The sequence below is a fragment of the Lolium perenne genome, chromosome 1 (assembly GCF_019359855.2).
Source record: "Lolium perenne isolate Kyuss_39 chromosome 1, Kyuss_2.0, whole genome shotgun sequence".
Lineage (NCBI taxonomy): Eukaryota > Viridiplantae > Streptophyta > Magnoliopsida > Poales > Poaceae > Lolium > Lolium perenne.
In genome coordinates, this window is record NC_067244.2 from 248,917,494 (window position 1) to 248,989,582 (window position 72,089).

Below are 72,089 nucleotides of genomic sequence, written 5' to 3' on the forward strand. Positions count from 1 at the left end.
TGAACTGGAAACTCTCGACGAAGATTTTGGTGAGCAAGTAGTATTGCTCCCTTTCATCGCCCATATAAGTGGTTAACCCTGCCCTGTTGACAAGGGTTAAGAAATCCTCCAGTATCCCTGCATTCCTTAGAAAATCATAACATGGAAAAGTAGAAGCATTAGGAGGACCGTTGTCCTCTTCAGGCGCGAAGCTAGGCGCGAGGATGTCTTCATTGTATGATTGCCTAATCCGGGTGGCGGCCCTAGAAGGCCTCCCGGCGCTGGTTGTCCCCTTCTTGAACAACTCTCCAAAGCTAAACTTCTTCATAGCTTCTCGAAGAGCAAATGTGCCAAATTTCGACATAAATGGGCTGAGCAAAGAGATCGAAAAATCCGGAGCTCGGAGCAAAAACGCGAGTGAGAGGAACTTGGTACGAGTTTTTCGGGAGAGAGACTGTTCGGCGAAAGAGATGACAAAGTGGGGCAGAGGGGACCCACACCACATGGTGGCGCGGCCACCTCCTTGGCCGCGCCGGCTGTGGTCTGGCGCCCTCTGGTGCCCCACAGGTCATCCTCTCGGTGTTCCCAGTGCCTCGTCGAAAAATAGGACCAACGGTATAATTTTTGTGAATTTTTGAAAACTTTGAAAAACGCACATTTCTGGGTATTTAGTTTATTATTACTGGCCAGGAAAATTTTTGAAATCTTCAAATAACTAAAGAACTTTGCAAATTAAAAGTGCTACAGCAACTAGAGCAAGTGGAGGAAGAAAGATATGTTGTTTACCTCCTCTATGCATATAAAAAGTATCCGTTAACAAGGTTGATCAAGTCTTGTCACCAAATAAATTTTACATAGCATAAGAAGAAATAAACCTCAAATCAATCATGTTACCTTGAATTGTATTGATATGGATCCAATCACGAGAATTTGATATTCTTCCTTAGGCTCATATATAGGACAATCAATAGTTCCCACTTTGATAGTTCTCACATTAGAAATAGTATTAACTCCACACGCTTTCTCAATCTTCTTAGGAAAATAAACGGTATGCTCCCTATCATCAACATTGAAAGTAACCTTTCCTTTATTGCAATCAATAACAGCCCCTGCGGTGTTAAGAAAAGGTCTCCCAAGAATAATAGACATATTATCATCTTCAGGCATTTCCAACACAACAAAATCGGTTAATATTAAGCAGTTAGTAGTAACTTGAACAGGAACATTCTCACATATACCAACAGGAATAGCAGTAGATTTATCAGCCATTTGCAAAGATATATCAGTAGGTATCAACTTATCTAAGTAAAGTCTCTTATAAAGAGAAAAAGGCATAACACTAACACCGGCTCCCAAGTCACATAGAGCAGTTTTAACATAATTATTCTTGATAGAACAAGGAATAGTAGGTATACAGGTCGCCCAACTTCTTCGGAACTTTGCCATTGAAAGAGTAATTAGCAAGCATAGTGGAAATTTCCTCATTGGGGATTTTCCTTTTGTTAGTAACAATATCTTTCATATACTTTGAATAAGGAGGCAATTTAATAGCATCGATCAAAGGGATTTGCAAGAATAAAGGTTTCATCCAATCGCAAAATTTATTATAGTGTTCTTCTTCCTTTGATTTTAATTTCTTAGCAGGAAAAGACATTTGCTTTTGCACCCAAGGTTCTCTTTCATTACCATGTTTCTCAGCAATAAAATCTTCTTTAGTGTACTTTTTATTTTTAGCATGCTTTTCAGGTTCTTCTTCAACCTCTTCTTTATCAGGAGTATCATTCTTATCATTATCATTATCATTATCATGTTCATTACCACTTTCAGTTTCAGCATCAGAAATAGAAATACTATTAGGATCATTAACAGGTTCATAGGATTCTACAACATTTTTATGTTTCTTCTTCTTTTTCTTCCTAGAATGAGCACTAGGTTCAATGCGTTGAGAATCTTGTTCAACTCTTTTGGGATGCCCTTCGGGATATAGAGGATCCTGGGTAGAGACACCACCTCTAGTTGTTACTTCATAAGCATGTTTCTCTTTAGAATTATTCCCTAACAAGTCATTTTGCACTTTAGTGAGTTGATCAATTTGAGTTTGAATCATTTGAAAATGTTTAACAAGCATCTTAACATCATTGGAGGTTCTCTCCACAATATCATGCAATTCACTAATAGCTTGAGAATTTTCCATTAAATGATTCTCTACTCTCATATTAAAATTTTCTTGCTTAACAATATAATTATCAAACTCATCTAAGCATTGTGCAGGAGGTTTCGAATACGGAATATCTTCCCTAGTAAAGCGTTGAAGGGAGTTTACCTCAATCATGGATGAAGGGAATTATCTCACATATATCTTCAATAGGAGGTAGATTCTTCACATCTTCAGATTTAATACCTTTCTCCTTGAGAGACTTCTTGGCTTCCCTCATATCTTCATCATTCAATTTAATTAAACCCCTTCTTCAATATTGGAGTTGGAGTCGGTTCAGGCGTAGTCCAATCATCATGATTCCGGCTTATTTTAGCCAATAATTCTTCAGCGTCGTACGGAGTTCTTTCTGAAAACACAACCAGCACAACTATCCAGGTATGCCCTAGACTCAATGGTTAGTCCACTATAAAATATATCAAGTAAATCATGCTTTTCCAAATCATGCTCGGGTCGAGCTCTAATAAGAGAGCAGAATCTCGACCAAGCCTCGGGCAATTTCTCTTCATCTCACGATTAAAATTATAAATTCTACGCAAAGCAATATGTTGAGCACTAGCAGGAAAGTATTTGCGGAAGAAAACATCAAGCAATTCTTTCGGACTTTTAATAGAATTAGGTGGCAAATTATTATACCAAGTTTTAGCGTCATCCTTTAATGAGAATGGAAATATTTTAGCAACAAAGTAAGTACACATCTTAACATCATCGAGAAAACAAGCTACTAAGAGTAGATAGCTCAGTCATGTGTTCAACAGCACTTTCTTTTTCAGTACCACAAAAGGGTGTTTTCTCAACAATAGCTATATGAGATAGATCAAGAGAAAAATCATAATCTTTATCCCTAATGTTTATAGGAGATGTGGCAAACTTAGGATCAGGAGACAGTTTATATCTAACAAAGGCATGTTCTGCAAGCAACTTTTTAATTTTTCTTGCATCAGTAGTAGCATTGCATTTTTCAATAAAATCATCATTAAGCTCCACATAATCTTCCTCAGGATCATCACTAAAATAACCAAGTTCAGGTGAACTAACGGGTGTAGTAGCATTAGGAGTTTCGGTATTTTCAATTTGTCTAGACCTAGCAATTGTAGCATCTAGAAAAGATCCCAATGAACCACTATCATCAAGCACAGCAGAAACATTATCAATATTATGAGAGTGTTCAGATTCAGCAGATGTACCCGCATGCGAAGCATGTGGCGGTGAAACAAGTTTATCAATCACAGATGGTGAATCAAGAGCAGCAGAGGTATTCAAAATTGTACCTTTTCTTGTAGTGGATGGTAATATGGCGATCTTAGTATCGCGAGGTTTACCCATGATGGAGAATTTGCAGCGAACAATATTAATCCAAGTGAACTTCCAAATAAAGCTATGCTCCCCGGCAACGGCGCCAGAAAATAGTCTTGATGACCCACAAGTATAGGGGATCGCAACAGTCTTCGAGGGAAGTAAAACCCAATTTATTGATTCGACACAAGGAGACAAAGAACACTTGGAAGCCTTAACAGCGGAGTTGTCAATTCAGCTGCACACTGGAAACAGACTTGCTCGCAAGGGTTTATCGATAATGTGATTTTATAGCGATAGCAGTAGTGAAATAACGACGACAGAGTAAGAGACAGCAGTAGTGATTTTAGTAAACAGCAGGATTAAAATACTGTAGGCAGGGGACGGATGACGGGCGTTGCATGGATGAGAGAAACTCATGTAACAATCATAGAAGGGCATTTGCAGATAATAATAAAACGGTGTCCAAGTACAAAGCAATCAATAGGCATGTGTTCCATATATAGTCGTGCGTGCTCGCAATGAGAAGCTTGCACAACATCTTTTGTCCTACCAGCCGGTGGCAGCCGGGCCTCAAGGGAAACTACTGGATATTAAGGTACTCCTTTTAATAGAGTACCGGAGCAAAGCATTAACACTCCGTGAACACATGTGATCCTCACATCGCTACCATCCCCTCCGGTTGTCCCAATTCTTGTCACTTCGGGGCCATTGGTTCCGGACAGCGACATGTGTATACAACTTATAGGTAAGACCATAAACAATGATTATCTTGATGAAACAATAACATGTTCAGATCTGAGATCATGGCACTCGGGCCCTAGTGACAAGCATTAAGCATAACAAGTTGCAACAATATCATCAAAGTACCAATTACGGACACTAGGCACTATGCCCTAACAATCTTATGCTATTACATGACCAATCTCATCCAATCCCTACCATCCCCTTCGGCCTACAGCGGGGGAATTACTCACACATGGATGGGGGAAACATGGCTGGTTGATGTAGAGGCGTTGGCGGTGATGGCGGCGATGATCTCCTCCAATTCCCCGTCCCGGCGGAGTGCCAGAACGGAGACTTCTGGCTCCCGCGACGGAGTTTCGCGATGTGGCGGCGTTCTGGAGGGTTTCTGGCGACTTCGACTTCCCTCCGTGCGTTTTTAGGTCGAGGCCGATAAATAGTCCGAAGGAGGGCGTCGGAGGCCGGCCGAGGGGGCCACACCACAGGGCCGCGCGGGCCCCCCCTGGGCCGCGCCGCCCTATGGTGTGGGGCCCTCGGGCCTCCACTTCAATTGCCCTTCTGGCTCCGTTAGTTTCCTGGGAAAATAGGGCCTTCTGCATAAATTCCGAGGTTTTTCCCGAAAGTTGGATTTCTGCACAAAAACGAGACACCAGAGCAGTTCTGCTGAAAACAGCGTTAGTCCGTGTTAGTTGCATCCAAAACACACAAATTAGAGGCAAAACAATAGCAAAAGTGTTCGGGAAAGTAGATACGTTTTGGACGTATCACAAAATAACACATGGGTTATCTCCCAAGAAGTTGCTTTCTTTATAGCCATTAAGATGGGCTCAGCAGTTTTAATGATGCACTTGCAAGAAATAGTATTTGAAGCAAAAGAGAGCATGAAGAGGCAAATTCAAAACACATTTAAGCCTAACATGCTTCCTATGCATAGGAATCTTGTAAATAAACAAATTCATGAAGCATAATGCAACAAGCATAGAAAGATAAAACAAGTGTAGCTTGAAATTTTTTAGCACATAGAGAGGTGTTTTAGTAACATGAAAATTTCTACAACCATATTTTCCTCTCTCATAATAACTTTCAGTAGCATCATGAGCAAACTCAACAATATAACTATCACATAAAGCATTCTTATCATGAGTCTCATGCATAAAATTATTACTCTCCACATAAGCATAATCAATTTTATTAGTAATAGTGGGAGCAAATTCAACAAAGTAGCTATCATTATTATTCTCATCAAGTGTTGGAGGCATAGTATAATCACAACAAAATTTACTCTCCATAGTAGGTGGCACCAAAAGACCACTATCATTATAATCATCATATATGGGAGGCAAAGTATCATCAAAGAAAATTTTCTCCTCAATGCTTGGGGGACTAAAAAGATCATGAAAACCAGCTTCCCCAAGCTTAGAACTTTCTATATCATTATCAACAATGGTGTTCAAAGCGTTCATACTAATATTACTACCAGCATGCAAATAAGATTCCATAGGTTTTTTAATTTTCGCATCAAACAATCCATGTTTTAAATCAGGAAATAGCATAAGAAGCTCATTCTTGTCCATTATGCCAAACTAGTGTAAACAAGAAACAAAAAGATGCAATTGCAGGATCTAAAGGAATAGCTTCGAGTACTTACAATGCGCCGGAAAATAGCTTAGTAGCCGAGATCCGGAGTGTGAGTACCTTTTACCTTTCCTCCCCGGCAACGGCGCCAGAAAATAGCTTGATGTCTACGCCCCCTCCTTTTCCTGTAGACAGTGTTGGGCCTCCAAGAGCAGAGGTTTGTAGAACATCAGCAAGTTTTCCCTTAAGTGGATCACCCAAGGTTTATCGAACTCGGGGAGGAAGAGGTCAAAGATATCCCTCTCACGCAACCCTGCAACCACAAAGCAAGAAGTCTCTTGTGTCCCCAACACACCTAATAGGTGCACTAGTTCGGCGAAGAGATAGTGAAATACAGGTGGTATGAATATATAGTAGCAGTAGCAACGACACCAGAAAAGTGCTTTGCCCAGGACAGTAAACAAGCAGTAGTAACGCAGCAGTAGTAACGCAGTGAAACAGTAAACAAGCAGCGATAGCAGTATTTAGGAACAAGGCCTAGGGATCATACTTTCACTAGTGGACACTCTCAACATTGATCACATAACAGAATAGATAAATGCATACTCTACACTCTCTTGTTGGATGATGAACACATTGCGTAGGATTACACGAACCCTCAATGCCGGAGTTAACAAGCTCCACAATTCAATGTTCATATTTAAATAACCTTAGAGTGTAAGATAGATCAACACAACTAAACCAAGTACTAACGTAGCATGCACACTGTCACCTTCATGCTAAGAAAGGAGGCATAGATCATATCAATACTATCATAGCAATAGTTAACTTCATAATCTACAAGAGATCATAATCATAGCATACGCCAAGTACTAACACGGATGCACACACTGTCACCATTACACCGTGCAGGAGGAATAAAACTACTTTAATAACATCACTAGAGTAGCACATAGATAAATTGTGATACAAAACTCATATGAATCTCAATCATGTAAAGCAGCTCATGAGATTATTGTATTGAGGTACATGGGAGAGAGATGAACCACATAGCTACAGCGGAGCCCTCAGCCTCGGGGTGGATTACTCCCTCCTCATCATGGAGGCGGCGATGGCGGTGAAGACGGCGGTGGAGATGGCTCCGGGGCAATTCCCCGTCCCGGCAGTGCCGAACAGCGACTTCTGTCCCCCGAATTGGACTTTCGCGATGGCGGCGGCTCTGGATGGTTTTCTCTGTTTCCGTCGAACTGGTCGATATTTTTAGGTCAGGGACGAATATATAGGCGGAGAGGCGGCGCAAGGAGGCGGCTGGGGCCCCCACACCATAGGCTGGCGTGGCCAGGGGGCCACCCGCGCCGCCTTATGGTGTGGGCCCCCTGCTGCCCGCCTCCGACTCTCCTTCGGTGTTCCGGAAGCTTCCTGAAATTATAAGATCTCCGGAGTTGATTTCGTCCGATTCCGAAAATATTTCCTTACAAGGATTTCTGAAACCAAAAACAGCAGAAAACAGCAACTGGCCTTTCGGCATCTCGTCAATAGGTTAGTTCCGGAAAACGCATAAAAATGATATAAAGTGTGAACAAAACATGTTGGTATTGTCATAAAACAAGCATGGGACATCAGAAATTATAGATACGTTGGAGACGTATCAGCATCCCCAAGCTTAGTTCCTACTCGTCCTCGAGTAGGTAAACGATAAAAGATAATTTCTGAGGTGACATGCTACCAACATAATCTTAATCATACTATCGTAAAGCATATGAGATGAATGCAGCAATTCGAAACAAGGTAAATGCAATGAGTAAACAATTGAATCATATAGCAAAGACTTTTCATGAATAGTACTTTCAAGACAAGCATCAATAAGTCTTGCATAAGAGTTACTCATAAAGCAATAAATTCTTAGTAAAGGTATTGAAGCAACACAACGGAAGATTAAGTTTCAGCGGTTGCTTTCAACTTGTAACATGTATATCTCATGGATAGTTGTCAATACAAAGCAATATAACAAATGCAATATGCAAATATGTAGGAATCAATGCACAGTTCACACAAGTGTTTGCTTCTTGAGATGGAGAGAAATAGGTGAACTGACTCAACATAAAAGTAAAAGAATGGTCCTCCATAGAGGAAAAGCATCGATTGCTATATTTGTGCTAGAGCTTTGATTTTGAAAACAAGAAACAATTTTGTCAACGGTAGTAATAAAGCATATGTATCATGTAAATTATATCTTACAAGTTGCAAGCCTCATGCATAGTATACTAATAGTGCCCGCACCTTGTCCTAATTAGCTTGGACTACCGGATCATCGCAATACACATGTTTTAACCAAGTGTCACAATGGGGTACCTCTATGCCGCCTGTACAAAGGTCTAAGGAGAAAGCTCGCATTTTGGATTTCTCGCTTTTGATTATTCTCAACTTAGACATCCATACCGGGACAACATAGACAACAGATAATGGACTCCTCTTTTATGCATAAGCATGTAGGAACAATTAATAATTTTCTCATATGAGATTGAGGATATATGTCCAAAACTGAAACTTTCACCATGAATCATGGCTTTAGTTAGCGGCCCAATGTTCTTCTCTAACAATATGCACGCTCTAACCATAAGGTGGTAGATCGCTCTTACTTCAGACAAGACGAACATGCATAGCAACTCACATGATATTCAACAAAGAGTAGTTGATGGCGTCCCCAGGAACATGGTTATCGCACAACAAGCAACTTATAAGAAATAAAATTCATAAGTACATATTCAATACCACAATAGTTTTTAAGCTATTTGTCCCATGAGCTATATATTGTGAAGGTGGAGAATAGAAATTTAAAGGTAGCACTTCAAGCAATTTACTTTGGAATGGCGGAGAAATACCATGTAGTAGGTAGGTATGGTGGACTCGAATGGCATAGTGGTTGGCTCAAGGGTTTCGGATGCATGAGAAGTAATCCCTCTCGATACAAGGCTTAGGCTAGCAAGGTTGTTTGAAGCGAACACAAGCATAAACTAGTACATCAAAACTTACATAAAAGACATATTACAAGCATTATAAGACTATACATCGTCTTCCTTGTTGTTCAAACACCTCACTAGAAAATATCTAGACTCTAGAGAAACCACTCATGCAATCCAAATTTTAACAAGCTCTATGTATTTCTTCACTAATAGGTGCAAAGTATATGATGCAAGAGCTTAAACAAGAGCACAACAATTGCCAAGTATCAAGTTATTCAAGACATCATACCAATTACTACATGTAGCATTTTCCGTTTCCAACCATATAACAATTAACGAAGCAGTTTCAACCTTCGCCATGAACATTAAAAGCTAAGAACACATGTGTTCATACGAACCAGCGGAGCGTGTCTCTCTCCCACACAAGTATTTGCATGAACACATTGAATACCATTGTTGCTAATGATATGGAAAATTCTAAGCTTGGGGAAGCTGGCTTTGATGATCATGATCTTTTTAGTCCCCCAAGCATTGAGGAGAAAATTTACTTTGATGATACTCTACCTCCTATTTATGATGATAATAATGATAGCTACTTTGTTGAATTTGCTCCCACTACAACTACTAAAATTGATTATGCTTATGTGGGTAGTAATAATTTTATGCATGAGACTCATGATAAGAACGCTTTATGTGATAGTTATATTATTGAGTTTGCTCATGTTGCTACTGAAAGTTATTATGAGAGAGGAAAATATGGTTGTAGAAATTTTCATGTTACTAAAACACCTCTCTATGTGCTGAAATTTTTGAAGCTACACTTGTTCTATCTCTCTATGCTTGTTGCACTATGCTTCTTGAACTTGTTTATTTACAAGATTCCTATGCATAGGAAGCATGTTAGGCTTAAATTTGTTTCATACTTGCCTCTTGATGCTCTCTTTTTGCTTCAACTACTATTTCTTGCGAGTGCATCATTAAAACTGCTGAGCCCATCTTAATGGCTATAAAGAAAGAACTTCTTGGGAGATAACCCATGTATTATTTTGCTACAGTACTTTGTTTTATATTTGTGTCTTGGAAGTTGTTTACTACTGTAGCAACCTCTCCTTATCTTAGTTTTGTGTTTTGTTGTGCCAAGTGAAGCCTCTAATCGAAGGTTGATACTAGATTTGGATTTCTGCGCAGAAACAGATTTCTATCTGTCACGAATCTGGGCTGTTTTCTCTGTAGGTAACTCAGAAAAATATGCCAATTTACGTGCGTGTTCCTCAGATATGTACGAAACTTTCATTAGTTTTGAGTTTTCTGATCTGAGCAACGGAAGTATTTATTAAAAATTCGTCTTTACGGACTGTTCTGTTTTGACAGATTCTGCCTTTTATTTCGCATTGCTTCTTTCGCTGTGTTGGGTGGATTTCTTTGTTCCATTACCTTCCAGTAGCTTTGAGCAATGTCCAGAAGTGTTAAGAATGATTGTGTCACCTCTGAACATGTGAGTTTTTGATTATGTACTAACCCCTCTAATAAAGTTTATGAGAAGTTTGGTGTGAAGGAAGTTTTCAAGGGTCAAGAGAGGAGGATGATATACTATGATCAAGAAGAGTGAAAGCTCTAAGCTTGGGGATGCCCCGGTGGTTCACCCCTGCATATATTAAGAAGACTCAAGCGTCTAAGCTTGGGGATGCCCAAGGCATCCCCTTCTTCATCGACAAAATTATCAGGTTCCTTCTCTTGAAACTATATTTTTATTCCATCACATCTTATGTGCTTTTTTTGGAGCGTCTGTATGTTTCTTGTTTTTGTTTTTGTTTGAATAAATGATTGTGTGGGAGAGAGACACGCTCCGCTGGTTCGTATGAACACATGTGTTCTTAGCTTTTAGTATTCATGGCGAAGTTTCTTCTTCGTTAAATTGTTATATGGTTGGAATTGGAAAATGATACATGTAGTAATTGCTATAATGTCTTGGATAATTTGATACTTGGCAATTGTTGTGCTCATGTTTAAGCTCTTGCATCATATACTTTGCACCTATTAATGAAGAAATACATAGAGCTTGCTAAAATTTGGTTTGCATAATTGGTCTCTCTAAGGTCTAGATAATTTCTAGTATTGAGTTTGAACAACAAGGAAGACGGTGTAGAGTCTTATAATGTTTTCAATATGTCTTTTATGTGAGTTTTGCTGCACCGCTTCATCCTTGTGTTTGTTTCAAATAAGCCTTGCTAGCCTAAACCTTGTATCGAGAGGGATTACCTCTCATGCATCCAAAATACTTGAGCCAACCACTATGCCATTTGTGTCCACCATACCTACCTTACTACATGGTATTTCTCCGCCATTCCAAAGTAAATTGCTTGGGTGCTACCTTTAAATTTCCATTCTCCACCTTTACAATATATAGCTCATGGGACAAATAGCTTAAAAACTATTGTGGTATTGAATATGTACTTATGCACTTTATCTCTTATTAAGTTGCTTGTTGTGCGATAACCATGTTCACTGGGGACGCCATCAACTACTCTTTGTTGAATTTCATGTGAGTTGCTATGCATGTTCGTCTTGTCTGAAGTAAGGGAGATCTACCACCTTATGGTTAAGCATGCATATTGTTAGAGAAGAACATTGGGCCGCTAACTAAAGCCATGATCCATGGTGGAAGTTTCAGTTTTGGACAATATCCTCAATTTCATATGAGAAAATTAATTGTTGCCACATGCTTATGCATAAAAGAGGAGTCCATTATCTGTTGTCTATGTTGTCCCGGTATGGATGTCTAAGTTGAGAATAATCAATAGCGAGAAATCCAATGCGAGCTTTCTCCTTAGACCTTTGTACAGGCGGCATAGAGGTACCCCATTGTGACACTTGGTTAAAACATGTGTATTGCGATGATCCGGTAGTCCAAGCTAATTAGGACAAGGTGCGGGCACTATTAGTATACTATGCATGAGGCTTGCAACTTGTAAGATATAATTTACATGATACATATGCTTTATTACTACCGTTGACAAAATTGTTTCATGTTTTCAAAATCAAAGCTCTAGCACAAATATAGCAATCGATGCTTTTCCTCTTCGAAGGACCATTCTTTTTACTTTTATTGTTGAGTCAGTTCACCTATTTCTCTCCATCTCAAGAAGCAAACACTTGTGTGAACTGTGCATTGATTCCTACATATTTGCATATTGCATTTGTTATATTGCTTTGCATTGACAACTATCCATGAGATATACATGTTACAAGTTGAAAGCAACCGCTGAAACTTAATCTTCCTTTGTGTTGCTTCAATACCTTTACTTTGATTTATTGCTTTATGAGTTAACTCTTATGCAAGACTTATTGATGCTTGTCTTGAAGTACTATTCATGAAAAGTCTTTGCTATATGATTCACTTGTTTACTCATGTCATATACATTGTTTTGATCGCTGCATTCACTACATATGCTTTACAAATAGTATGATCAAGGTTATGATGGCATGTCACTCCAGAAATTATCTTTGTTATCGTTTTACCTGCTCGGGACGAGCAGAACTAAGCTTGGGGATGCTGATACGTCTCCGACGTATCGATAATTTCTTATGTTCCATGCCACATTATTGATGATATCTACATGTTTTATGTACACTTTATGTCATATTCGTGCATTTTCTGGAACTAACCTATTAACAAGATGCCGAAGTGCCAGTTCCTGTTTTGTGCTGTTTTTGGTTTCAGAAATCCTAGTAACGAAATATTCTCGGAATCGGACGAAATCAACGCCCAGGTTCCTATTTTGCCCGGAAGCATCCAGAACACACGAGAACCACCAGAGAGGGGGCACAGGGCCACCAAACCCTAGGCCGGCGCGGCCAAGGGGGGCCGCGCCCCCCTATAGTGTGGGCCCCCCAGAAGTCCACCGACCTTGCCCTTCCGCCTATTTAAAGCCTCCGTCGCGAAAACCCTGATACGTTCGACGAAACCAGAGAAAACCTTCCAGAGCCGCCGCCATCACGAAGCCAAGATCTGGGGACAGAGTCTCTGTTCAGCACGCCGTCGGGACGGGGAAGTGCCCCCGGAAGGCTCCTCCATCGACACCACCGCCATCTCCATCAACGCTGCTGCCTCCCATGAGGAGGGAGTAGTTCTCCATCGAGGCTCGGGGCTGTACCGGTAGCTATGTGGTTCATCTCTCTCCTATGTACTTCAATACAATAATCTCATGAGCTGCCTTACATGATTGAGATTCATATGATGATGCTTGTAATCTAGATGTCGTTATGCTAGTCAAGTGAATTTTACTTATGTGATCTCCGGAGACTCCTTGTCCCACGTGTGTAAAGGTGACAGTGTGTGCACCGTGTGGGTCTCTTAGGCTATATTTCACAGAATACTTATTCACTGTTATGAATGGCATAGTGAAGTGCTTATTTATATCTCTTTATGATTGCAATGTGTTTTGTATCACAATTTATCTATGTGCTACTCTAGCAATGTTATTAAAGTAGTTTTATTCCTCCTGCACGGTGTAATGGTGACAGTGTGTGCATCCGTGTTAGTACTTGGTTTATGCTATGATTATGATCTCTTGTAGATTATGAAGTTAACTATTGCTATGATAGTATTGATATGATCTATGCCTCCTTTCTTAGCATGAAGGTGACAGTGTGCATGCTATGTTAGTACTTGGTTTAGTCATATTGATCTATCTTACACTCTAAGGTTATTTAAATATGAACATTGAATATTGTGGAGCTTGTTAACTCCGGCATTGAGGGTTCGTGTAATCCTACACAGTTAGTGGTGTTCATCATCCAACAAGAGGGTGTAGAGTATGCATTTATCTATTCTGTTATGTGATCAACGTTGAGAGTGTCCACTAGTGAAAGTCTAATCCCTAGGCCTTGTTCCTAAATACTGCTATCGCTGCTTGTTTCTTGTTTTTCTTTGCGTTACTACTTTTGCGTTACTCTTGCTTGTTCTTGTCTCCGGGCAAAGCACTTTTTCTGGTGCCGTTGCCACTGCTCATATATATTCATACCACCTGTATTTCACTATCTCTTCGCCGAACTAGTGCACCTATTAGGTGTGTTGGGGACACAAGAGACTTCTTGCTTTGTGGTTGCAGGGTTGCATGAGAGGGATATCTTTGACCTCTTCCTCCCTGAGTTCGATAAACCTTGGGTGATCCACTTAAGGGAAAACTTGCTGCTGTTCTACAAACCTCTGCTCTTGGAGGCCCAACACTGTCTACAGGAAAAGGAGGGGGGCGTAGACATCAGAGGCTCTGGCCAAGTTGATACTTGTGACTCCAAGAGGGAGTATTTATGCTCGATAGTGGGTTCATGCCTCCATTAAATCTGGGACAGTGACAGAAAGTTCTAAGGTTGTGGATGTGCTGTTGCCACTAGGGATAAAACATCGATGCTTTGTCTAAGGATATTTGTGTTGATTACATTACGCACCATACTTAATGCAATTGTCTGTTGCTTGCAACTTAATACCGGAAGGGGTTCGGATGATAACCTGAAAGTGGACTTTTTAGGCATAGATGCATGCTGGATGGCGGTCTATGTACTTTGTCGTAATGCCCTGATTAAATCTCATAGTACTCATCATGATATATGTATGTGCATTGTTATGCCTTCTTTATTTGTCAATTGCCCAACTGTAATTTGTTCACCCAACATGCTATTTATCTTATAGGAGAGACACCACTAGTGAACTGTGGACCCCGGTCTATTCTTTACATCTGAAATACAATCTACTGCAATACTTGTTCTTTACTGTTCTTCGCAAACAATTATCTTCCACACAATACGGTTAATCCTTTGTTCACAGCAAGCCGGTGAGATTGACAACCTCACTGTTACGTTGGGGCAAAGTACTTTGGTTATGTTGTGCATGTTCCACGTTGGCACCGGAATCCCTGGTGTTGCGCCGCACTACATTCCGCCACCATCAACCTTCAACGTGCTTCTTGACTCCTACTGGTCCGATTAAACCTTGGTTTCTTACTGAGGGAAACTTGCTACTGTGCGCATCACACCTTCCTCTTGGGGTTCCCAACGGACGTGTCAACTACACACATCACTCAACTAGATGTATTTCCAAGAACAACTTGTTTAAGACAGATAATGGGCAAACTCAAAGGCATCGTTCATGTCATGTAAAAAAACAGAAAAATCAACTTAATTAAGAACCACCAGCCAACTTAATTACTTCTAGTGGGACAACTTGATCATAATGACAGGACAAGTTAAAACATAGACAACGGGAACTCGTGGCATCGTTTATGGCATGGAAAATTCAGAAAAGCAACTTAAGTAACAACGACGAGCCAACTTAATGACTCCTAGTTGACAACTTAATTATAATGACGTAACAACTTATTTAAAACACGAATAATCGCCAACTTGTGGCATCTCATGGCATGGCAAATCAACTTCAATAAGAACCACCAGCAACTTCAATAAGCAGCATCATATGAATTAGAATGTTCCAATGTGCAAAAATAACCACTAAAGAACATAAGCTAGTACTGGCATCATCTAAAATTGGTAGCCTATATCAAGCAGGTGCACTAGCATGGCAAAAACAACTTAGGCTAGAATGAGTATCAAACACAACTGCAAAAGTTGCTCTACATGATCCATACAGAACCTACAAGCTCTAATAAACAACTGAGAACATAAAAGCTGTACTAGCATCATCTAATTTCAGGTGTACAAATTACTCCAACCATGATCAACAGGGAAACAATGGGAACCATAACAACAAGTACAAATTACTCCAAAACATGCTCTACAGGGGACCATAAGAACCATAGAACAAGGACAAAAAGTGGATATACAGGGGAGAGTCCATGCACTGCCATCCATCTACTTCCAAAAAATCCCGCACCATGAAAACGAGGACAAAAATTGAAACAAGAAATCAAGTCCTACTGGGGGATTGGGGGGATCTGAGCACATATCGCTTACCTGAGTAGCTGGATCTGCAACTGATCAAAGGTGCGGACACGGCAAACGCATACGGGACGATCTCCGTCAACGATCTGGGCGAAAAACACCACGCGCCTAGTGCACGACCACTGATACGGCGGCGATGAAGCTCTTGGACGGCGAATCGACTGCACCCGCCTGAGAGAAGGTCGATCTCCGTTGCGGAGATCGAAGCAGGACCTCGCGCCTCGCCCCCACTGCCGTCGACCTCCCGCTCCTTACGCCTACTGAGCTCACGAGGACCTCCCGGAAGCCTTGCGAATCGAGCGCCGGCGAGCAACCTACCCCTCACCCCCTGGAACCCTAGGGGATCGCGGCGCCGGCGAGCACGCCGTCGCTCAACCGGAACCCTAGCGAAATCGCCGGCCGGAGCTCGCGAGAGGAATGGGGAACGAGGCAGAGAGACGTTCGCGAAATGTCTTCCTCGCACGCGCGCGACGCGGAATGGACCCTCGCACGGTGCGGTCGCGATGACGGTGGGGCCCTCAGGTGGGGACCTGTCGGGAAAGCGCCCAGATCGCTGATCGACGAAGCGGGATCCAACGGCCAGGAATCGTTGGCTCGGCAAAACAAACTGGCCACCGTGCACTTTTTAGCGTTTGGGTTTTGTTTTGACAAACATTCTTTGTAGAGGAAAATCCATTTACCATCTCTTCAGCAAGGAATACTTCGTGTTGTCCAGTTGAATAGTACTCTCGAATACACTTTGTAGAGCTGCTGAGTTTTTTTTTTTTGAGATAACCGCATATTCATTCATCAAGAACAAGATTACAAGCACCAGAACACACGGAAATCATCCAGAGAAAACGGATCAGAAGCATGACCATGAGGAGGCAGAAAAACCCGAAAAAAGAAAAGAAAATAACTACGGGAAGACTGCCAGAACCAACAACCACCATCGACGGAGAAGAGCTAGCGCCATAGCCGCATAGGCTTGCAGAGCCGAAGTAGAAGCCCGCCCACGGCGGAGCCATTTTCGCTGGGGCACGTCGGCCGGGGATCCTCCCCGCGCTCGCCAACTCCCGGATCCGCCGCTCCTCGCCGACGCTGTCGGGAGAACGCGTCAAATCCGCCATCTTCAAACCACCATCCCACTCCTGGAACACCCTCCTGCCGAGCTCTCCGATGCAGCTCCTCACGAACTCCACACCGGCGATGGAGAGGACACCGATGCGACGAGGAAGGAGTTGGAGGACAAAATCCACCGATGTTGCTGTCGACCTCGCCTCGCCAGCCGCACCCAGGAATCCTAGGCTCGCAAATCCGCCAGATCCGCGAGCGAGCAAGGCCACCAGCCCTCCGACGCCGCCCCGGAGAGCGCCATCGCGATGGGGATTGAGCAGTGGCACCTTTATTCTCGCCGGCGTCGCCTCCGCCACCACAACGCCGCCGGAAGACAAACCTACCCTACTATTTACACGCTAGGCACACAGATCCGCGGCCCCCCCACTCTCCCGCCGCCGGAGCGGCTGCCGGAGAGGGAGGGGACCAACGGTCCGGCCGGCGGCAAAGCGAGGGACGCGGGGCTCCTCCCTTTTCGCCTCTCTCTACTGTAGAAGGAGATAAGAGGAAAGGGGAGCAGTGTCTATGCGATAGAGCTGCTGAGTTGCGGTTGAACATGTGATGTTCCTGGTGTACGAAATATTTTCAGAACACAGTATAGCTTTCCTTGCTGATAGTGCTGCGCATACATCATCAGTAACCGAATTAATCGGACTCTATATCGCAGTTCTTTCATGGACTTCAGAGTTCAGAGGGATCTCGTCCGATTAGTCGATTAGACATGGCCGCCGTAAAGGATATTGGTGAGATCCAGGCTGCGAACTCGTGTGACTCGCCACAGCCAACGGCCACGATCCGGCTGCTCGTCGAGCTATGCAGCGACCACGACGACGGCTCCGTGGACGTCGAGACGATGGAGGACGTGACCTGACACGTGCCGCGCTCAGCGACATGGGCGCGGCCGGACCGGGCGTTCAAACACCTGGTGGCCCGGATCGGCAACCCGACGCTGCGCCAGGAGGTCACGGCGCAGACCACGGCGCCGGCGTTGCGTGTCCGGGAGAGGTGCGGAGAGGAGCATGGCATGCTCGGCGGCGTCGGGTTCCGCCTTCGCGTTATGTCGTCGCGACGCGTTCGAGGAGGAGTCGGACTCTGATATAGAGGACCACGACGAGAGCGCGCGGGCGACATGGTGTTCGGGAAGTTCGACATGAGCGGCGCGCGGAGCTAGCGAGACGAGCAGAGCGTCGCCGATTACGAGGATGATGACGACGACGGCGAAGGGAGCGGCGCCCAGTTCTTCGCGCGCCCGTACCACGGCGCCCTCGTGCTGGAGGGGGAGGCGACGTCGTACGACATACAACGCGTCGTGCGCAAGGCGCTGGAGTCTGGACGGCGGCGGTAGCGTGGAAGACGACGATGCCTACGACCGTGCGCTGGCTAGCGGGTGGCGGCACGCCCGTGTCGCGGTGGTCGCGCGCCACCATGGTCGACCAGGAGCTGCAGTCCGCGACCGCGAGGCAGCAGCGGTCGAAGTTGATAATTACTGGTTTCATGTCTGGTGGCGTGGCAACATTTCTGGTTTGCGAGACAGTGACCTCCGTTGATGTCCTTCATCCCCTTCCAGAGAAAACTACATCTCGCTTACAATATACACTAGAAACTTCTATCAAGGTATTTGTTAGAGTATATATACGCTGTAAATCCCTCTCTAGCAAGATATTTAAGAACATATCTCTAAGTGGCATAAACCAATCCATGGAGGCATATGATTTTCCCCTTTATGTTTTTCTTAGTTCCAAGAGGATTCAGCAAACAAAGGCTTAGTAAACGGCAATGCTACAACATAAATTAAACAACTAAATAGCTATCATTGCAAAATGTGATTCAAATCGAGCAAGCATACTTGCGGTGGTAAACAATAAAATGTACAATAAGAACATCGTACATTCATATTCAACGATATTGTAACATTGTTAATTTCGCTTGTACTAAAATATAGGATAGTACAGTTCAATGAAACAATCAATCAAAAAATAGAAAATGTGGTTAATTTTGCTAAGTGTAAAGAAGAAATAGACTAATTATGTCCCCATTTAAACACAATGAGTTATAAATAAGTAAAAAATGTAATTAATTTTGCTAAGTGTAATGGGGACATATATTAGTGTTAGTAGTATATTGACAGAATAAGTTATAACGAAATAAAACATGTGGTATGCAAATATGTTACAGAGTAAATTGTAAGGAAATAAAAAAATATGTTTAATTTTGCTAAGTGTAATAAAAATATGCATTAAATATCTAATAAAAAGGACTATGGAATAAATATCAGTGTGGAGGCATTATGTTGGGCTAGACATTACTTGAGTCGGTCTAGACACATTTATTCCTCTATATATGCATGATGTTTTTCTTTTGGAGGGTAGACCTCCTAGCTATTAGTTAACACGTTAACTTCCTCTCTCAGAATGTTTCGATCATGATTTAGTCATCTTGATCCCGGTCTTATCAGTTAGGCTTGGTTAGCTAAGAGCACCCACAGTGGGGCGTTTGTGCATCCACACTACATACGAGTACGACGCACTTGCAAAATAGGGCTACCTAGTTGCCGACGCTTAGTGCTTGCAGTAATTGACTCAGTTAGCATCCATATTTGCGCAGAGGCGGGTGCTCTAAAGGATGAAGTGACCAATCTAACCCAATCCTAATGACCTAATGTGGTTGTTTATTACTACAATACTAGAAGGATACCCCGCGCGTTGCAGTGGGAATTTCTCCGATAACTCTATTTTGTAAAAAACAAAAGGATATAAGTTAATTGGAATAGGATGTTATTTGTAGGAACATGCATGATTCAATTGGTATACATAGTCAAGATGCTAACTTAAAAAAAAAACTGATTTGAAATAGTTATGTAGTTGGCGGCTAAAAGTGGATGATGTGGATAATTGGATGGCTTAAAAAATAGATGATGTGGCTTGCATGTAGAGTAATGAATGTTAGTGGGGAATGACATGGACAATTGGATGGCTAATAGAATGGATGATGTGGATAGCTTGCATGTTGAGATAGACAACTTAAATGACCCTCTAGTGAGGTTTTACTTTATAAGAGATATAGATACTCCGCTGGCACAACACTCTGCACTTGGAGTCCCAATATCATCAGTCGTAAACGTCTTGTGTTTCTACTCATACGTGTTCATCCCATTTCGCACACGAACCAGTATTACCCACAATAGATGTGTGCTCAACTTAACACTCATGGAATTGTGGTACCAAATCTGTTATATTCCTGATACATCGTGTCTATATATATATATCATTACAAATAGTAGAGATATATACAAAAAAGAAGAGAATCCGTGTCTTTTCTTGGTTACGCCTTCGTCTCCCCAACGATGATGTATCTTGCAAGGATATCTGATGTAACTTGCAAGGATATCGGTAACATCACCACTATCGACTTGGAGCACATTGAAGGGCACAATCCAGTCATGATACTGCTTCTCCCTTAAAGGTAGAAGCTGCAAATATTGCTCAAAAGATCTGAAAATATAATTCAGAATGTTATTCAATGTGAGAATGTTATACACAAATAGAATTAATTATCAAATATGCCAATTTAAATAACTAGTCACTTACGTGCAACTGCAGATGGCATGGTACAAGGGCATGGTACAAGCTAGAAGGAAGGCTGTGAGCTTCAGCCTCCTTACTTTTTTACAGCCAACTTTTTTGCCAAGACGACATGACATGACGAGTCCATGAATGTTTCTGCTTTCTGCACATAATTATCATGAATGAGTAAGATATTCTCTATTTTTTGTCTTGTAATATGCAATCATATATACTCATATGGTTAGGAAAGATACCGACATAACACTGGACTGTAAAAAGAACAAGGAGTGGAGATACAACGTCGCATGCATTCCCTTGCCTTGTTCTTAAGGAGTGTTACCAAAATAAGATCTCTATTAAACAAATATAGAATGAAAATGGAGGGAGTGGTGTCTTGGAGCATGGGAGCATATGCTCCCTATATTTTAAAATACATCTTACACATATTTTTAATTTTAAAAGAAATTGAAATAAAAAAGTTTGCACGTACATCTTCACGTGCTACACGCTCACAAAGTCGTTTCATAAAAATCGACTTACCATGTGAAGTGTGTAAAAAAATACAAAATTCAATGCTAAAAACAGTAATTTTCACAAGATAAACTTTCTTTTTTTACATAGATCACACAAAATATTGTTTTTTCGTGAAACTTGATGAAAGCCATATATTATAGAGATGTACATGTAGAACTATTTATCCAAACTTGTGGACACTTCAAAATATGATTTTTTTTTGTAGAGTAAGCATACGCACCCAGGAGCCAAATTGAATTTCCAAATGGAAATACATTATTATAGATGGTAATACACAGTTGGCCTAATGGATATGTAGATCTAACACAACATACAAGACTATACAAGTTCACTTAACAAATAATCTATAGATGTAAGTATTAACAAAATACCATATCCATATACATATATACTGCATAGCCAGATCTAAACTACAATACTAACCTAATAGCAAACTAAATAATAAATCAAGCGTGCATAAATAGATCTAACAAGTTAATTAAATAATAAATCAACCGTGCATTGATAGATCTAACAAGTTAACTAAATAACAAATCAACAATGCATAGAAAAATCTAACAAGTTAACTAAATAACAAGTTATGAATCAACCGAATCATTTGAAGGATTTAAGAAAAAAACGAATGATAGATTTACCAACCTGCTCTGGGATGGAGCAACGGTGGTGCCGGTACCTATTGGGCAGGGAGACCGTGCATCTCCACTCGCGCTGATGAAAAAAACGTGATGATGCATATGTAGCACGTCGCCGATGTGGATCTACATCGCACCGGCGATGCAACACCTCTCCAGTGTTAGCTCCGACCAGATGCGCCTTTTGCTTGGTCTGCCAAACCAAAAATAGAGCAATTATAACTTTAGTGACCACATACCCACTACAATAACGAAAATCGCGAACAAAACAAATAGGTTGAAGCAGTAACACTAGAAGTTATATCGCCGAACCTGTAAAAATTGTGATTGGTCTTTTCCCCTCACATCATCTTCACAAATTCTTAAAAAAACCCACTCAAAGCTTTCATTGTTCTCATCACACATAAGAACACCATTATACAACACACTTTGGAAATGGTTATTCACCCCACGAACAAGCTGAAAGGCATGTCGCATAGGTTTGTCTTGTAGGTTCTGTTAAATGCAACGGCGTCACGGAAATGGTGTTACTCAAGTTTGGTTCTTCCATTTGTCAACAATAGTGTTTGTAAATTCATTGTCCTTCTCCTTTAATTCTGCAAACATCTCCATTACCTCTCAAAAAGAGAAAGAGACACCTATTTGGAAATTTACTTTGTGGAGTATACCCTAAAAACAAAACTTACTTTGTGGAGTGCACCGACCAAATGGGCCAAACCGACCAAGCTCCAGCGCAACGGGCAATGCATCCAGCCCAAAAGGCAAACCGCCACGTCGCTTCCAACGCAGCGCTCTACTGGAACCCTTCCGTCCTCCGTCCAACCCCACGGTTCCCCATCTCCGCTCCGCCTTCTTTTTTCGAAACGAGTACTGCGACAGAGGAAACCCGTGCCGTCGGCGGCGAAGACGCGATGCTCCACAGGCTGGGCCTGCGCGGGAGCCCCAGCGCCCCCGCCGACGGGGCCTCCCCCTCCGCGCCGCCCGCCGGGAACGGCGCGGGGGCCCTGGGCCGGCCGCTGCGGCTGGTCTACTGCGACGACAAGGGCAAGTTCGTCATGGACCCGGAGGCGGTCGCCGCGCTGCAGCTCGTCAAGGGCCCCGTCGGGGTCGTCTCCGTCTGCGGCCGCGCGCGCCAGGGCAAGAGCTTCGTGCTCAACCAGGTACCCACCGCGCGCGCGCTTTTCCCCTCCTTTTCGGGGTTTCGCGGCAATGTCCTTCTAGGGTTTCGGCGCTGCTTCCGCCGTTCGGTAGATCGGTCTGTTTGACACCAGCGTGACACAAGTTGTGGTTGGGGTGAATTTTTGGTTTTAGGGTTTAGTTACTCTTGGAACTGGAGCACGCCCCTCGCGATTCCGTTGGGTTTTATTTTTACCGTGAGCTCGGTTTGTTAGACTGAAGGATTTGGGAGTTAGAACTCAGACTGCAGATCTAGCAACGCCATTGGTCGGGGTCGATATAACGTTTAATGATGAATATTTGTTGTGTTTGTATATTAGGGGAGACGTGCTAGTATTTGTTACTTCAGTAGTAAACCAGCGCTTCAAACATTGTTTATTCTGACTCTTGGTTGCTCTGTTTGATGTCTATAAAATTTGTAACCATCATCTGGCGTTAGTTGGAACCTCAGATATCTCTTCTTGGGCAGTGGAACTATAAAATTGGTAGAAGAAGCATAGTTGTTTTGACAGGATAGTGACACTGCAAGAGTTAACCGAAAAGATTGTTTGAGTCGAAATACAGCGATCAATGTCATCTTCGCCAAGCCATTATTACTTTTGTTGGGTGTATCTGGCCATAACCACACAACTTTAGGTGCTAAAACACCAGGTTGTGTATAAGTTTCATGCTTCTATTGCAGAGTACATATATGGCATATTTGATCTGGACGTCGTAAAAGAGTTTGACATAGATACATGACAGACACAATAAAGCACACTGCTAAACATAGTAAAATTGCTGGGTCATCGCGCTGAATCAAAAGTATTCACTTAAAGTTTAATCAGTTCCATCTGAAGGATCTTATATTCAAACCCTTATCCCACTAATCCATTAAACTATGTCAGAATGTTTCTTCTTGGATGTCTGGGCGTATTTGGAACTTGATTTGTAACTACAATTTTCAATTGTTCCTTTGTGTTTAATTTGCTGAATAGTTTTCCTTTGCTGCATTCTTTTCTACTTCGTTCTCCAATTTAGCATCAGGCATAAACTATGACCTCCATATGCAGCTTCTAGGGCGAACCAGTGGCTTTCAAGTTGCATCAACACATCGACCTTGCACCAAGGGACTTTGGATGTGGAGCGCACCTTTGAAGAGGACTGGTCTTGATGGAACTGAATACAATCTTGTATTGTTGGACACTGAAGGAATCGATGCTTACGACCAAACGGTATACCATGTAGCTCTACTTCAAAGTTGACTCATTTTTCTTATGACAATCTCATAGTCGGGCAGTGGGCTGAATGACACTGGAAAATGCCATTGTTTATTTGGGGCCACATTTATTTGAGTGAGTAGTTGAATTTTGATATGGTGATGGTCAAAAGATTTGGTACTTCAAACATTTCTAGGTTTTCCTTTATTGCCATGATCTTGACAATGATGTGGAGGGATATGCAAATTTCTCGTACCAATCCTATCCATTCTAACTTTGTCCATACAAATAGTCTCTCTCTGGAACTTCCACGTAGTTTTTTTTTCTCACCTGGCTCTGCTAAGTTAGTTGTTTTCAATTGATATATGCGCTGAACCATGGAGAGACAGAACCATTAAGTGGAATGCTACTTTCTGTTGATAATATCATGTATATGTTTTTAAATCTGCCGTTTGTTATCCAGTACCCACATCCAAACCCATACCCACCCAGTTTGGGTAAGGTATAAGAAAAAATTGTCCATCATATTCTGGGTACGGGGAGGATAATTGCCCATTACGTGGAACATAACCTTCCTGCCCAATCTCTCCGTTCTCATTTTTAGCTTGCAAGCCGTATGGCCTGGTGCCGCCCGACCAACGTCCGTGAGCACGTTCCAGACAGTAGCTGTTGGCCTAGCTCGAATATGCAGGGTACTTCCGACGTGGACTATTCTGTCTATTCGGCATGATGTCCGCATACCAGAGCTTCTATTCCGCGCAGATACACACGTATGCAAGCTAGCTACATCGATCTGATCGATTGAGCTATACTAGCATGCATGCACGTATTCATACAGACCTGGTACATACTCAGTTGCTGGCTCCTCCTCATCCATGGATTTACCCATACCATTGGATAATACCCACTTGTTTTGGGTATGGATAATCTGAAATTATATGGTATGGGTAAATTTGGGTTTGGGTTTTGGTTAACTGCCACCCTCCCCAACGGCAGCCTTATGTGTCTTCCACGGTTCCACCACATTTAAATTCACCATTAGACTGTATTCTGTAGTGATTTCTTATAAATTTTACCTTGTGAGATGATCAGTACTCTGAGTTAGTTTATAATACCTCTTATCTGAATGTTGCTATTTGCTCAAAGATAGGTTGCTAATTAATAATAGTTTTTTTGCATTTCATTTAAGCTATCAAAGGTCATAACTCCAAATACCCGGATTTGTTTCCTTTTTTTCTGTTTCCCACTATTAGATAGTGGGCATGTTTCCTAACTGTAAATTTGAGGAATGTTTGTTTTCGTTTTTTTTTCTTATGCGGGATTTTTGATGGTTGCTTTTGTGCACTGGAATATAACTTCCTTCCGCCTTCTGTCCTATCGTCTCATGTTCACTGTTTTCTTTTTTGACAGGGCACCTATAGTATCCAAATATTTTCGTTGGCTGTTCTATTATCAAGCATGTTTATATACAACCAGGTATATTTCTTAACCAATGACTGAGCTTTGTGCAATGCTTTCGATCGAGGGCCTGCTAGGCTAATGTTCAAAAAGCTTTTGTATCATACTGAGGATGCTGATCAGTAAGCTGAAATTTTTTTTGTCACATAATCTAACCTGTTTTCCTGAAACCTTGTTGCTCTTTCCAGATGGGAGGGATAGACGAAGCCTCAATTGACCGTCTTTCTCTTGTCACAGAAATGACAAAGCATATACGGGTTAGGGCCTCAGGTGGAAGGTCCACTGCCTCTGAACTTGGGCATTTCTCACCTGTCTTTGTTTGGCTGCTGAGGGTACGATATTTGGTTTATTTTGTCGTACTAAAGACTGTCTGCAGTCTTCATTATTTGTTTTAACACAAATGCTCTATCAAACATTTCTGATGTTTGACTATGACCTGCATTTCCTGTGGTACATTTTGATAAACTCTGTTATGCTGGTTTGGTACATACAGGACTTCTACTTGGATCTTACAGAAGACAACAGGAAAATTACGCCGAGAGATTACCTTGAACTTGCTCTGAGGCCTGTTCAAGGTGGTGCAAGAGATGTATCTGCTAAGAACGCGGTATGGTAGCAGGGTTTTCTTCAATTGCTTAAGTAAATTAGCATACATGCTGTTGTGATGTATCTTAAATGTCTTACAGATACTGATGCATCTTCTTTTTAACATATCTGAAAGATACGGGACTCGATCCGTGCTCTTTTCCCAGACAGGGAATGCTTTACACTCGTGCGACCTGTGAACAATGAGAAAGATCTCCAGCGCCTTGATCAACTTCCTGTAAGTTTTAGTCCTTTCAACTGTAATGGGTAACGTAGTTATGGTACAGCCATCTCTGCAAGAAGCAGAATTTGTATAACACTGTTTAGTTAGAATCGTAATTTTGTCAAGCTTTGCTTATTCTCTATTATTGGCTTAGCAATAACACGTCTTGTAAAACTAGGACTGTTACTCATGTTGGCGTATAGACTATGAGAGCTTATTAGTTTAGAGTAATTATTGATGCTGGACGATCGTTTGGTACAAACTTTATGCTTCTACTCTTTTGTGCACTAAAATTATAGTACGTACGCAACATTTTTTTTTTCTTTCTAGGTGGTTGATGTTGATGCTGCTCTCATTTTGTATTATTTATTTTGACCTCTTTGTGAATGCTTAGTTTGTCTCCCCTGTTTGCAGTTGAGTACATTTCGTCCAGAGTTCACATCTGGCCTGGATGCTTTCACAAAATTTGTGTTTGATCGAACAAGACCTAAACAGCTTGGAGCTAGTACCATGACAGGCCCAATCCTTGCTGGATTGACACAATCATTTCTTGATGCCATCAATACTGGTGCAGTGCCTACAATATCTTCGTCATGGCAGGTATGCCCAAATTGATGATGCACTTATGATATATGTCTTAGCTTGATCTTTTTGTATAAATTACACACCCAACTGTTGGTGTTGCTAGCTTAGTTACGAAATTTGTATTTAGAAACTAGCATAATTCTTCAATTTATTCATCTGAACTGTTCTGAACTTTTTTTTGGCCCATTCCAATTTATAACCATTTGAAGAGTTTAAACTGTTGTAGAACTCCTCTGTAGCAGGTAATCTTTGCAGCAAGTGGTATTTGCTATATGTGTGCTTTTTTTTGCGTTATTATTAATATTCTTGAGTGATTATGATTTTTATATGTGGCATGCTGTGGATTAATCACTTACCTTACATAATTTCTTAGTGGATTAAGCAAATTCAAGATATAACATAGAGAATGAAGGGCCAGCTTTCTTTGTAAAATAGAGTCAGACTCAACTATTGAATTGAACTTTCAACAATGAAAGCACTGTTTGAATTTTTATGAAAATGAGATGCACGTAAACATATGACACGACAATAGTTGCTGTGGGCAACTACAGCTGTTATAGCTTAATGGAGCTACCGATTTACTGCTCTTATCATTTTTTTTTGTAGCTGATCTACTGCTCTATCATTCTTGCCTTTCCAGTGTGTACTATTATATCATTATTTGGGTATCCGGTTTCTGTTAGGGAGGAAATCATCTCATAGTTTTTGGTTGTGCAGAGTGTGGAGGAAACAGAATGCCGTAGGGCGTATGATTCTGCTGTGGATATTTACAATTCTTCTTTCGACCGCAAAAAAACAGCAGAAGAGGTAATATTACAAATAAGCAACATGCATTTTATTCTTTCACTTTTTGGGAGGTTTCTGATAGGTTCAGTTTTGGCAGGATGCTTTGAGAGAAGCACATGAAAGTGCAATGAATAAGGCTATTAGTGCTTTTAACGCCTCTGCTGTTGGTGCTGGGTCAGCTCGTTCGAAATTTGAGAAGCTTCTCCAGACGTCTCTAAGAAAGAGTTTTGAGGTGACTGTCGTTCCTCAACTTTCTTTTTTCCGTACGCAGAGACTTGTCATGGGTTCCACTATCAGTTGATTGTCACTCCTCCTCTACTACTTCAATTGCACATGCCTGCTATTGTTGGACTTTCTCATGAACTTTCTGGCTTGTCCATGCGTGCTAGTTGTTAAAGTATACCCTCGAATAATGTAAGCAGTTTTAGAATTTCTGTCTTGAAACATTTTTATGTTCGACCATTGTTATAAAAGAATTACCAGCGTGAACTATATCAGATTGACATCACTAGATTTCAGAATATCTAAATATCTAATATTTTTTGTTTGAAATGACATGTTTTTTTTTGTTAAGAAAATGTAGTGACATTGCGTTTCTTTTCATTGCAAACAAGAGTGAAATAACATGTTTTAAAAGGGTTATGCCCAATTTTTTATTTACTTTGATGAATGTGGACCGTGACCATGTCCGAAACTACTTATATTGTGAATGAGATATTGCAATAGTACGAAAGTGCCAGCAGGCTAAATGGTTATGATATGAATGCAGGATTTCAAAAGGAATACTTTTCTGGAGGCTGACTTGCAATGTTCGAGTAGAATACAGAGCATGGAGTCAAAAGTACGGGCAGCATGTAACCGTCCCGACTCAAAGTTGGATGATGTGGTCAGGGTAAGATGGTTATAAGCTTTTGCTTAGATGCAGTCACGCAACTCACTGGAATGATGTATTCAATATTAACTTAAAATTCAATAGTACTGACATGTATTTTGTGTTGATATAATGCAGCTCCTTGATGGCCTCCTCACAGAGTATGAGTCTACTTCTTATGGGCCCAAGAAATGGGCAAAGCTTGCTTCGTTTCTGCATCAGTGGTAAGCACCTCTTCATTCTTCAACGTTTATTTATGTGACATAATATGTCATAATGTGTCATCATTTAACTTCGAATTTTTGCGGTTCAAGCTGGTTGCGTGATGTCATGGCTTTTACAAATAGCTGTAGGAACTAAATCGATCTTTTGTTATCGTCCTTACAATCTGTATGCCATTGAACGTTACCATACCTTCATTTTAATTTGTATGTGACTTCACCTAAGCTTTGTTATATATGCTGATTAATTTCTGCAGTTTGGCGGGGCCCGTACTAGACCTGTTCAAAAAACAACTGGAGCGTATAGATGCTGAAAGGAACGCCCTGAGACTGAAATGCAGTTCAAGCGATGATAAGTTAGCATTACTCACGAAGCAGCTTGAGGCAAGTGAGACGCACAGAGCTCAGTATTTACGGCGATATGAGGAATCTGTTAATGATAAGCAGAAACTTTCAAAGGATTACTCTGTTAGAATGGCTGAACTTCAGAACAAGGGTAGCAAGTTGGAAGAACGTTGTATGAGCTTGTCTTCTGCTCTTGAACAAGCAAAACGAGAGTCTGTTGATTGGAAGAGCAAATATGATCGCAACATTTTACAGCAGAAGGCAGATGAAAGCAAGTTAAAGTCTCAAATTGCATCTCTTGAGTCTAGGACGAATATCAGTGAGGGCAGATTATCTGCTATACGGGAGCAGGCCGAGTCTGCTCAAGAGGAAGCTGCAGAGTGGAAACGTAAATATGAATTTGCTTCCAATGAGGCTAAAACAGCTCTTCAGAAAGCAGCTGTTGCCCAAGAACGCACAAACATGAAAGTGCAAGAAAGGGAAGATGCGCTGAGGGCAGAACTTGCTAATCAACTGCACGAAAAGGTAAATCCTTTCTCCTGATCCTCACAGTTGCGCCTACCTTTTAGGTCTAACAGGTGCCTGTTTCCTTACATTTGTCTCTACTGTTTGATCATCAGGAGGAAGAAATAGCAAGGTTAAATGCAAAAATTAACCAAACTGAAGTTAATGCTACAAGTTTGACCTCGAGGCTTCAGGTACCACTCTTTGCCCCTTCCTCCCTCCCTCCCACCCTCATATGTGATAATAACAGTTCATCTCTATGATGACCAAATCCAGCTTACTGAAGGAAAGCTGAAGATTTACGAGTCAGAGTCGGTGGCTCTGAAGGGCGAGATCAGATTATTGACTGATAATTTGGAGTCTATTAAAACTGAAGCTCAATCACATGCGAAGGAAGTTAAGATCCTTGAACAAGAAAAGAATCATCTTCAAGAGAAGTTCCTATCAGAGTGCAAAAAGTTCGACGAGGCAGACAGGAGGTGCAAGGAAGCTGAAAGGGAGGCTAAACGAGCAGTAGAATTGGCTGACTTAGCTCGTGTAGAAGCTGCTGCTGCACAGAGAGATAAGGGCGAAGCACAACGACTAGCAATGGAGAGAATGGCCAAAATAGAAAGAATGGAGAGACACGTCGAAAGTCTAGAAAGAGAGAAAAATAAGATGTTGGAAGAAATGGAGCAACTTCGTCAGTCTGAGTTGGATGCTATATCCAAGGTCACAATGCTTGATGAAAGGGTTGATGAGAGGGAAAAGCAGATCGGGGAGATGCTGCAACAGAATAATCAGCAGAGATCTAGCACGGTCCAAGTGCTTGAGAGTTTGCTGGAAACAGAACGTGAAGCTTGTGCTGAAGCCAACAAGAGGGCTGAGGCCTTGTCACTGCAGCTGCAAGCAACTCAAGGCAAGCTGGATATGCTCCAGCAGGAGCTGACATCTGTTCGACTCAATGAAACTGCACTTGATAGCAAGGTTAAGGCCTCTTACTCAAGGCGCACAAGGGGCGAAGCTACCGAGTCTGTCCATTATATGGATGTCGATGATGACAACTCCGGGAGGCGAAGGAAAAGATCGAAGAGCACAACAAGCCCGTTTAAGAACAATCACACGGAGGATGGTGGATCTGTATTTTTCGGAGAAGATAATGACAATGGGAGCCAGCAGGTGGAGGAGACGGAGACTGAAGATTACACCAAGTTCACTGTGCTGAAACTGAAGCAGGAGCTCACCAAGCAAGGGTTTGGTGCCCAGTTGCTGCAGTTGAAGAATCCCAACAAGAAGGAAATTGTCGCCTTGTATGAGAAGCATGTCGTTGGCTCTTAACTGCTTCTTTAACATTATGTAATAGTAGTAACTCGTGTGTTAATTCTAGATTTCTTAGTAGGGTTCGGTGTTGATGACACGATTTGAATTGTGAAACGCAAGGAATGTGACACTCGTTTGTTTGTGCGCTTGTTAACTTGGTTTGTGGAAACTTGTACTGCCGTATCTTGCACATTTGCCTTGCAAGTGTTTTAACATTTCATAAAATGACTGCACAGATCCGCCAGCAGGTTGTATCTTTTTTACTCTTTGCTAGAAAGCTCACGTAATACACTTCGACCTCAAAGCACAACATGAAGCTTATTAATAGGATTATGCGGCAATATGACAATATCATTTCTCCAGCCAGACAGGTAGTTTGGCAGCTCACGAGCAACAAATAGACCAAGGCACCTTATTCAGTCTGAAACGAATCTTAACAGTGCTAACGATCGGAATCGGATCATCCGTTCCCTTGCTTAAGGCGCGAGTTATTAGTTAATACTACTTCAACATGGAGAGTAAAACAGATGGGTTTCTTGCACAGCCGGAGCAAAGGGTTCATCCACGGGTTGGATCATCTATCCTGGTAGAACTGGCGGTGCGTCCACTGCTATCTGCAACATTTGTTTTAAGAAAATAAACTAGCTGCAAGAATAGATATGCAATATGATAATGATGGAATGCTTACATTGTCCAAGCAGCACAAGGCAAACGATGAACAAGGCAGTAATCACGAGCACAAGGCTGCTCGGTTTCATGTTGGATCTTCAACTCTGGAACGATCTAATGAAGTTCACCAGAGAAGGATCATTTTCGGATGAACTATGAGAGAGAGAGAGGTAGTTAGATATATATCGTACATTACATGTCACACCTACAAGATGAAACGATGTCTGTACGAGCAGATCACACAAAGATAGTACTCATATCGATTATGCGAGAACATCAAACATATGCATTATGTGAGATGCTCCTTTTTTTTTTCGAAATGGTATTACCCGGCCTCTGCATCGATTGATGCACACATCCATTTATTAATAAGAATCATTCAAAAGTTTACAACTCAAGGATCATCGAAAGTCGCTACAAAGATCAACCATCGAAAAAGGAGGGAAAAGCTAAGCGAGCTAGGCATATTGCAATCTTCTAGTAGGCCGCCAAGAGAAAATATCCTGGGCAACCATTCGAAGGCGGTTGCATCCAGAAATCATGTACTCCCGCTGATCCTCCGGGAGTAGGAAACGCCAGCGTATCCAGTGGACCATAGTGTGGATAACCTGCAAGAAATTAGTAGAATCTTTTCTGTTAAAAACAATATCATTTCTGCAATTCCATATTGACCAACATAAAGCGGAAACCCCAATACGAATCCTAGCTTTATCATTTTTGTCAGTTCCATTAAGCCAATTCCCAAACATATTTGTGATATTGGAAGGAGGTGGAATGTTATATGCAGCAAAAACCACTCGCCAGATAAGCCTAGCAAAAGGACAGGAAATAAACAAGTGTTACAATGATTCCTCATTTTCACAGAAAGAACATTTGGTATTTCCATTCCAATTTCGCTTTGTTAGATTATCGCGAGTCAAAAGGACTTTCTTGCTAAGGAACCACACGAAAATTTTAATTTTGAGTGAGATTTTAATTTTCAAAGGTATTTACGGAGATATCTGGTCTGTCCATTGATCATATCACCATACATAGATTTAACAGTAAATTTCCCAGATTGAGTTAGCCCCCAAACGAACCTATCTTGTTCTTCATTTAAAGTTATCTCCATTAATCTTTGGCACATGTGTACCCATTGATCCCATTTATCACCAATAATTCTTCTCCGAAAACCAATATTTAACGGAGTTGAACTCATAACATTTGCCAGCGTATCATGCTTACGATGAACTATGTTGTATAGTTGAGGATACTGTGATGCAAGAGTCTGATCACCCAGCCATTTGTCTTCCCAAAACCGCACACCCTCTCCAGATCCAACCTCAAATATTGTGAGATGCTCCTAATTATATGTGAACTGCACAATGAGAACATTACACAGGTATGCATTATGTGAGATGAGATAGTCCTGATTATGAATGCGTACACGGCAAGATTTGATACGGTGCCATGCACCAAGTTATATTTTATTGACCTAGCAATCAGTTCATTTATGGGAGTAGTTACTCTATGCATCAGGCGAGGTATCCCGTATCCGTATGCGCGCAATGTGTCAGGTTAGTCAAATGTGGAGATTAACCGATGAGATAAGTCACTATTCACAAAAAAAGAGTAAAATATGTGTAAACCTAATTTTGATCCTGAGCTCCATAGAGCCCATTTTTTTTAAAAAAAATGAACACCGTTTCAAAGCAACAGAACATTCTTATTTCTTTGTATACGTACATACGGATGTGACCTATGTACGTATAAATTTTCACTATATACATTTTGATTCGTGATCTATACAAAAAAGATAAATAAGGGTATAAACTGATCTACCTTTTGCTTTCATGTACCCAACGGCCAGTGCTGAAATCTGTAGCATTTTGAGAAACTTATATAATTAGATTGGTCTTGTTCACAAAATCCGTGGACGTAGCTAGGGCTGGATTCCGTTCCAAAGATTCAATGCAACATAATAAAACTTCATTTGTTTAAGTTTGATAGGCCTGCTCTTCATGAATTTGCTGTTCAAAATGAAGTAACAAAAGAGGGGGCTGAACATGTAGGGGGTCTTCAGGAGTTCAGGTTCAGGGACTACTAGTTCATCAGCTTCACATTCGCCAATCTTTGTTTTATAAAATGAATCAATGGTTTTTCCGTTGCACATCGCTACTTTCGAAATGCACAAGGAAACAGCAACTTGTGACCAACAATTTCGATTTGCTGGTAAATCTATAACGTAGCTAGGATTTTCCCCAATTCTAAAATTACCAGTAGTGAGACTTGCAGACTGGGAGATGGTTCGTCGGACGGCCGGAGCTCGGAAGAGATGGAGGCGGGGCAGGGGCAGCCTGCGACTGCGAGCGCGAGTCCCTGCTGGCCTGCTCACCACGCGCGGCCAAGAGGAGAAGAGATGGAGTCTGTCTGACGTCCGCCGCCGGCCGGTCACGCCTACAGCGCCATGCACATTCGCCCGCCCAAGTTCACGAGGCAGAGACCAGACACGAGAGGAAAATGTGTTTTGGTGTTACTTTATGCCGTCTCAACGCTTCCAGAAACAAAGAATAGAGACAAAAGAGCCTCACGAACTGGATTGTAGAGATCATACTAAGGGCCTGTTTGGTTCCCAGCCACACTTTGCCAAGCCTAATTTTGGCAAGTGTGGCAGCCACAAAAGTGTGGCTAGGATTTTGGAAGCCACGTGGCAAAAGTTGGCAAAAAATTCACTCTATGACAAGTGGGCCATATGAATAGTGAAGTGTGGCAGATCTAAAGTGTGGCAAGAACCAAACACATACCAAATTGCCAAACTTTGGCTTGGCAAAGTGTGGCTGGGAACCAAACAGGCCCTAAGGGTACTACGAAAACCTCATTTTAAAGGCAACTTCACCTACAGAAATGACGTCAGCAGTGATGTCATCCATGTTAGTTTATGCCTCTCCACGTATCCAGAAACAAAGAATAAGAACGAATGAGCCTCACGAGCTCGATTGTAGAGATCATACTAGGAGGTACTACCGTAGTACTGCAAGGTAGTAGAAAAAAATTATTTTGGCTGAAGGGCCTCTAACACACAGTACGATATCTACTATGAGGCACTTGGTTTGTACTAAGTCCAAATCAAACCGTAAAAAAACTTGTTCTTAGTTTCTTTTAGGGAACACTCTAGTACTTAGTTAAATGAGAGTTAACTCTCTGTCAAGCCCAACCATATTTTCCACCTCTGGCGATCTCTAACTCTGGCCAGCGTAGCTCCTCTCCTGCCTCCCCTGCAACCATCATTGGCCGGACTGCCGGCCACTTCGGCCCCTCCCCCCTCACCCCCACCACCACAAGACACACATCCTCACCCTAAGTTTGTTTCCTCCCCTCCATTGCCTCCGTGACTCCGTCGTAGTCGCAGCCGCGCAGCTGTCAGCTCTGGGTCGCACCTTCCTCACCAGGGAAGAAGAGACAAGCACGAATCGTAGAGCAGATCGAACGGATCTGGAATCCATTGAACCCTAAGCTAATTCTCAGTAACAAAAAAATTTAATTACGTAGCACAAACACACACAAGGCTGCCCCACCCAGAGGCCACGACTCTCGGCAACCCCAAATCCCGGTCGATCCGCGCTGCATCCCCAACTCCCGCCGTGCCGCCTCTCCCACCGTCGTTCAACCCCGCGGGCGCTGGCGTGTCCGCGCTCCTGAACTGCATGTCGCCCTCACGATCAACTCCTCCGGCGCCGGCTTTTTCGCCCCAGAAGGCCTCTTCGTGAGCCCAGCGTCGTGCCGACGAACAAGTGGGCTGGCCCTCTAGTCGCGACTATATCCATTCAACGAGGCCATGCACGCCTATGATGCAGCGGCATGGCAGCTCAACCGTCCACGCCACGACCTCAACTTCCATGACATCACATCCGGCGCTCAAGAGGAGATGTTGGCGCCCACGCCACGCCTCGTCACCAACGAGGAGAGGCATCACCGACTCGCCATGGCAGCGTGGCACGAGAACTTCCCCCAAGATGGCGTCGACGGGAGGGAGCTTTTTCACGCAGCAGCGGGCAGAGCGCAAGGCCGCGAGGCAAGCACACAAGGCGTTCATCCTGGCGCAGTTGGAAGGCCCGAGCACCATTCAGGAGAACGATCCCCGGTGGGTGGATCTATTTTCGTCTACCATGTCAAGTTCGTCGGACTCCGACTTCGAGTTCGACTACTAGATATTTAGTTTTTTTTGCACTATTTTAAGTTTATCATATATGGAATATATCCACTTTTTAATCTATTTTAGTGTCTCTGTTTGATCTTTGTTCGAGCGGAATTTGCACTAAATCTTGTTTGACGCGCTGTATTTTTGGGCATCTCGAAAACCGTTCGGGCCACACACTATATTTTTGAACATCTAAAAATGATGCAGCCACCGCGTCTAAAAACAACAAAAGAGGGGGCCCAATAAATTTTTAAGCACCCCGGGTTACTCGGCGCCCGTTGAAGATGCTCTTACAACATGCTATGTACAAGGAACAAAGGGTTCTTCATGCAAAAAAAAAAAAGGAACAAAGGGTTCCAGAGGGATCGAGAGAACAAAGTTACAGGGTTCAGATTCACCCAATCATAAAGAGGTTGATAAACTAATTAGAGTATACCAGATCAAATAAAACAAAATACACATCAAAAGGAAGTTCGCTGATAAAATTAAAACACAGACCGAAGAATTTAGCACACATTCTTATTCCCTTTCTTCACACATGTAGTTCCGTCGCTGTTTTAGACCCGCACTTGGGGTTGCATGGTGGGCAGTTCGCGTGGCACTCTGCCATGGTGTGCCAACATGGAACGTCCGGCTTCGTGAAGCAGCAGTAACAATTTTCGTTCCAGTTATGACCTTTGGTCTTACAGTCCAACTCACCACACATTCTTAGGGAAATCTCGCTCTCTCCCAATGATGAGTTAACATTAGCAGTGCTTGTCATGGCATGACCATGTCGGTAGCTTCCTCTGGCCTCAGGACGACCTGTTGCATTAGATATATGGCGTCTGTCAGTGCAACAAATTGACCTACTCATATATAAAAACCCGTCATAGAGCTACCGGAAACAGTTCCATCTTTCAGGATAAACAGTAGTAGCCGCAAGAATATATACGATACGCCAACAATGACATGCTTACACTCTCCGGCCGCAGCAATGCACCCGACAAGCAGAAGAGTAATAAGGTACACCATGCTACCCTTCATGATTGATCTTCACCTCTTGGAAAAAAATCAACATATATAACAATGAGATAAAATGATGCTAAAATGTTAACTGTATTCATACATGGCAAATGAATGCAGAAAGTAGCTGACTTAGAAGTATTTATCATAGTCGATTTCAGCCTAACTAAGAAAAGCTAGGATACTCTCTGATGGCAACGGCCAGTGCTGAAATCTGTAGCATTTTGAGAAACTTATATAATTAGATTGATCCTGGTCACAAAATCCGTGGACGTAGGGCTGGATCCCGCTCCAAAGATTCAATGCAACAGAATAAAACTTCATTTGTTTAAGTTTGATAGACCTGCTCTTCATGAATTTGCTGTTCAAATTGAAGTAACAACCAGTTCATCAGCTTCACATCCCCTATCTTTGTTTTGTAAAGTGAATCAATGGTTTTTCCGTTGCACATCGATACTTTCTAAATGCACAAGGAAACAACAACTTGTGACCAACAATTTCGATTTGCTGTTAAATCTATAACGTAGCTAGGAATTTCCCTGCTGACCTGCTCACCACGCGCGGCCAAGAGGAGAAGAGATGGAGTCTGTCTGACCTCCGCCGCCGGCCGGTCACGCCTACAGCGCCATACACATTCGCCGCCCAAGTTCACGAGGCAGAGACCAGACACGAGAGGAAAATGTGTTTTGGTGTTAGTTTATAGGCTCTCCACGCTTCCGGAAACAAAGAATAGGGACGAATGAGCCTCACGGGCTAGATTGTAGAGATCATACTAGGGGTACTACCGTAGTACTGTGGGGTACGCTTCCAGAAATAAAGAATAGGGACGAATAAGTCTCACCGGCTGGTTGTAGAGATCATACTAGGGGTACTACGAAATCCTTCTTTTAAAGGCAACTTTACCTACAGAAGTGACGTCGGCAGTGATATCACCCATGTTAGTTTACGACCTCTCCACGCTTTCAAAAACAAAGAATAGAGACGAATGAACTTCACGGACTGGATTGTAGAGATCATACTAGGAGGTACTACCATAGTACCGCGAGGTAGTAGAAAAAAATCATTTTTGCTGGAGAGCCTCTAACACACGGTACGATATCTACTATGAGGCACTTGGTTTGTACTAAGTCCAAATCAAACATGACTCTCTAGTTCTTAGTTTCTTTTTTGAGGAAACACTCTAGTTCTTAGTTAACTCTCAGTCAAGCCCGACCATATTTTGCACCTCTGGCGATCGCTACCTCTGGCCAGCGGGCTCCTCTCCTGCCTCCCCCACAACCATCATTGGCCGGACTGCCGGCCACTCCGTCCCCTCCCCCCCCCCCCCCACCGCACACACATCCTCACCCTAAGTTTGTTTCCTCCGTCCATTGCATCCATGAATCCGTCGCAGTCGTAGCCGCGCCGCTGTCAGCTCTGGGTTGCACCTTCCTCACCAGGAAAGAAGAGACAAGCACGAATCGTAGAGAAGATCGAACGGATCTGGAATCCATTGAACCCTAAGCTAATTCTCAGTAACGAAAAACTTTTAATTACGTAGCACGAAAGCACACAGGGCTGCCCCACCTAGAGGCCACGACTCTCGGCAACCCCAAATCCCGGTCGATCCACGCTGCATCCCCAACTCCCGCCGTGCCGCCTCTCCCATCGTCGTTCAACCCCGCGGGCGCCGGAGTGTCTGCGCTCCTGAACTGCACGGCGTCCTCACGGTCAACTCCACCGGCGCCGGCTTGTTCGCCCCGGAAGGCCTCTTCGTGAGCCCAGCGTCACGCCGACGAATAAGTGGGCTGGTGTAATATCCCAGGATTTGGGGTTACAAAAAGAGAGGAAACAGATGTGTGCATTGCATTCATGCATAAAAAATCCGGGGAATTTTCACGCTTTGAAGTAAAACTTGTCACAATAACTGAAGTTTCACTTGACTTGGTGGAATTGAAGTAGCTCATCAAGTCAAGCGCTATAAACCTCGTGACCTTTCATAAAACCTTGTTTTGGGTAGAGATGATTTGATCTAAGGAGTTAGATCAAATGGAACTAAAATCAATACAACAACACATTAATCAAGGATCCATTGCTTGATCTTATGAAAGATCATAATATGGTAACCCCTGCCATACCATATGAACATCTAATCAATTGCAAATCAAGTAACAATAAAATGAAAAAACTATTCTTGACTTATCTTTTCCATGTCTTAAACTAATCCTTGCTCCTACCATGAACCTCATGGTATTCATTCTACTTTATTCTTGGAAACATGACAAAGAGATTAACTCTAGAAGTATATATTCTTCTCTATTCCAAATTATTATACATCAAACCTAGACAGGTGAGAGTTCTATATTTATTAGGGAAGCACTATCAACTTTGAGCATATGGATGTATTCAAAGCACTATCTTTAAGAAGAACCCTAGGATATTATTCAAGACATTTCCTAAAGAGAGAACCCATCTATGCTAATCATAGATATTGGTGATCACATCATTATCTATGGAGCCTAACCTTTGGTTAGTATTAAAGTCCTTCCCAAATGAGAGAGACAATTCACACCAATCCTAGCTTTACCTATTCAAGAACCAAGGACAACCCTTGAACTAAAGTATTAGGAGATAAACCATTTCACCATGGAGTGGTGAGATGATCTAGGATCAAATGGTATAATACCATATCCATGAATTGATAAAGTAAGGAGGAGACTAATCAACCAAGATAGCCAAGTGGAGTCTTAGCCTAGATACCTAAGGAGATATTAGGAGTACACCATAAAACCCTAGAATAATCCATTCCTATATAAGAGAGTTCAATCTATGGTGTTACACTCAAGTTAGTTGAGCCAATACTTGATTGTGAGGGAGAGAAATATTCATAGAACCTGATGATTAAATCATCATTCCTTGAGAAGAACTCTAAGTTATTATCCCAGACATTCTCCTGGGATAGAAACTATTGAGGCAACCATAGCCATGTTCATCCAAGATAGTATAAGAGAGGTACCATACCTAGTTGATCAAGACAATACTTGATCTTGGAATTGATAAACCTAGTTCATGAGAGATACTTTAGGAAGCCAAACCTTCGATCATTACAAATTGGGTAATGATCATATACTCTAAGAATTGGGAGTAGAAGCCATTGGGAATAGTGGACCATGATAATGCCATGATCATGCTTTGGAGAAATAGAAGAATAATCCATAAGTTAAACCCTATATGATAAGTAGATATCATTCACCACATGAAATTATAGGGAGATCACTAGTAAGCAACCCTAGACTTATATGTCAATCCTAACTTGTGAATCACTTGGTGATCATAAGTAGAATCCTACCACATCCATATTTCACTTGTTCCTCAATTAGTGAACCAAATAAAACCTTAGTGCCAAACCCTATACTTAATTGGGTGAGAATAAACAATCATCCTTATAACCAAAGGCAATCAAGATGAGAATTATAGCCACCCTAAATACTTCAATGATTGACTCAGGATTATAATAGAAGTCTATTGGCATAAGATAAAACCAATTCTGATGTCCTTAGTAACTAGAGGAGAACATAAAATGCTAAGCAAGCAACCATCTTATCATGGTTAGGGGAGATTAAACCCTAGCCAATGCAATATGGTGTTATCTCATCTCCACAACCTAGAAATATATCTCAACCCTAGTTTGTGCATCACTTAGGTGATCACAACTAAAACCTAAGCCACAATTAAGTTCCAAACCATGTATCATTAGGTAAATAGCATTAGAACCCTAGAACTGCACATTAGTTAAATCTTATGCTTCAATTATTGAACACAAGAAAAACCTTGTGCTACCTCTTATAATTAAAACCATGTGTGTGGTGATCAAGCACTTATCTTTATAACCAAGACCCAACCATGAGGAGAGTAATATCTACTCTAGGTATTTCAAGGTGTTATTAAAAATATAGTACTAGTGCTAACCTTCAAATAGGGTTATAATCAAACCTACAAGATCTTAATAAAGGAGTGTTCACATAAAATCATATGCAAGGGACTAAATTCTCAATTAAGAGATCAAGCCCTAATGATAAATTCTAAAACACTTAGAGTAGAAATTCTCAGCTCTAATAATTCAAAACAGATTTGATTCCACAAAGAAAAAAAAGAAATTAAAATGAGTGCATAAAATCATGCTTAATGAAAATTGGTAATAAAGCTCACATATATTAAATGTGTACTCTATAATAATTCAGAAATACAATTATACTTTATTTAGTCCAAAGGAAATTCAAATTATCAAAACCCTGCAATTTAAAGAACATAATTAAATTGTGAGGTCAAATTAATAAAATAGAAAACAGAAAAAGGAAAAAAGAAAAGAGAAAAATGGAGAAAAACTCACCTGGACCTCACCTGGCCGTGGCAGCCCACCAGCGCAGCCCAAACCGCAGCCCACGAGCCAACCCAACAACCAACTTACCCCTTCGTCTAAAAAAATAGAGGAGAGGGGGTCGTCCTCATCCTCTCCAGCACGCATGCCGGCCAGCACGACGCCGTGACCATCTTCCCCTCTCGCTGGCGGCCTCTCCTTGCTCCACTTAGTGACGAGGCGCACTCCATCATCCTATAAAGGCTCAGGAACGCGGCCTAACCTCAGATTTCTTCCTCCTCTGCCCAAATCCTTCCCAGACGAAACCCTAACTCGCCCAGGCCATCTCCAATCGCCGCCGTTCGGAGCATCCCCAAGCCCTGCCGTAGTCACCATCATCTCCGCCATGCTCGACTTGCTCTACCTTCAAAAGGAATCGAGCAGGGGCGACCTGTAGCACCGTCGTCGACCTCACTTCTCCAACGGACGAAGCTAGCGATTCCAGCGATACCGGCCTCCATCGACCTCGCCGTGAAGCCTGGCGTACTCCTGGTGAGCCGCTGAAGCCCTCAGCATGCCCACTTTGCTTAATAGCACGCCGTAGCGCCCCCGCACTGTGTCTCTATCTCCGCCGCCGCAGCACCTCGCCGACGACCACGCTCCGGTGACCAAACCGGAGCGGCGCCGCCACCACTTGGTCCGTCTCATCTCCCTAGTTCCAACGAGCACGCGCACGCCCCGCGGGAACCTGGGAACGCCGGCGCCGTCCTTGACTGGCCGCCGGTGGTGGCCATGGTTGCCACGTCGTCGCCACCATGGCAGCCAACGTGGCCACAGCCCCACCAGTCAGCCTCTGCGGGTAGATTTAGCCGGGTAGCCTTAGTAATTATTCGTTTAAATTCAAATTCTATAAATTGCTAAAACTTTACAAGAATTTATTAAATTCATTTTAACACAAAAAATATAAATGAGATACCAAAATTCTTATAAAAATAAAATCTATTCAATTAAAATATAATATGAAATTTTTATTTTTAATAAAATTTAATTATTTAATACTTACTATATAAGTCTTTTATTCTAATTCTAAATTCAATTTAAATTCAATAATTAGGAAAAACTTCTAAATTCAGTAAAAACATTAAGTAAATAACGAAAACATTAAAACTAATTTTATTTATTTATTATCTTTCTAAATCCTTATTAGAGGGATTTAAACCCTGGTTAATAATTATCTTAATTTTTAATTCTTTAATAATAATAAAATGTCAAATCCAATATTATTTTCATTTCAAAGTTATTAATAACTTCAACCTTATAATGAAGTTATTAACCTAAGAACTATATGGTAATTAGGAGACCCTAATTCTATTATGAATAAAATTATAACCTCATAATTTTATGTGGTATCCTAAAACCCTAAATTCATTAGGAACCCTAGCTCCATTATTACATGTGAACCCTAACTTACTTATAAACCTAAACCTTAGGTTAAGCATGTGATCATGATATTTTATTTTAATTCATAGGTTCATAATTAGCAACTCAATGCTTGTTCATATTCATATAGAATATAAGAACCCTATCACTAATTAATTGCTATTTTATGTTATCATCCAAATAAAACTAGATAATCAAGTAGAATCAACCAAGTGTAAACCCTAGTTCCAATCCTCAGAGACATCAACCCTAGATATCCATGCTTCGCATCACACCATTGTGATGAACTCTAATAGCAACCATGCCTAATACTTTGCATCATTTGCCATACACACTAAACCCTAATAGTGTTAGATGTTTATAAACCATCTTATTTAGGAACCAATTATTCTTACTTAGTGGATCCAATAGCAAACCCTAGACAATCTCAACCTTAATTGAGATACTTCTTATAACTTAAGAAGTATGTTCTTTAAAAGTTATTCTTTTGAAGTAAACAGAGAGTCATCATCAACCCTGCCTAATAGGACCTATAGACAATAGCCAGCTATCACCAACAAGATATACCAACCTTGATAACAACCATGTATAATTAATTGCTTAAGTTGCATATGCTTAAGTAAAACTATACAAGTTATAGCTATTGACGAGTCCAACATTCTTGAGATCCATCTAATCATTACTCCATAAACTTGTTAGAACCATAGGAAACCATAGAACCCCACAAACCCAATTGTCATACTTGTTCTTTATCAAAGAACATGTTCTTCATAATTTATTCTTTTGAAGTATATGATAAGTAATCATTAACCATGTGATATAGTACTAAAAGCAACAACTGTTCATTACATGTTACAATTATACCAAATGCTATTGTTGTGTGCTAGTAATGTTATTATTGTAATATATTGCACCACTTGTTTATATTACTAAGTTAATCAAATTCTTAATAAGAACCTCGTTTGTGAATCACTCTAAAAGTGCAACACACACTAAATCAATCATACCAACTCACTAATCTTAAATCATCGGGGTTAGGTCACGCTTAGAGCGATTGCATCTCATACTTATGCATTATTGCATCCTTGCCAATCTTTTAAACATCGTCCTTACCGGACGATGATGTTATTTTAGAATTTGGAGTTATTGCGTATCGAAGACCTTGCCTGCATCATCTTGCAGTCAAGAAAGGCAAGTTCATCGCTTGCTCATATCACTTTGAGTATTTTTACCAAATTACTTGAAAAGTACTATACTTACCACTCTTGCATGAAAAGCAAAATACTACTTTCATTACTATGAATATGACTATGTGGTGGGCAATGGAACCATGGTATGAGTATGGTGGAGGTTCCATTGCAATGGGTTTGTGTCCATCTAGGATTAATAACAAATATTGTCTAGTGATTCTTGTGCCATAATACCCATGTTAACCATAAGATCTGGAGTGGGACGGAGTAGTCATGTGTGTTCTTTCCTCTCGTACATCAACGGATGCGCTTACCGTAGTCACTTGAATCCCGAGGGACAAGCGGAGTTGTTGGGGAGCCCTAAGTCCCCACGGTAATGCGGTCTATGATGGGTTGCAACAAGGAAATAATATTGGATTTCAAATAATCATAGTGGAATCAATGGCGCAGAGTCAAAAGAGGATTCTGACTTAAGGCTATTGATGAACCAATTCAACGAATCCACTCGTAACAAATTCATTATAGGATTTTTTTTTAGAATGAATTGGGAAGCATTAAGTCAAAATACGATAAACACACCTTTACCTTTTCCTTGAAAATAGCAAAGGAATGCTCCTAATGGAACATGTGGGAATAGTCAGACTCCTTCTACACATTTCTGAAAATGGCTTCCCGTCGCTCACAGCAGCTTCTCTAGTTTCATTATCGCCAAAAACAAAGGAAATCGACTTAGTCGCTCGCTTGTACCTCCATTTCCAATTGCTAATTCACGCATGTTGTACTTCTCCATAGTTTGCTCGAATCTAACCAGCGAAGGAATCGGGTCGAGAACCTGGTTATTGTCGAGGTCGGAAGGTATCCAAAGGGGTACGCTGACTGGCGAGGACCCAAGGTCGGAATTGCAACAAAGGGTGGGTGTGCGAGATCGCGGAGGAATGCAATATTGACTAGGACCTTATACCGGGCCTCACACCACGGAAGTGTGAATGGGGAAATTGCCCGGTTGGCACCAAGGTTAAGATCGCTTATGGGTAAAACAACACACCTCTGCAGAGTGTAATGAATCATGACCTATCACTCCCTATTCCGGGTTATGGAACTATGAACGCTGCCGGAAAGGAACTCCATGAAGTTCTAGTAAACCGGTGAAAGTTGACGGACATAGTTCTTCTGAATAAAAGCAACCTTTTGAAGAAATGATTATAAAACCTGCATTGGTATTAGACTTTCTGGTCTAATGTCGTAGCTAGTGCATTAAACACCTCTTTCCTATAATGAACTTGTTGAGTTCGCTAGTACTCATCCCACTCTTAAATCCCCTGCTTAGATATGGAGGCATCGAAGGAGGATCTACAGTGTAACTCGAAGGTCGAGGAGTCAAAAACTACTTCACGGGATAGGACTCCGTCAGAAGAGTCATATACCACATCCAACAAGGAGAAAACCTAGATTAGCAATAGAAAGGAACTAGCTTCCTAAACCTAGCTCCTATTTAGCTAGAATCTATTCATAGCCTTTATAGCTAGTCAAACCTCTACAAGTAGAGTTAGTGATAAGATTAGACTACGAGTCGTTCTTCTGGAGTTTATTTGCAGTCTTACCTCATTGTAAAGTAGGAGGCTATGTTGATCTTATGTAAAGAGTCTGTATATGTAATTCTAGACATGCCTTGGACCCGCATATGTTTCTGTTGTACCACTCTGAGCGATGTAATACTAGTGGAACGGTGTTTCATTGGTGTTATGTCAGACTTGCATACTACACCATGCAGTGGTATGCTGGGTCACCACAGCTGGCCCTCTAGTCGCGCCTATATCCATTCAACGAGGCCGTGCACGCCTATGATGCGGCGGCTCCGATCGGGGCGGCCTAACTCGGGGCCAGGTGCAACACCACTCGGCCTAAGAAAGGTTGAAACCGCTGCATGGAGGTACCATTGCCTGCACCGAATGATGTTCAACACACACGAGCACATGGGTTGCACTAGCCTTTATGCTAGCCCCGGACTCGACCGAACATTACATCAGCCAGACTCTGGAGCTATGTAGAAACCCCCAAAAAGCAGCAGCTCGATCTTTCTCTGGAGATCTAGATCCCTTCACCAGCATCCTTCGCCCTCCACCACGGCGGCCAGTCGGGACTCCGACGCACAAATTTCGATCTCCCACTCTAGGGGCCTTATTAAGAAGATCATGCGGTAGCCTCCATCATCGCCTCCGTGCCCAACCATTGGAGCTCGACGGAAGAGGTTGCACCGCGAGGAAGCACCGGATCAGGACCAAGAGCTCCGACACCGTACCCTACTCCTAAACTCTGGCATGATGCCAAGCCACAAAAACATTAGAACTAGTACCAAACGCCTGTCCCATCGCCGATAGTCGTCGGAGAGAAGAGGGGAGGGGCCGATTGGCCCAGATTTGGAGGTGAGCGGAGATAGCAAGAGGGGCGGGTGAGGGAGGGTGGAGAGTATATCCGTTGATTTTCCTACTCTCGCTCAAGTAATACTCATGGTGTGTTTGGTTGAGCTATGGATTATGAAAAAGCTGTTGTGAACTGTGAACTGTGCGAAAGCTGCTGTAAACTGTGAACTGTGGATTATTTGGAAGCTGTTTAGTTGTAGCAACTGTGAACTGTGGAATATCTGTAACACCCTTAAGATCTAGAGAGGCTGTTTATATCTGAATTGATGAGAAAACAAGGATATGTGAACTAATTGATCAGGATCATGAACTGGGACACAAGAACTTGCAGTAACGGGGAGGACATGCGAGCGGCTCGTCGCAGGCGGGCTGGCCGAGGGGCAACGAAGGTGCGGCGCAACCGTAGCACCCGGCTTGGCTCTGTTTCTGTCGAGGACGAGAGGGGCAGGACGGCAAAACCTATACACCGACCAGGTCGGTGGCTACCGGCCACCACACACCCTGACACCCCCTGGTCGGGTATGGGCCAGGCCCATTTGTGTCTGTTTATCATGTAGCAGTTCGTTTTTCCTTTTTTCTTTTCTGTTTTCTTTTCTTTATTCTGTTTTCGGTTTTGTTTATATTTTTTCAGATTCGAAAATTTCAATTTTTAAAAATTGTTCAAATTGAAAAATGTTTAAATTAAAAAATGTTCAAATTTGAAAACCGTTCAAATCCGAAAACCGTTCAAATATAAAATTTGTTCAAATTCGAAAATTGTTCTAATATGAAAATTGTTCAGATTCGAAAATTGCTCAAATATAAAATTTGTTCAAATTCAGAAATGATCAAATTCGGAAATTGTTCATAGAGAAAAATACATTTTTGTTTAAATTTAAAATGTTCAAATTTGAAAAATGTTCAGATTTTTAATAAGTGATTTCTTTTTAATTTGAATTTTTAAAATTTTGGCAAATGTTCAAAATTTTTTTAAAATCTTTTAGAAAAGAAAACAAATAACAGAAAACAAAAAGAAACGAAAAAGAAAAAATGGCTTACCTGATGTTGGGCTGCGGCCCTGTTAGTAACCCGGGGGGGGGGGGGGGGGGGGCGGGGTGTGCGGCTGCCCCATCGGCACCGACCAGATCGGTGGATTGCATCTCCCGGGCAGGAAGGGTGGGTTTCGTTATATGTTGGAGGATAATAGGCCGAAACGGTACGACTTGTTCCGTGACAGTGGGTAATTTTCGTGAAAGTGGAGGATCCACCGCGATGGAAGCTCAGGACCAGGCCTAGGAATTCAGGGGCCCGGTGCGAAACAAAAATACCAGGCCCTTTTATCAAAACAAGCTATAACAAAATGCCCTATAAAAAGCTATAATAAAATGCGCAAAATACTGTGCGAGTGTCCGGACCAGGTTGTACGATATGCTACAATGGTGACGGTGGTATGTGACATAACTGAAGGACGCCGACAGCGAGTGCCTTCCATCCTCCTGACATAGGCCAGCCCTAACAAAATTTTGTAAAAGAATTGGATAGTGGATAGGTGATTATTGGTGGATTTTCTTTTTCTCACACAAAAGTTACCACGAATCAATGTTGTCCAGAAAAAAAATAGATGAGAAGTTCAGTTCAAAATTATTGTGCCCTCTTATCTGATCACGCAAATTATAAAAGCATAATTTGCAACAGAAATTTGTCAATTAAGTACAAAAATAAATGGTGGATAGTGTAGAAGAAATTTTTATGCATTAAGCAAGCATGAAAGAACATAAGTTATTGACCAAAATTAATTTGGATCGGTTTGGATTGCTCATTTGGGTATTTGCGAGGGGTTAGTGGCAGATAAAATAAGTACTATACTATTAGGGAACTAACTTCTTTTTTGTTACAGTTTTGAATTTTTCTTTGGTTTAATCTAGAGCTGACACGTATGCTACTTTGTAGTTCATTCCTGTGATATTTATTTGGTGTACATTTTGGGTATCGTCTTGGAATTTTCGTGCTCCCTTCCCTCTGTAATGTGCTTCATTGCTGCTTGGTGGATGTAGCTAATTTTGGTAGGCCCAATGTATTGGACTTAGTGCCTCACCGTGCAGTCAAAGCGGTGTTCATGTCTTCAAGATGGAACAATCCAGAGCTCCCACCACTCCCGACCACATCCATTTTTTTTGAGAAAGACCACAGCCATTCTATTTGCCTCATCTCCCCATCTTCTGTCTCATCTGCTTTCTTCCTCCGCACCGTCACCGCCATCCTCTCGCCCTTTTCTGCTCCTACCGATGTGGCCATTGGCCCTGCACTCCCTCCTCTCCCTCTCAAGCCGGTTGGCGGCGTCGAGTAGGAGCTCGACGCCCACCTCTTCCTCCCACAGCGGCAGGCAACACGAGGGAGGAGATCAATGTCCTCCTCGCCAGTTTGAGCGGGGGGCTATGGGAGGAGCGGCCGGTGCTCCTTCCAGATCCATCTACACCCAGAATATGCATCGCTGTCCTCACCGCCAATCCTCCCTCGCCGTCCTTAGTTCACAGTCAGCGGGGACGAACCGCAGGGGCCGCAGCAGCGGCCAACTCCGACCTGCCTCTGGCCTAAGCTACTTTCGTCGCCGTCCCCTTTGCCCCATCCACACCTACCGGCTACCGCAGGTCCCCATCTCCTCAACTTCCATCCGCCGGTCCCATGAACGCGGGAGGCAGCCGGCTGGAGTAGCTCGAGGGCCAGCAGGCATCCTTGACGACCTACAGGCTGGATCTTCACCTCCACATGCGCATCCTCAATTCCATTGTGAGCGGCAGAGGTGGGCACACACTATGAGCTTGAACTCCACCAGCGTCTCATCCACGATGAGCTCTGTTTTTGCTCTTAGTTTGCTACGCGCATTAGCAGGTTCGTGTAAATTTCCAAGTAATTCATGCTTCTGCTCTTCTTGGTCTTTTTTTTCCTGGAGTTCGCTACTGCTTCTAGATTATCTTGTTATGATTATAAAATACTGATAACATGGCGACCTTGCAAGAACATCAATTTTATTATTATTTGATAATAACAAGATTCTGTATTAATCGAGAAGATAGAATCTGACTTGATCAGAGTGGACTCAAATTCACAGTTTATTCAACGGAAATCACCACAAGGAACTTTGTTTTTCTCTCAGTAGTCTCTAGAGCATCAAATCCTCATACCGCTATTTTGTTTTGATCCTTCAACATCAGCAAGTCCGCGCTGCCGCCGCCGACAACTTTCCAGTGTATTCCGAACAAATCTTCCAGCCTGCAGTTTGTACAGTAATAAGTATGCTCTTCTCATGCTTCATTGCTTAGTTAAATCTACTTTCAGTCATTGGTTTCTATTATCAGATATCCATAATTATATTCGGAAAATTCACCATGCAATTCAGACCAATTCAACTGTCACAGTTCATTGAAATTGGACATTGTTTATTATTTCCCTGCTAATTATATTAGCCCAGCGATGTGTTCATTGAAATTGGACATTGTTTCTTATGTTCTTGCTAATTATATTAAGCCCAGCATTCTGTACATGATACCAGGCTTTAATTTGGCATGCCATTTGCAAGGCCCAACTTGAGAACTCCATGGATCTTTCGTTCTTGAGAGCTACCAGATGTGTTCTTCTCTCATTTTCTCTCCTCTGCCGATCCAACACAAGACACTATGCAAAGTGCAGACCTCATTGATCAGAGAGGTCAACAGAAGATCCTTGCACGTATTGATCGCATTTGGGAAAGCAGAGACTACCAGACAAATCGTAATGTATACGAGCTGGGTTCATATTGTGGACTGTGAGGTGATATTCTACAGTTGTTGACACTGAACTTATTTTGTCACTTTGTTCAGTAGAAACAATGCATTGGCCCAACATATTTATCTGTCTTCCTTTTCACAATGGGACACCTTTCAGTATCCTGCTATAAATTATCTGGCTTACTCATATTTTTATGACAAGATTTTCCTTATCTGAGTTCAACAATTACTTACCTACACCTATACTTTTGATTTAATTTTACATTTTTGCTTGATGATCTGCATTTGCAATGAGATTAAAGTGTAAACATTACCCATTCCGAAATTTATCATCCTTCTCTTAGATATTGATCCCTTCAATTGGTCACCAAGCATTGTCTCCTTATACTTCTTGATGAAATAAGCAATTACGCTAAAATATTTGTCCAGACCATAGGGCTTTTTTTGAAAGCAAATCAGATGTTCCATGGCAAGGATTAATACTGCCCTGGCACCATTAATGTCTTGGTTCCATTATAACATCAGAACCATATTTGTCCACAACATACGGCTTGCATTTTCATCATTTTTGCAAGCAGAGCAGCTGTTCCGTACCAACGATTAATATTGTTCATGCCACCATTAATGTCTTAGTGATATTATAACACTATGACCAATACGGCCGAAATCTGTTCTATAATTTCTTTCGAGAACTCCTTTCTTTTTCATTCCCCATAGGTACAGAGGAAAATTTTCTATTTTGTCACAGTAAAAGTCTAAAATTTCTTGCCTTATTGCCCAGTTGCTCCCTTACAGTTGCATGTTACATCACTCAATAGTTGGATTCAACATTTTGCAAGCCGACAAATATGACAAGTTGTATTTGATTCATGTTTAATTAGCACTATTATCATTCTGTATGTATTCTCTGAATTATATGAAGGTAGAATAAAAAAAGTTTGAAATCATTCCGCCTTGACTTTGCTTAAGCTAGCGAATATGTAAGGAAGAAGTGTTTTTAGTATTCCCCTGTTATATAAGCTACTCTGCTGTAAAATTGTCTGAATTTGTTAAGTCATGAGTAGCATTTGATGAATTTAGTATCCATTGCTGATCTCAGTAGCAGCACATCAACACAGAGTTTCCTGTTCCTGTCTTATACATAATAATTTGTTCTAGATACTCACCAAGCCTGGCTTTTGTAACATGTACGAGTTGCTCCAGCTGCTACATTCTTTTCCTTGCATTTTGTTTCTTTACATACATTGTTCGGAAGAAAACACCACACGACACATAGTATTTGGCTCCTCTTTCAACCCAATAATACAATCTTTACTACTATTACAGGGCGACACCATGGAAGGTTGTGTGCTAGCAAACGGCATTGATCAGTACAAATAAGTTCTGAGGAAAGGTCGGTTTATACATTCAAAGATTTCATTGTCAACGATGCATGCAAGAACTACATAATAACAGATCATCCATATAGAATCAAGCTTGCTCAACGCTCCATAGTTCAGGAAATTTTACCACGCCCAAGAAATTTCCCTCTCATTGCATACAATGCAAAGCGATTTGAGGTATTGCAGACTCGCGTAGGAGATAATAAAGTTTTATCAGGTGACTACCCTAATGCGCATTTGCTATTTTACCATATTATATCTTTTCCATGTCTTTTCTGTGTACTGATTTTTTTTCTCTTCGCATTATACTGACGGCAACCTTTTTTTCGTTCTCCTTATCTGGTACAAGATGTTGGATTTATGACAATACTAGCAGATATTATCCCACAAAAAGAAAACCATGATCCATGTAGAAATATTCACCTTAAAAATGCAAGGTACAATTTCAGACTCTTATGCATCAATTCAGATATGTACTACAATTACATTATGCTCTTATGAAGAAATAAAAATAACCCACGCTAACATGTATTTCGTGCTGTAATTGGAAAACATGCCATCTTCGCACTATGGGGAGAACATGCTGAAACCTTTGATGTTGTTTCTCTCTATAGATCTTCTTCCAAAGACAGTATTATTATGTTGTTTGTTGGCATGACAGTTTCCGAGTACTCAAGTCTGTTGGTTCACATTCCCGTATTAATTATTTTCGCTAGGGTGTACACATATGGGAATGTGAACCAATTCTCCTTGGTGCTTTGTTTTAAGGAATTCAGGCAAAAAAAAAGACCAATTATTAATTGAAGTTCAAGTGTAGTGTGTATTTACTACATGTGAGCATTAGGGGGTTACAAGTGGTGTACTTAGATTATATCATACGTGTTGTACATGCAGCTATGTTTGAGAGCCGAGAGACTTGGGGATGCTTATGTTTGGCTGTTCATAAATAGTTTTCTCAATGTGAATTTACATTCAATCTATAAGGGAATCATAAGTCCATATTTCAGTCCCAAGATATTGTTATATATTCTGATATGTGGTCCAGAGGTACCATTGTGTGTATTACTGTTTGTCATACACATACATATCATATATCCTGTTGGCAGTAAAGTTAGCATGTGGTCATATCTAGCCAAGGAAGCATCAAAGATGGCTGTTTCAGAACTCAACAGTTATTTTGGGGTATTGCAGAGTAGTAGCAGGCCAGACATTGTGGAATTTAGTCAAATACTTTTAAATAAACAACATAGGAACACATAAATGATGAAGTTTTAGATATAATATAATGATTTTAGCGTTCAGGTTATAATATTATTGAACCTGTCAAAAACTAAGGTGATAATACACATGAAGGATTAGATGACCTCCACACAAAGTATTTTGGAATGGAGCAAATATGAAATTTTATAAGGTCGGATGTTGCTCTGTTCCAGCGGCATGGTATTTTCTTAACTTAGTCAAGACATGAGAATTTTCATTGTCTTGCTCTATTAAATCTCACAATGAGGAACCTCCTGTTGAGCAAGAGAAAACGACCATAGTTATGGAACCAAAATGTTAGTCAAAGGGTTCGGTGTGGAATTAAGATGCGACTTTGGAAAAAAATCTTGGAGAAGGTTATGCAAGAGATCTGTAGATATCTTATTTGTTTTGCTAGCTTAAACTACATAACTTTGTAAGAGATTTGTTGCCTGCTACATTTGCTGTTATGTTGTACAGATGAGATGAATATGTTACACAATCTAGAATACTTGCCTTCTCACACGAGAATGAAAGATTGAGAGAGAAGGAATGATGAAGGAAAATATCATTTTTGGTATGATACTTATTAACTGCTATGTGAATATTGTCTTATTTGTTTCTTGCAACTCAATCTTTGTAAATTATCCATTTTTTCCATGGTAAACATATACAGCTTTGTGACATTCTAAAATAGTTCTAAAAACACATTTTATTTACGAAGGTCGGATTGAAGCCTTGATTTGAATAAGGGAGCTCATGCCAAAGACCAAAGAAGATGCACATATTAGGCATAAACTTAGATATCGAAGCCGCACGATCCATCTACACTGCCTATCACAAGGAAGCAGACGCAGAAGAAATGACTCCTCAGGAAGGAAGGGGAGCATCTCCTCAACTGGATAGATGTTGGCTGCCCAAATGATTTGCAAAGAGGAGCCTTTCACAATAAGCTCACCGGTGGTTCTCTTCTTTGCCATAATAAGCAAAAGCAATGAAACTGAGACAAGTAAAAGAATCAAGATGATTTTCCTGTCATGTGTTTTAGGCTCTGGTTATTACCAAGTGTGTGTCATATTTTAAATTAAATTGTACTGTTTTATTTATGTGTGATGGTGTAATGAAATTTGTGACTGACATACAAACTTACCAGCTAATTTGCATGTTAATACACCCATAATGTAATTCATGTATCACATGCTTTTACACATCTTCTCTATGGATGGTTTCTCCGACAACCAGTATGAATATTACTGAAATCGACAACTAGCATTCTAGAACTATGCAGTGCACGCCATAGAGAAGACCATCGTTTATTCTAAGCCATATTCGGCACGGCGTGCCGCCGTGCCAGATTTGCTAGTTTACATTAACGGCCTAACAAGTTGTACTCAAGCAATGATCTCTCCATTTATCGTTTAGATAATACTACGGTCATGCAGAAAGGAGGGACGATGGAGGCGTGGTTTATTAATGCTCAGCTGTTGGCTGCTGCGCATGAGCCGTGGTGAGAATTTTTTTTTGAACACAGGAAGGGGTCTACGACCCAGTGGATCAATATCATTAAAGCACTTGTGGCAGGTACAAATTACAGCGAGGACCCTTTTCGTCACTTGCCCTAATGAACCAACTATTTGAAGATGAGTCCCCGTGGTGAGAATTTAGATCTTGAGATTAACCTCTGGGGCCTTTTCTGCCCTTATTTTTTCCGATTACTCGGTAAGGGCATCTCAAGCGAGCCGAAAAATACATCAGGTACCATCTCCAGCGGGGTGACGCAAAGTGATCGGGTCGTCCGCGGCGACGCAAACCTACTCCAAATATGCGTCTCGGATGCGTCTCTGCGGACGCTGCGCGGACGCGCAATAAGGGCATCTCCAGCGGGACGAAAAAAACATCAGGTACCACCTCCGCGGCGACGCAAACCTAGTCCAAATATGCGTCTCGGATGCGTCTCTGCGGACGCTGCGCAGACGCGCAAAGTATCCGCTCGCGTCTGGCGGACGTTTCGTCTGGCCCGCCTGGCAGTGACCCAACGTCGATGCATCTTCTCAGCGGCGCTAGTACTGCCGCCGAGGCGTCGCTTCGGCAGTCTGCGGCCGCGTAAGTAGCGATGCCTCGCGTGGCGCGCAACCGAGGCCTACCTCTCTACACGAAGTAATGTACACGAAGTAATGGCGACGCAACGCGTGCCGCGGCCGTCGCCCTGCCTTCAACCTATATAAACAGGGGCGCGAGCATCTCATCTCCTCCCCACAAAACCCTAGCCGCCGCACAACCTCCACCGTAGCGCCGCTGCCGCTCAGCCTCCACCGGAGCCACCATGAGCAGCGCCGGCCGCGGCCAGGCTGCCACGCCTCCACCTCCACCTCCACCTCCCCCGGCCTCGAGCTCCGACGAGGAGTTCGACGATGATGACAGGTCCGACCTCCTCGACCCAGTCAGGGACGCCGAGGCCCTGGCTGAAGCGGAGAAGGAAGCAGAGGAGGAGCGGGCGACCCATGCGGCTTCGACGCCGAGGTGGAACAGCACAGGGTCGCGGCCTCCGCAGCCGCAGAGGACTCCGACTCCGACATATCATGGTCTTCCGATGACCCTGATACGCCTACCCCCGGCGGAGCACAGGGGTATAGTCGAGTTCTTCGAGATGCTCAAGGACGACGCCGCCAACGCGAGGCTGCGGCAGTGCCTGCTAGAGGACATGGCGGTGCACCGAGCCCTAGCGGCCGCACGGGAGGCGGCGGAGAAGCAGACGAGGGAGCGACGCAACGACGGGGCCGGCCCGTCAGGCAGCAAGTAGTTTAGGCTTCTTGAACTACTTTGTATAGTTTGAATGTACTATTTTCTTTGCAAATCAAAAAATAGGTCGCCCCGATGGGAGCACACCTAGACGCAAACGGTTGCGTGGCCAAAATATATCCGCGGGGCGACACAAACGAACGTTCGAGACCACTTTTGGGCATCCAATATACGTGCCCCGCTGGAGATGCCCTAACCGCTTCCGCTCATAGCCCATATATATATGTTGTGCATGCTGCGATGGGGCCCCCGATTTTTTAGGTCCAGTGCGACCGCACTGGTTGCACTGCCTCAGGACCGGGCCTGGCTGCCCTGGAGTCGCTGCGACTAGCTGCGAAATTTGCAGGTAAGGTAATCTGGCGCGTTTGGAGAAGCTGGTACCTAAAAAAAAACTTTTGGTTTAGATTCTGCGGTGTTAGCCAACTTTGGCCCTAAAAGCTCAACCAAACACACCTTAATGGCATTGGCATGCACAATTCAAGATACTTAGAAGAGGTGTTTAGAGAAATTAACTGATTTTGGGTTAAGCATCGGTGCTTATTTATACTACTATGCAGTGCCTAACTAAGCACCTCTCCTATAAAAATAAGCTTTGATTCTTAAGCAAATGATTGGTTTGTTTTTGTTATCATCCATCTAAGCACTTTACATTGTAGATGGCATAACAAAGCCTTACAGAAGTGGGTCATCCCAGCTAGCTTTGAGTGTACTTGCTCAATCGATGGTGCCTCTTACATTTGCTTTGGTACTGTATATATGGAAAAGCGAGGATGCAAACGAAACTTGGCTTTATCGATCCTCCGCGTAGGTGCGCCGCATTTGATTGATCAAGCTCGAAGGACAGGACGCTCAGCTTTTGGCCAAACAGGGGATCAAAAATTATTAGGTCGGCCATTCGTCCACATATAGGTTCGTAGTTAATGCGGACAGATATTTGTATGCATGGATCAATACTGTGGTGTACTAGTATTTATCATGAACATATCAGATTCCTCTTGATGCCTTTAGGTTCTCATGGCTATCATGAAGTCATGATGTGAAACATGTTTTAGAATTGTATTTAGACTAGTCACAGTGGGGAGTAACACAGAGTAGTAACATGGTGCATGTTACTACCCTATGTTACTACCTCCATAGTGGATAGTTACTTATATGTGGTATCATGCATGTTATATTTATTAAATTGTAGACTCAACTTGTATTGAGAAGTGTGATGTTATGGTAACATAGCTAGTTACCACCTCACTCTCTTTCTTCATTTATTATCATGCCATGTCACCAAAATGCATTGGGGTGTGTGATGTTACTAGCTATGTTACTCCCACTATGAGTAGTCTTAGACTAACCTCAGACTAGTCATAGTGGGAAGTAACATAGAGTAGTAACATGCACATGTTACTACTCTATGTTACTATGTTACTACTCTATGTTACTATCTTCATAGTGGTTAGTAACATCAAAGTAGTATTATAGATGTCTTCATTAATTAGCTTATAGACTCATTGTATCTTGGAAAATGTGATGTTACAGTAACTAGCTATGTTACTCCATCCTCCTCTCTCCTCATTAACTCACTGCCACATAAGTAAATTTGCTAAGTTGGACACTTAGTTACTAGTGAAATTACTCCCACTATGAGTAGTCTCACTTGTCGTGTAACATGTATACTAGTCGTACACATTGTATACGTATGTGCATGTCAATATAAGTGGAACACGTGCAAAGCTTTAGACCCACGCACAAAACCCTAAACCTATGTTCAACCTAAACATCGAAAACAAATGGCTCACAAAACAACAGAGCCTAGACTTTGTCTCAATTATTTGTCATCACCATCTCCTCGTGAGTCGTGATCCACCCTTTGTTCCGTTGCCCTGAAAGAGAAGCCTTTAACTCGAAGCGGCACCAATAAGACTGCTCATAGTGCAAGTAACTTCACTAATAATTAAGTGTCCAACTCAACAAATTTATACTTATGTGGCAGTGAGTTAATGAGGAGAGAGGAGGATGGAGTAACATAGCTAGTTACTGTAACATCACACTTCCCAATATGCAATGAGTCTACAGGCTAATTAATGAAGACATCTACTACCTCCGTTTCAAGGAATAAGGCGCACACGTATTCCAAGACGAACTTTGACCATAAAATCTTGATTATATTTTATGTATATAGTATCGTAAGATACTACTCGCTCCTTCACGGTAGTGGTTGAGAAATCTCTAGGACCAAGGCAATGGTGGTTGAGAAATCTCTAGGACCAAGGTAGTGGTTGAGAAATCTAAGATACTACCCGCCCAGCTCGCCCTCCGGCACCATATGAGGCCGGTTCTTCAAACTGGTGTACGTCTGTCGGGGGCGGGATGGGCAGTGGCGGCAATGACCGACCTGCTTTCGTGGGTCTCAGTCTCTCCAATGGTGGCGGCGGCATCTCGTTCGGCGGCAGCGAGTCTAGGGGCTTCAACTTCTTCAGCGGCACTGGTGGCATACGGATAGGAGGGAGCAGAAATGGCATCACGGCTGGAGAGGGTTCATGCAATGGCAACAGAACAGGTATCCGACACGAAAAAATCATTGTCTTCAGTCTTTGAAAGTTCAGAGGGGTTGCGACCGCACATAATACATATCCCTTGTTTGTCCAAGCCCGCTGTTGTTGCACAATCTTTGCACCAACTGTTGGAAGGAAGAATAGATTTGCCGCATACATTGCAACATCGCAAATCACTTGGCACTAGCAGCCTGCATCCAGAACAAAGAAATATTGTATGATCTCCGCGCACACCGCAGTTGTTGCACACCATGGGCTGTATACAAGCCTCACAAGTTGATGTGTGAATGGTGGGCTCCAATACAGTGGTTCTGATACGATCAGCCTTGGTGAACAACTTGTCGATGTGTGCATGCTTACGATCGATATCAGCAAAAATCTCTTGAAGGCGAAGCTCAAGAACCTCATTGGCGTCCACCTCTTCTTCTTCCTCCACCACCTCTTCTTCTTCCTCCACCACAACTGTTGTATTGTGATCCAAATTCATATACTAAAGGGAGGCTAACTTCTGACGAGCGGAGCGAGGCCCGTCGCCGGAGGCTTGGGCCGAAGCGTAGCGGAGTCAGAAGTTAGCCCATACGGTACGGATCGTTGGCACCGCCTATATATACATCTTGTAAGCCGTCGGCTAGGGTTGATCAGATTATAAGATAACCCACGGCGTTTGTAAACACCTCCGATATAGTGAAGTTTTGCTGGCTGGCGCCCGTGGTTTTTTCCCCTTCTGTGTTGGAAGGGGTTTTCCACGTTAAATCTTGTGTCCCCTGCGTGTGTTCTTGTTTCGTTCTTCGTTATTTGCTTGTCGCTTTTATAACAAGTGGTATCAGAGCCCGTGTTTCAATCTAGGGTTTTGCGACATGTCTTCCTTGAAGTTCGATCTACCGCAGCTGGATTACACCACGAGATTTTCTCTGTGGCAAGTGAAGATGAGGGCGATACTTACCCAATCTTCTGATCTGGATGAAGCTCTTGATGGTTTTGGCAAGAAAGATGCCAAGACCTGGACCGACGATGAAAAGAGGAAAGACCGTAAGGCTTTTTCATTAATTCAGCTTCATCTATCCAACAATATCTTGCAGAAGTCTTGGCTGAGAAATCCAAGTGTGGCTGTGGTTGAAACTGGAATCGATCTGCATGTCCAAAGATCTAACCAGTAAGATGCATGTGAAGATGAAGTTGTTCTCGCACAAGCTGCAAGAAGGTGCGTCAATGATGAATCACCTATCGATCTTTAAAGAGATCGTTTCTGATTTGCTATCCATGGAGGTAAAATATGATGATGAGGATCTAGCTCTTATACTGTTAGTCTCGTTGCCTAATTCTTTTGCGAATTTTCGAGACACCTTGTTATACAGTCGTGATGAACTAACCCTTGCCGAAGTTTATGAGGCCCTCCAGCAGAGGGAAAAGATGAAATCTATGGTGCAGGCAGAGGGTTCGTCATCTAAGGCAGAAGCACTGCAGGTCCGAGGAAGGACCGAGAACAGAAACAACAACTACAACAACTACAACAGAGATAAGAGCAAGACCGACAGAGGTCGCTCAAAGTCCAAGGGACGAGATGGTAAGTTCTGCAAGCATCGTAAGAAAACTAGCCACAATATTGATGATTGCTGGAAGTTGCAGAACAAAGAGAAAAGAAACGGCACTTACCAACCGAAAAATAAATCCGAGGGTGATGGTAAGGCTGCTGTTGTTTCCAAAGTGATAATTCGATGGCGATTGCCTAGTTGTGTTTGCTGGTTGTGTTTCGGTAATGATGAGTGGATCCTTGATTCTCGCATGTTCGTTTCATATTTGTTGTAACAAAGACTGGTTCAGTTCTTATGAGTTTGTGCAGAGTGGAGATGTTGTGCGTATGGGAGATAACAACCCACGTGAGATCGTGGGCATTGGCTCCGTTCGGATCAAGATGCATGATGGCATGACACGCACTCGACGAGATGTGAGACACATACCTAGCATGGCCGTAAATCTGATCTCTCTCGCACTTTGATGTTGACGGGTACAAACACTCCGGTTCTCGCGGAGTTCGAAGGTAACAAAAGGTTCTCTCGTTCACATGATTGGTGATATGAATTCTGCAAAGTTATATGTTCTTAGAGGTAGCACTTTGTCCGGTATTGCTGCCGTTGTTATTCCCGATGAACCCGTTAAAACTAATCTGTGGCATATGCGTCTTGGACATATGAGTGAACATGGCATGGCAGTAATTGCACAGAGAGACCTGCTAGATGGCTGCAATTTGAGTAAGTTTGAGTTACGTGAGCACCGCATTTTTGGTAAGCATAAAAGAGTTAAATTCAATGCTTCCGTTCATACCACCAAAGGGATTTTAGATTATGTGCATGCCGATGTGTGGGGACCTTCCCGCAAGACTTCTCTTGGTGGTGCAAATTACATGCTTACTCTCATAGATGATTACTCCGTAAAAGTGTGGCCTTTCTTTACGAAACATAAATCTGATGTGTTTGATGCTTTTAGAAAGTGGAAAGTTATGGTAGAGAAGCAAACAGAAAGGAAAGTTAAATTGCTTCGTACTGACAATGGCATGTAGTTTTGTACTACTTATTTCAATGATTATTGCAACGATGAATGCATTGTGAGGCACCACACCATCCCATATACTCCTCAAATAGAATGGTGTGGCGGAGAGGATGAACAGAATCATCATCTCCAAGGCTCGCTGCATGTTGTCTAATGTCGGTATGCATAGACGTTTACGGGCTGAAGCAGCCTCCACCGCATGTTACTTGATAAACGGGTCACCTTGTATTCCGCTTGATAAGAAAACTCCTATTGAGGTATGGTCTGGTTCACCCGCCGATTATTCACGCTTGAGAGTTTTCGGTTGCAATCGCTTATGCTCATGTTGATAATGGAAAGCTAGAGCCTGTGGCTGTTAAGTGTGTGTTTCTTGGTTATGGTTCGGGAGTTAAGGCATATAAGTTATGGAATCCTGAAACTAAGAAAGTTCTCGCATAGCAGTGAATGTAGTCTTTAATGAGGTTTGTCATGTTTTATAAGAGTTCATCTACGGATGTTACTGATGCTGTTGATTTTTCCGATAATTACGATGATGAACAACAGAGGATTAGCGTGCGGTGGAGCACGTGGAGGAGAAAGAAAATGATGTTGATGAAAATGATAACACCGTTGTTCAAGACTCACCACCTGCTTTTGCAAAGAAATAAATAGTTCCATTGCTGCCGATAGACCGAGGCGTAACAAAGGTCCACGTCCTCGTTTAATTGAAGAATGTAATCTTGTTCATCATGCTTTGAGTTGTGCTGAACAGGTGGAGCATGATATCGAACCTCGCTACATATACTGAGGCCGTTGCATCCGTTGACCACGTGAAGTGGATTTCTGCTATGCAAGAGGAGATGCAATCGCTTGACAAGAATGGCACGTGGGATGTTGTGCCCTTGCCTAAACAAAAGAAGGCTGTCCGCTGTAAGTGGATATTTAAAAGAAAGGAAGGTTTGTCTCCTAGTGAGCCTCCGAGGTTTAAGGCAAGGTTAGTAGCAAAAGGTTTCAGCCAAATTCCAGGTATTGATTATAATGATGTATTCTCTCCGGTTGTGAAGCATAGTTCCATTCGTGCATTCTTTGGTATTGTGGCTATGCGTGATCTTGAGCTTGAGCAGCTAGATGTAAAGACTGCTTTTCTGCATGGTGAGCTTGAGGAGGAGATATACATGGACCAACCTGAAGGTTTTGTTGTGCCTGGTAAGGACGATCTTGTTTGCAAATTGAAGAGGTCCCTTTATGGTCTGAAACAGTCCCCAAGACAGTGGTACAAAAGGTTTGATTCATTTATGCTTGCACATGATTTTAAGAGATCTAAGTATGATAGTTGTGTCTATATCAAGTTTGTTAATGGATCACCAATATACTTGCTGTTATATGTTGATGATATGTTGATTGCTGCCAAGAGCAAGAAAGAGATCACTATTTTGAAAGCACAATTAAGTAGTGAGTTTGAGATGAAAGATCTTGGTGCTGCTAAGAAAATACTAGGTATGGAAATTACAAGAGACAGAAGATCTAGTGTGTTATTTCTTAGTCAGCATAATTACATTCAGAAAGTTCTTCATCGTTTTAATATGCATGATGCAAAGTCTGTTAGTACACCAATTGCTTCTCACTTCAAATTGTCAGCATTGCAATGTCCTAGTACTGATGAAGATATTGAGTACATGTCTCGAGTTCCATATTCTAGTGCTGTTGGTTCCTTGATGTATGCCATGGTTTGTTCTCGTCCTGATTTATCCTATGCTATGAGTTTGGTCAGTCGATATCTTGCTGATCCTGGTAAAAGAACATTGGAGAGCTGTTCAGTGGATTTTCAGGTACCTTCGTGGCACATCCAAAGCTTGCTTGAAGTTTGGCAAGACCGGTGAGGGACTCGTAGGCTATGTGGATTCAGATTTTGCTGCCGATTTGGATAAGAGAAGATCCCTCACAGGTTATGTGTTCACTGTTGGTGGATGTGCTGTGAGTTGGAAGGCAACGTTACAATCTGTTGTTGCCCAATCTACAACCGAAGCAGAATATATAGCAATTAATGAAGCTGGCAAAGAGTCTGTTTGGTTGAAAGGTTTGTATGCTGAGCTTTGTGGAGATGATTCTTGCATTAACTTGTTTTCTGACAGTCAAAGTGCAATATACCTTACTAAAGATCAAATGTTCCATGAGAGGACAAAGCACATTGATATCAAGTACCATTATATTCGCGACATTGTTGCTCAAGGTAAACTGAAGGTATGCAAGATAAGTACTCATGATAATCCTGCTGATATGATGACAAAGCCAGTTCCTGTTTCCAAGTTTGAGCTTTGCTCGAGCTTGGTTGGTATAACTGTTTAGCCCAAGTGGCTGTTGGCGCCAGCAAGTGTTTTCTCTTTGTTCTTCAGGAGATTGTTGAAGTTCATGCTACAAGATGGAATTTGTCTCAAGGTGGAGTTTGTTGTATTGTGATCCAAATTCATATACTAAAGGGAGGCTAACTTCTGACGAGCGGAGCGAGGCCCGTCGCCGGAGGCTTGGGCCGAAGCGTAGCGGCATGTTCCTCCACCGTCCCAACGGCCTGCACCTTGGTATCATCTACTTCTTCCGCCTCAACATCTTCCTCCACGATCTGCTCCTCAATATCGCCTCCCTCCATGGTATCCTCAAGATCAGCTTGCAAAGCTTCAATCCTATCTTCAGCAGAACGCCCTTTCCCGGAATCCCAAGTTGGCCATGTCCAGCCTTCCTCTCCCTCAGCCATCAATGGAGTTTTCTCTCTGTTGAAGATGGCCTCCTTTCTTATGTTTATATACTGCTAAGGAGAAGAAGAGGCAGGGATGGGAAACCAAAAGGAAGGGCCATGTCGCTGCATGTTTGCATGCGATTTTCCTGCACCCACTTTCCATTCTGTTCACACTTGCATGCAACATTCCTAATTAATCACGTTTCACACAGCCGAAAGGAAACCAGGAAGAGGAGCAATTTGTGGGCCAAAACGCTCCACTTAATTTGGGTAGTTAATGCTAATACGCCTTAGAAGTGCAGGTAGTGGAAAAACTAAGAATTGGAAGTGCGCCCTGTATACCGTGAAGGAGGGAGTACTTTGATGTTACTAACCACTATGAAGGTAGTAACATAGAGTAGTAACAAGTGCATGTTACTACTCTATGTTACTTTCCACTATAACTAGTCTAAAGCGGAATCTCGCTCGTGAAGCCGTTGCAAACTCTAGTGTCTTTCCATGAAGCAATGTCGCTAGCTGTGTTGTGCATGTTTCCTTTCATCCACTTTTGCGTACACCCACATCAGGTCCCATCTAGCTAGTAGTCTAGTACTCTACTACAATCTACATTCCATATGATTCAGCTAACTATAGCTTGTAACCTGCACTGTAATAATTCATTGGTCTAACCCTAAAAGCTAATCGGTACTCACTACGGAGTAAATTGTAACCCTACCACAGTACTACAAAACAGAGCATCTCTCCATGACTCCATGAGAAAAAGAAAGGTCTACAGATTTGACATGATAGAAGCCCACCCGCTAGCTAGCTCTGATATCTGCTGTTCTCTTGCTTTCCTACTCCTCTGTCACCCCCGATCCGGATTAAAGAGCGCTGCTACTAGTGCAGCTAGCATCTGTGTACACGCATATAACATCATGCTCTCGATCGGTTTAGCCTGAATTAGTACAAGCGCACAACTCATGGAGCACCAAAGTGGGAGCACTGCATCGAGCTGGGCGAACGAACTCTACGAAAGCTACGGGCACCCGTTCAATTCGCTGGGTTTAATTAGTCGCCGACGTCGATCGATCGAGCCCGAGGGCCAGGGCCCGGTCGGCCGGGCGATCGACGGCGACAACACGCAGACGGCAAGATAATCCCCACCACGTGACGCCGGGCGCGTACCTCCACCGTGCCGGCGGCGATTAGACCTTTCACGCGCCGATTTGCTGCGCACATTCTTGGTTCATTTGCGAGTGTGTTGTCTATAGCACTAGGGGCTTGCCGGGCGAAGCATTGATCTTGTTTGTTTTTGCTAGTGTTGCTCGATCCAACGGAAAGATGTGATTGATCGTTCTCGTGTCACGGTGTGGGGGAGGGGAGAGCAGCAACTGTTCTCGGATCTCGCCTTTGCCCCCGTCTGTCCAAAATTAAGCTGCTTCATGCTCCTAGCTCTACGCTCTCGTCAAATAGCTGGGGTCTACCCAGTGGGTCCAAATTGAAAAGGATTCTCTGTAAACAATTTTCATTTAGCTTTTCTCTGCTAACCTATTTATTATTGTTAAAACTCTCATAGATTCTGGCCAATTGAACTCAGCCGATATCTGCCTTTAGTTCGTCGTCTTCATCCTTTGTATACAGGCGGCCTCTGCTCTTGTTCCATCTTCGCCGATTTGATCTTGAAATTTTGAACAAGATCAACATATATATATGGGCATGTAATTAATGGCATCTTTAAATTGATAAAAAAATAATTACAAGTTTTAGGGTGATTGGCATTTTTAATAACCGTTCATCTGCCCCCATCTAACGGTGATAATTAGACGAAACCAAACTGACGGAACCAAAATTGCGGGACCGGAACCAAATTCAGCGGGACCGGAACCTGATATATATTTTGCGAATATTATAAAAAACAACCGTCCTTTTCAGCGGCCAAATCATCCGATGATAATACACAAATCTTAAAGCAACAAAAATTGATCATATATACACAAATCTTAAAGCAACAAATCGTCCATCTCTAGCTCTCTCTCATTCTCACACTCTCTGGATAAGACATAAGAGCGACGGAGGAGAGCCAGATACTTTCCGGCGACGGCGGCGAGCTCCGTGATGGAGGGGAGGGGTCAGCGTCGGAGCTCTGCCCAGTGACGGAGGAGAGGCCATGGCCCTTCCGGCGAGCTCCACGAGGCGAGCTTCGTGATGGAGGGGAGGGGGCCGCGTCGGAGCTCTGCCCAGCGACGGAGGAGAGGCCATGGCCCTTCCGGCGAGCTCCGCGATAGAGGGGAGGGGGCCGCGTCGGAGGGTAGGGTGACGGAGGGGAGGGGACGGCGACGGACTGAAGCGGCTGAGGCAGCGCCCACGGAGGTCTCCCGTCGATCTCCGCGACGGAGGGCAGCGCGGGGTGTGGAGAGGACGGCGGAGGCGCCCGGCGTCCACGGAGGTCTGTCCCTTCGATCTCCGCGACGGAGGGCAGCGCGGGGTGGAGGGGACGGCGGAGGCGCCCGGCGTCCACGGAGGTCTCTCCCGTCGATCTCCGCGACGGAGGGCAGCGCGGGGTGGAGGGGACGGCGGAGGCTCCCGGCTATGGGAGGAGCGGCGGCGCGGGGTACCGGAAGTTGCCGTACCCCCGAGGCCTGGGCAGGTTGGCAGGGAGAAGGCCTACTCCTCGTATCTTGCCAAGGCGTCAGCCATGCCCCCTCGTCCTCGCACATCGGGGGTTGCTGGTGCTTCTGCGTTAGCCTGCCATCTCGGCGTTGGTCGAGGCCAGCGTGGGGAGGAGCGGCGGCTTCGGCGGTCGAGGCCAGCGAGGGGAGGAGCGGCGGCTGTGACGTTGGACATGACCATCGAGGGGATGAGCGGTGGCGACGATTTTTGTGTTTCGGCTACCATATCAAGTATGTTCTCTCTTGCTGAAGCTCTTCATGGCTAGCACGCGGTACTGCATACGTTTTTTCAGTATTCTTTGCGGCTATGTTTCTAGGATCATATCACCATCAAAATGCATTCATACTGTAGTTCGGGCAATTGGAGTTAAGGAAATAACAGCATAAAAACACTACTTCCATCTACTCCATGATATTATAGTCCAGGAAATGGAGTACTGATATCTCTGCTTTGTATTGCGAGTTTCCAAGTTGTATGCTAGTTATTCAGAGCATCTGGTACATGTGATTAGTACTCCTGCATTCAGTGTTCAGTGGCCATGCTCTGTTTTGGTAACAAAATATTGAGTTGGTAACAAAATATGTAAACCATCTGCTAAACATTTTTAGCTTACCTGCAAGTTTGTCGATCCTGTGTAGCTATGCAATAATGGACAGGAAACTTCTGCCTCTTTCTTGTGCATTGTTAGATTTATGAGCTGTACTCTCATAGCTTCAGCATGGCATGCCAAGAAATTGGTTTTGAAACTTTTAATTAGCTGGCCCTTGATCAGCGTCATGAAGCAAACCTGTCCAGAAAATAAGCACACCTAATACATAGCACTTGGTGTTGAAAAGTGCTCCAACGATACAAATTACTTGGTACAAATAGGTTACAGTACTTCAAAGTTATCTAAAAAACCACACAGGTTACAGCTGTACACACACAAATTACAGGCCCAAGCAGCTTATTATGTTGATGTTAGTTTGCTTCCCTGGGTTCGTCTACTTTCTTCCCAAATAAGATTTACATGAATTTCCTGTAACCTAGAGTCAAAACAGTATCTTATTTTTTGTGATGCGTTATTGACATCATTGCTAGATATAGTAGGCTGCCGTACTGATAATATGAGCACCTTTGAGCAACTTCAAAGTTCAAACTTATCCCAAGGTAACTTTGACGCATCGATGCTATCCAACTACATAATGATATCCATATTTATGTTGCAGTAAACTTGATGTCAGCATGTCGTATGTAGGTTATTATGGCATTTCGTGTTTTTAGGGACCGTGAGTTTTCTCGTATTCCTAGAGGATACTATGAATTACCCGGCGAGACGATAATTACTGAACCTGCCACCAAAGTGGAGTGGTCAGAATTGCAAGGCGCTCTGTGTGTACATGCTTATGGTATAAATTCTGAATTGTACCACATCAAGCCTGGGTGTGTACCACCGGAAGGATTGGTCCTCCTCTTAAATCAAGAGGATGTAGATGAAATGGTGAGAGCCCATCAAGATACAAAAAAGTGTGATTTGTACATTGTGGCAAATCATCATTTTCGAGGTGATGGTTACGATGAGAGTGACGAGGTAGGGTATATTGCCAATCTCGTGTTGTATCATTTTTTGCATGCATTATTTTATATTAACTTTATTACTTTACTATGCTTTTCACCAGGATGGTGATGATGGGTCGAATAATGAAGCACCTTTTGGTGCCTGCCTCGATGTTGGTCAGAGTGGAAAGGATGAAGATAGATCATCGCCATGAACGAATATTATGTGTGCTTTTCATTTAAAATGATGAAGCTCCTTTTGGGTCGAATTATAGTGTGCTTACCATGAACGAATACCGGTTGTCGTTGATGATTATGTGTTTTTTAAATTATGATATTTCGGTTCTAGATTAGAAATGAATTATTTTTGTAATGTCCAAAAGTCTTTTTGGCTTTCGGTTAGGTGCCACTTTGCCCGTTAGAAGAGTAAATTTGCTCCTCTAAAGGTTTTTTTGCCTTTGGGTTACAGATGCTCTTATGTGAAGAAAAGACTCGAATAGTCAATTTATTTCACTACTGAAGTTACTTGCACTCGGAAGTGCCACCACCTATTGATGCATTTATAAGAGTATAATCATTTGCAAACGTAAATGGTAGTACTGGCATAGCCAAAAATGCGATTGAAGAAAACAACTCCTCCTTGATCCATACTTATGTGTTAAGAGTGTAAGTAATATCTGCTAATTGATATGCTTAAGAGCATCTCCAGTCGCGTCCCCCAAACCGTCCCCCAAACCGCGCCGGATCGAGCGTTTGGGGGACGTGTTTTGTTCGTGCCGCGTTTGGGGGACGTCGCTCCCCAGCCGCGTCCCCCAAACGCCGCCCCAAATGAATATTTGTGCACGAAAATAAAGGTTTTCATTCAATTTCGATTATATATTACAAAGTTTGAATGAAAACGGCTAGATTTCATCTAAACCTAGACTACTGACCGCCTGGCGGCGCGTTCGACGGCCCCGCCCCGTCGTCGCCTCCCCTACGCCGCAGCTCCTCCTGCGCGCGCCTCCTCTCCTTGCGTTCGGCGGTGGCCAGACGGTGCCGCTCCCGCCGCGCGTCCTCCGCCGTCCCCTCGCCGCGCCGCCTGGAGGGAGAGCTCGATGGCGCGACGAATATGCGCCTCTTCGAGGGCACGGGCGTCGTCCCGGAGCTTCTTCTCCGACTCGAAGGACTCGACGAGGGCGCGTTGCCGATCGGCCGTCTCGTCCGGGTGCGGCCCGTCGTCGTCGGACCACTCGAACTCGTCGTCGTCGTCGTCCTCCACCTCGGTCTCCTCCGCCTCGGCCTCCTCCTCCTCCATTGGCGCCTCCTCCTCCACATCTGTTGGCGCCTCCATCATCGCCGCCGCAAATGCGTCGGCTGCCGCCAACTGCTCCGCCCGCCTCCCATAGCGCCAGAAGCGCCGCCTCCCGCCGTCGACGCTCCTCCGCCGTCGCCGCCGCCGGAGCTCGATCGACTCACGCCGCCGGCGCTCGATCGAGTCACGCCGTTCACGGAACAGCGCCGCCGCTCATCGCGCCGGGCGCCGGCGCTCGTCGCCCATCGCTGCTCCATCTCCTCCCGCACCGGCGCCGTCGCGCCTCTTGTCCCGTCGAGGCGTCGAACGCCGCAACGGTGTCGCACCGTTGCTCTCGCCACGCCGTCGCCGCCGCGGCCTCCTCAGCTGCGGAGGCAGGGGCGGAGAACGCCGCTAGATCCGCCGCCTGCTGCGCCTCACGCCGCTGGCGGGCCTCCTCCTCGAGTGCCTCCTCGAGTGCCGCACGCCGCTGCCGGCTCGTCAATGGAGGAGACGGCGGTGGAGGGAAGTGGCCATCGCCGGGGCGGTTCGCCATTGCCACTGGTGATGGAGGAGACGACTATGGAGCGACGAGGGCTGTGTTTGTTGCCGGCGGGGTGTGGTGGCTACCATTGATGAGCCGGGAGACCTTTTATAGACGCCGGCGTCGGGAAGAAAGCGCGGGAACAGACGAGAAGAGGCGGGAAGATCGCGCGAGAACGGGCGGTGGCGTGCGAACGCCGGCGACGCGTGGAGGCTGCGCAGCACCGACGAGACGTCTCGCCTGCCCCTCCGTCGCCATTACGGCAAAGATGCCGCTGCGCGCGAATAACTTCCGTCGCGAGGTAGGCGACGGTTAGGTTTAAATTAACTGTGCCGCTGACGCGTCGGCCCCGCGCCTCCTCGCCTCTCATTTCGTTGTGTCCGGCGTCCCCGGAGCGTCCCCTGTGGGACGGGGACGGGCTCGGGGCGCCGGACACCGTATCGGGCCGCGCCGGACAAAAATGGGCTTTGGGGGACGCGGCTGGAACGCTTTTTTTGTCCGGCGCGCCCCAAATCCCTTTGGGGGACGCGACTGGAGATGCTCTAACAACCATCCTAGATCTTGGTTTCAGCAACAGGTCCATGATCACCAGCTACGTCAGTAAGAGGAGAAACAATCCCAGATTCGCAAATATAAACTAGTACCCCCGCAGGGCCGTAGCATGTTACTGAGACAGGAGAAGGTTTATGCTCCATCTGATTCGCTAAATGCGATCCTTCTAGACATAGGTGGAGTCCGGCTAACACCCCTCATTGACATCACCGTAACATCGTTCCCATATAGTATCAATAACTCTAGATTAGAAGAAAAAAAATTATAAGCCTTCTGCATCGCAAGAGAGCTCTCTCCAGTAAAGAACCTCTCATCAGCAAAGAGGAACAAGGCTGGCAAATGACTACTACATGAGGTAGTGCCATCTATACGGCATTCGATCGTCCAAAACCCAGAGTTGCCAGTGGCCACATGCCCAGATATTCAGCTGCCTCAATCACGAATCACGACTACTGCGACTTCTCTTGTGGAATGCCTGGAGCGTCTTTTAGTGCTGCGCCCTTTTCTTGGTGATTTGTGTGCAGTGGAATAGCGCCCTTCAAGATAGGGATCGTCATACGATTGCTTCCTGCTCCTTTTGTGGTCATTGTACCTGTCAGTGGACTTGCTGCCTTGAGGACTCTTGCTGGCGCCTGCATCAGTAAATTCTGAATGCCAATCAGAACATCCAGGCTCCACACTTTCACGCCGTTCAGATCTGTGTTTGTTAGAACATAGCAAAATTCAGTAACATCACCAACATGCAAATTTAGGATACAGCAGCAGATCAAAGTTCAGGACGTCTTCAATAAAGTTAAACCAACTGAGTGGATCATCCCCTCTTGCCTCAAGACTGAATTCTGGGAGAATTACATCAAAGAACATGCATTCTCTCACGGGTCCAGGAGTAGCCAGCATGTCAACTTGTCAAGTAAAACTTTTAAAGAGAAACAGGAATCTTTTAACACTTGGACGAAAACTTACAAAAGAATTAAATCAATCATTGGGCACAACAGACTAAACCTATCAGCCAAACTCCACAGAACTGAAATATAAGAGCGATGAAATTATTCATAGGTTTCTCTTTGGCCACGAAATAGCACTGCAATTTTGCAACAGCTGTCGGTTCTTGCAGTTGTCAAGCATCTCACCTCAGGGATTTGCAATTTCTCGATTTTTTCAACCATTGTTACACATACTGGATAACTTGTCACACCTGATAATATTCATCCACACTTGAAAGAATCTTATAAGCAAGTACTAACAGAGAAGACACAGTTACTCCCATGGTTCAACTACCAACTTAATGAAGAGGCAAGGTAACCAGAGAAAGAAAACAAAACATTTGGATATCACAGATTCAACTAGTACGAATTGTCACAAAGAATAATGCTGGCAAGTCTGGAACGCAACAACAATGTACAGAATGTTCAGAGTCAGATGGACCACCATCTGATTGTTCAACCTCTTGATGGTAGGACAAAAATCTTCTAGTGACAGCAGATTGTTTCATCATGAAGGGATTGGCTTTTCCATACAAAATGTACAATAATTTTCAGAAACTTTATCTTAGCACCTATGTGTGGCTATCTTACTAACTAGTACAGTCAGGATTGGCTCGTTGGATAGAAACGGCACAAGTCAAAACTCAAAAGCATGAATCACCTACTGGCAGCATGTCGTGTGCCTCTGTGGCCTGACCAAAGGAGAAAAGGAGAACATACAAAGCAAATGTAGAATGTTTACTCCAGGCAGAAAAAATGATCAGTTTATTTAAGGCACCCTAACACTTACTGAGAGTTTCATAGTATGACTCCAGGCACATGCAAATTTTACAGAAGTATCTGGAGAGCTTGTCATAACTGATAAGTAAAATTTGTCCAACTCTTCCAAATCATCTTATAAACAAGACAAGTCTGTCATCACATAGTTATTATCACACATTCAGTTACCAATTGTGAAGCTAAACACAAGCAGTTAGACAATGAAATGCTGAAAGTATGGAAGATCGCAATCTAGAAATGTTCAGAAGCACGGTTTAATCTAGAACATGCCTGAACCGTAGTGCTAGAAGTAAAGAGAACGAGTATACAATATATTATTCTCTATTTTGAGAAAATGTGGCAGACAGATAGGGAATTTATATGTGTGAGATTTCTCAAAATAACAAATACATCCCAGGTTCTAGCAAAATATCGAAGCATCCAAACATCAATCATGTGGACGTTTTCATAAACAATATATGGAATGATAGCTCAAAGTGTTCAGGTCGAAATTGTTAAAGACAATAGAATAATTTATGAATCGGAGCTTACCGACGTCCACAGAAGGGATGCTCCCGGCGATCCCAGCGACGCCCCGGCCGATTCCCGCTACCGAGGGGATGGGCCCGTGACTCCCCCGGCGATCCCCGTGACGGAGGGGAGGGGGCGGCGACGGAGATGACAGGGCAATGAATCTCCAGGCGATCCCCGCGACGGAGGAAGGGGCGGCGGCTCTCGGCTGCGGCGGACAAGACGGGTCCCGCGACGGGAGCAGGGCGTGGCGG

General features: G+C 43.2%; 1 protein-coding gene and 4 long non-coding RNA genes across 10 annotated transcripts in view; 3 read left to right on the plus strand and 2 right to left on the minus strand.

The window, feature by feature from the left end:
* The first annotated feature begins 22,370 nt into the window (after positions 1-22,370).
* LOC127327560 (uncharacterized) lies at positions 22,371-30,985 on the plus strand. The gene is made up of 14 exons (XM_051354338.2): positions 22,371-22,710; positions 23,779-23,940; positions 25,336-25,401; positions 25,572-25,715; positions 25,877-25,990; positions 26,105-26,206; positions 26,606-26,791; positions 27,494-27,583; positions 27,660-27,794; positions 28,332-28,454; positions 28,572-28,657; positions 28,912-29,524; positions 29,620-29,697; positions 29,780-30,985. Exons 1-14 carry the CDS (start codon positions 22,462-22,464, stop codon positions 30,818-30,820), a joined length of 3,189 nt encoding a protein of 1,062 aa, XP_051210298.1. The 5' UTR covers positions 22,371-22,461; the 3' UTR covers positions 30,821-30,985.
* Positions 30,986-36,019: 5,034 nt separating this feature from the next.
* On the minus strand, positions 36,020-37,309 carry LOC127327337 (uncharacterized). Its single transcript, XR_007868510.2, has 3 exons — positions 37,201-37,309; positions 36,608-36,689; positions 36,020-36,452 (listed from the first exon to the last, which is right to left on the minus strand). It is a non-coding gene; the product is annotated as an uncharacterized lncRNA (long non-coding RNA).
* A 10,861-nt stretch (positions 37,310-48,170) lies between these two features.
* On the plus strand, positions 48,171-53,611 carry LOC127327561 (uncharacterized). 4 transcript variants are annotated; one of them, XR_007868611.2, is made up of 7 exons: positions 48,171-48,907; positions 49,231-49,309; positions 49,569-49,825; positions 51,109-51,381; positions 51,514-51,601; positions 52,884-52,980; positions 53,128-53,611. It is a non-coding gene; the product is annotated as an uncharacterized lncRNA (long non-coding RNA). The 4 variants fall into 4 exon arrangements; XR_007868612.2 differs by having other exon boundaries at positions 51,109-51,175; positions 51,251-51,381; positions 51,514-52,980; XR_007868610.2 differs by having other exon boundaries at positions 51,514-52,980.
* Positions 53,612-65,008: 11,397 nt separating this feature from the next.
* Positions 65,009-67,724, plus strand: LOC127327563 (uncharacterized). 3 transcript variants are annotated; one of them, XR_011750734.1, is made up of 3 exons: positions 65,009-65,755; positions 65,793-67,227; positions 67,316-67,724. It is a non-coding gene; the product is annotated as an uncharacterized lncRNA (long non-coding RNA). The 3 variants fall into 3 exon arrangements; XR_007868614.2 differs by having other exon boundaries at positions 65,010-65,887; positions 66,738-67,227; XR_011750733.1 differs by having other exon boundaries at positions 65,009-67,227.
* A 1,885-nt stretch (positions 67,725-69,609) lies between these two features.
* Positions 69,610-72,089, minus strand: part of LOC139835029 (uncharacterized) — a 2,954-nt gene continuing 474 nt past the window's right edge. The window contains exons 1-2 of the long non-coding RNA XR_011750735.1: positions 71,857-72,089; positions 69,610-70,259 (exon numbers count right to left, since the gene is read on the minus strand). The exon at positions 71,857-72,089 is cut by the window's right edge and continues 474 nt beyond it. This is a non-coding gene — a long non-coding RNA (uncharacterized lncRNA). The remainder of the gene's footprint in view (positions 70,260-71,856) is intronic.

Coding starts and splice junctions, on each gene's coding strand:
- LOC127327560 (XM_051354338.2), top strand. CDS start 22,462: ATGCTCCACAGGCTGGGCCTGCGCGGGAGCCCCAGCGCCCCCGCCGAC. Junction 27,584..27,659: donor GCAAAAAAACAGCAGAAGAG/GTAATATTACAA, acceptor CAGTTTTGGCAG/GATGCTTTGAGAGAAGCACA. Junction 29,698..29,779: donor GTTTGACCTCGAGGCTTCAG/GTACCACTCTTT, acceptor GACCAAATCCAG/CTTACTGAAGGAAAGCTGAA.